The sequence below is a fragment of the Salvia splendens genome, chromosome 4 (genome assembly GCF_004379255.2).
Source record: "Salvia splendens isolate huo1 chromosome 4, SspV2, whole genome shotgun sequence".
Classification (NCBI taxonomy): Eukaryota; Viridiplantae; Streptophyta; class Magnoliopsida; order Lamiales; family Lamiaceae; genus Salvia; species Salvia splendens.
Genome location: NC_056035.1, coordinates 40106647 through 40177318, shown reverse-complemented (window position 1 = coordinate 40177318; position 70672 = coordinate 40106647). Strand labels below are relative to the sequence as shown.

The 70672-nt window shown below is 37.7% G+C and overlaps 8 protein-coding genes and 1 non-coding gene across 11 annotated transcripts in view; 6 read left to right on the top strand and 3 right to left on the bottom strand.

The window, feature by feature from the left end:
- Positions 1–14507: 14507 nt before the first annotated feature.
- Positions 14508–15700, top strand: LOC121801368 (cytidine deaminase 1-like). The gene has a single exon (XM_042200848.1). The coding sequence runs from the start codon at positions 14602–14604 to the stop codon at positions 15598–15600; it is 999 nt and encodes a 332-aa protein (XP_042056782.1). The 5' UTR covers positions 14508–14601; the 3' UTR covers positions 15601–15700.
- A 1772-nt stretch (positions 15701–17472) lies between these two features.
- On the bottom strand, positions 17473–19166 carry LOC121797915 (uncharacterized protein At4g29660). 2 transcript variants are annotated; one of them, XM_042196692.1, is made up of 3 exons: positions 19017–19166; positions 18576–18776; positions 17473–17831 (listed from the first exon to the last, which is right to left on the bottom strand). In XM_042196692.1, the coding sequence occupies exons 2-3, from the start codon at positions 18756–18758 to the stop codon at positions 17718–17720; spliced, it is 297 nt and encodes a 98-aa protein (XP_042052626.1). In that variant the 5' UTR covers positions 18759–18776; positions 19017–19166; the 3' UTR covers positions 17473–17717. The 2 variants fall into 2 exon arrangements, with proteins under 2 accessions (XP_042052626.1, XP_042052625.1); XM_042196691.1 differs by having other exon boundaries at positions 18576–19125.
- A 1496-nt stretch (positions 19167–20662) lies between these two features.
- LOC121801480 (enhanced ethylene response protein 5-like) lies at positions 20663–23604 on the top strand. Of its 2 annotated transcripts, XM_042200978.1 has the most exons (9): positions 20663–20927; positions 21303–21439; positions 21520–21613; positions 21717–22081; positions 22362–22449; positions 22780–22856; positions 22938–23012; positions 23097–23202; positions 23378–23604. In XM_042200978.1, exons 1-9 carry the CDS (start codon positions 20757–20759, stop codon positions 23507–23509), a joined length of 1245 nt encoding a protein of 414 aa, XP_042056912.1. In that variant the 5' UTR covers positions 20663–20756; the 3' UTR covers positions 23510–23604. The 2 variants fall into 2 exon arrangements, with proteins under 2 accessions (XP_042056912.1, XP_042056913.1); XM_042200979.1 differs by lacking the exon at positions 20663–20927 and having other exon boundaries at positions 21306–21439; positions 21528–21613.
- A 6872-nt stretch (positions 23605–30476) lies between these two features.
- LOC121799903 (potassium channel AKT1-like) lies at positions 30477–33732 on the top strand. Its single transcript, XM_042199421.1, has 9 exons — positions 30477–30699; positions 31393–31758; positions 31844–31901; positions 31994–32320; positions 32398–32643; positions 32719–32817; positions 32907–32930; positions 33010–33195; positions 33314–33732. The coding sequence occupies exons 1-9, from the start codon at positions 30509–30511 to the stop codon at positions 33512–33514; spliced, it is 1698 nt and encodes a 565-aa protein (XP_042055355.1). The 5' UTR covers positions 30477–30508; the 3' UTR covers positions 33515–33732.
- Positions 33733–35074: 1342 nt separating this feature from the next.
- LOC121801133 lies at positions 35075–37134 on the top strand. Its single transcript, XM_042200586.1, has 2 exons — positions 35075–35175; positions 35424–37134. Exons 1-2 carry the CDS (start codon positions 35075–35077, stop codon positions 37132–37134), a joined length of 1812 nt encoding a protein of 603 aa, XP_042056520.1.
- A 652-nt stretch (positions 37135–37786) lies between these two features.
- LOC121798739 (putative GATA transcription factor 22) lies at positions 37787–39003 on the bottom strand. Its single transcript, XM_042197883.1, has 3 exons — positions 38821–39003; positions 38490–38729; positions 37787–38252 (listed from the first exon to the last, which is right to left on the bottom strand). The coding sequence occupies exons 1-3, from the start codon at positions 38995–38997 to the stop codon at positions 37956–37958; spliced, it is 714 nt and encodes a 237-aa protein (XP_042053817.1). The 5' UTR covers positions 38998–39003; the 3' UTR covers positions 37787–37955.
- A 4713-nt stretch (positions 39004–43716) lies between these two features.
- Positions 43717–47500, bottom strand: LOC121799234. The gene is made up of 6 exons (XM_042198561.1): positions 47301–47500; positions 47035–47224; positions 46260–46449; positions 45401–45604; positions 44825–45124; positions 43717–44745 (listed from the first exon to the last, which is right to left on the bottom strand). The coding sequence occupies exons 1-6, from the start codon at positions 47490–47492 to the stop codon at positions 44550–44552; spliced, it is 1272 nt and encodes a 423-aa protein (XP_042054495.1). The 5' UTR covers positions 47493–47500; the 3' UTR covers positions 43717–44549.
- A 128-nt stretch (positions 47501–47628) lies between these two features.
- Positions 47629–47702, top strand: TRNAT-AGU. Its single transcript has one exon. It is a non-coding gene; the product is annotated as a tRNA-Thr (tRNA).
- Positions 47703–69017: 21315 nt separating this feature from the next.
- LOC121798787 (cytokinin dehydrogenase 3-like) overlaps positions 69018–70672 on the top strand; it is a 2583-nt gene continuing 928 nt past the window's right edge. The window contains exons 1-3 of the mRNA XM_042197975.1: positions 69018–69676; positions 70125–70252; positions 70430–70672. The exon at positions 70430–70672 is cut by the window's right edge and continues 21 nt beyond it. Coding sequence (XP_042053909.1) covers positions 69058–69676; positions 70125–70252; positions 70430–70672 — 990 coding nt within the window. The 5' untranslated portion in view covers positions 69018–69057. The remainder of the gene's footprint in view (positions 69677–70124; positions 70253–70429) is intronic.

Here is a 70672-nt window from a genome sequence, read left to right as displayed (position 1 = left end):
TAGTAATGTTTTAAACTGTTTATGATTATATAAAATAAATTTATGTAGTTACAACTTACAAATAGTCACTTTTGGTAATGAAATAAAATGAAACTATCAGTTTCATTCAATATCAACTCAAGAGGATGTATACAAATTCATTATGAAATCGAGGATACATACAAATTCTAAGTATGTATTTATTATACTTCACCACCAAATTCACCCATTCGTACTTAATTATGTACAATTTAATTTTACATATACTACTAAATATAAATGAATTACTAATAAATTAATAATTGTATGTGTTGTAGTAGATGAGAAAATCTATACTAATATAAAAAGGGAGTTTTGGGACGTTTTGAATAGTCATTTTATGTCAGGGATATGAATGCAATTTTAAAATTGATTTTTAATAATTACAACGTTTCATTTTATTGTTGGTGCTATTAACACATTTTATTTGCTCTGTACTATTAAATTGGGTTTGACTAAAGTACTGAGGAAAAATACCTCTTCTAACTTTTACTAATATGGTTTGTAACTCCCAAATTTATTTCATCAACCAAATTAGTAGCAACTCTTCATACATATATGAGTAATTATATTAATAATTATTGAAACGTTACAACATGGTATTCAATGACTTATTAAGTTACTGACGATAATGCAGAAATTTCAATGGACTGGTTTATTGTTAGTAATTAAATCGTAAATTAAAATTGTTGTTGATTAGCTAGATAAATGAGGCATTTATTATTTTATTTTTTTAAATGCCTATATGGTTTTTGTAAAAAACGCTCTACATGTCAAAATTGATGTGGCGGTTTCAATTCTAAATGAAACGGCTCAAACAATCAAGTAAAAAGTAAGAAGAGTGGAACGACAAATGGATCAAATAATAATTGCATATTACCGCTCTTAATTTATAATGTATGTATAATTACAAAATATTCTATAAATATATGTATCTTCATTCTTGATTTTTGTGTGTGTTGATGGATTTTAATCGTTGTAGTTTGGTGGGAGTAATGAAGTATGAGGACGCCAAAGATGCACGTTTGTGAGAGCGTTGCTGCTGTGCTTTTCTGTGTTGCTGATAAGGCTGCTCAGTTGAATCTTTTTAGGTGGATTGCTAAATTTTGGATCCAAACTTCTGTTTTTTAATAATTTGTGGCTCTTGGTATTTTCTTGATTTTGTTGTAAAGATTGAAATCTTTTACAGTTGGGCTTGCTCAAATTTGGATTCAAAGTGCTTTTTTTTTCCTAGGGATGATTTATGTGTAATTGATGGAGTATTTTATTAATTGAAAAGATGAATTATATTAACTGATACATCATTAATCGAAATGTATATTTTTTGTTTGTGTTTGGTATGTGTGTGGCAGCTACATCGAGAGAGCATACAAGTAGTGAGAAATGAGAGAATAAGATATGATGGCGAGTTCATAAGAAAAGGCACGACGAGTGATTTTTTCTGATGGCTAAAAGCATCTCCAAGGTTATGTAATTTATTTTTGTTAGAAATCAAGCCTTCAATAATAAATACTTTTGGAAATTGCAATATAGGCTATGTAGTTGACTTTTGTTTGAAATTGTTACATGTAGATGGAAGCAAATTGGTTGATGGAAAAGATGGCGCCGGCGCAGGGTGAGAAAAGTGCAAGCGATGATAACCGGTAAAGATGAAGTGCACAGGGGATAGATGGAGACGAATTGAAGAGGTTGGGGAAAAGACAAGATGGTGTGTATTGGATGTGAAGAGAAGCCACACAGATGTTTTAACCTAAATAAATTCTAAACTATACCTAATAAATTGTTTATTAGTAATACACTTTCTAATTACTTGCCCTAATTATTTATGATAAGAGTTTACATGATTATATTTTTTTAATGAGAGATATAACAAATTTTTTGTTGATTTATGAGATGAATTTTATATGTTTAATTTAGTAGATTAGATTTTTGAAATTTAATAAAAATATAAAGGTAGATTATATTAATTTTTTATTTATTGGGCAGCTTATTATTTATTTTTCTATGATCTTTGCTTCAATATTTTGAACAATATAAATTGCATATCAATTTTTTCATATCGATGGTATGTAGGCATTAAATTCTACTTATGCATTTTTAAAATATGAATGTCCTTTTTATCCAAAATGTTTACTCACGTGTTTTTGCTTTTTTTAATATAATTTTAAATATGGTACTAATCGTTTTGAACTTGAATTGCTTAATTGGTTTTAACATTTTACATACATTACTCTATATTGAGATTATGATATATGTGCATCGTACATTGAACTGGGGCGGAGAGAGAATTTTATTGATATTTCGCCATTTGTTGGTGATGATGAGTATATTTTAAAGTTAAGGGTTTAGGATTTAGGTTTCAAGGTTAGGGTTTTTAGTGTATAGGTTCACTATGTTGCAATGAAATGAAGCTCGACTAGGAAGTGTCTCACCAGTGTAATATTAAATTATTGCAACGTAAACTTGCTCATGCATTTATAACTCAACGATTGATTCATATTTTCACAGAATTAAAATGCTTTTAAATTTTAAGTCTGATATTTAAATGTCAAGACATTTATTAAAATGTCAACACACATATTTGTTGAAATTTTAATATGATCGTATTGACACTCTTGTGGCTATGTGGAGTTAATGTTATTGAAAAAGTATAATTCAAAGTAAGAGGATGTCGAATATTCTTTTGTTTATCTTTTCACAAATTTTATTTCGCATAATGAAATAAATATGAAGAAATTAAAATGACCCGTGCATCGCACGAGCGTGATACTAGTAAAATATAGAGAGAGAGACGTATAGTAAAAAAAAACGTTTGTGTAAAGTGTCGATGGAACCCACATACATCGTCTTTAATTCATCGATAAGAATGAATTAGTATATATTGTGAAAATTAAGATGACCACTGATGATTTGGCGAATTTTTTATGGGAATAAATGCAAGTAATAAATGAAGATCACAACACTGAAAATTACGTGGTTCGATTTACTGAGGTAAATCTACGTCCACGGGAAGAATAGAGGGCAAATTTGTATTGCTTGATCTCTTACAGATTACAATGCTGATTTGCTATATGAGATTCAGGATCTAGAGGACTTAACCTGGTCTATCTGATCTAAGTTCTATTTATACATTCGAACTAAGATCGTGGTTTGCAGCCCTGGTAGGGGGGTTGATAACTGCTTAATACCACTAAATAGATCGTGGGTGTAATGGAGGTCGTGGAGATCCTGCATGGGTCCACTATCTCATTGTTCGGTCGAATACTGAGACCGAACTGCTGAACTTTTCCGATCAGCTTTTGCCGATCTGAGAGTTGAGCTCGATTGGTCGGCTTTTACCGGGCTATAGGCTGTGACCGAACTCTTTGGTTGTGCCGAACTGACTTTGCCGATCAGCTTTTGCCGATCTGAGAGTTGAGCTCGATTGGTCGGCTTTTACCGAGCTATAGGCTGTGACCGAACTCTTTGGTTGTGCCGAACTGATACTCTTTCTTGGGTTTTGGGCTGATGGGCCGTCACTGCTATTGGGCTCGCAATTATTGTTTAGTTTTTTAGTTCGTATCCCATCACCACCCCCCCCCCCCCGAAAAGCGAAGTGAATCACTTCGGCATTTTGGATAAGTGTAAGGGGGAGGCCGACGTCAGGGGACGTGCTCTGCACGTGTCTGTATTAAATGCGACAGCAAATCCGGCCAGAGAATCCAGAAAAAGTGGGATTTGAAACGGTGCGACGAATTTGAAAAATATTTCCTTTCTTCATCATTGGAACACTTTTGCGATTATTTCTTTTGCATTCTCTCTCTTTTTCGTAAAATTTTCTTCCGCTTCTTCAAGAATTTCTTCAGAGACTTTCGACCATCAAAGAGTAAGAATCATGTCTTCTTCTTCTGAAAATGTTTCTGAATCAGGTAGTGGTAGGAAGGGGGGTAAGGGATCTTCTGGCCGGAAAAAGTCCGAGGAGAAGACGGTAGAATATTTTCACAGCATTTTGAGTAAGGATACTGTGATATCCTTACACAGAAAATATTTTCTTCCTGGGGGGTTAGTGGTGATTCCCGACGACACTCATAGGGCTAACTCGCCGCCGGAGGGTTATGCCACCGTTTACGAAGCCTGCTTAGAATGCGGGCTTCGTTTCCCTCTTCCCCCCGCCTTTGTAGAGCTTCTTGATTTTTTCCAACTTCCTTTAGGTCAGGTGACTCCAAATTCTTGGAGGCACTTATCGGCCTTTGCTGCCGAGCTGCGTAGACTAGAAAAGGATCTGTCTCTGAGGGCAATCCTTAATTTCTTTCAGTTTAAGAGAAAGGGATCCTGGTTTTACTTGATCCCTTTACAGCCCTTTAGAGCCTTCTGTAAAACCAAATGGCCGATGTGGAAAAATCGCTTCTTTTTTTACAATAGGACAGCGGCTCCGGACTTTTCCTGGAGAGGGCCGAAGTCCGTAATTCCTCATCCTCGGGTAGAACCGTTGGACGAGCTCGAGGGCGGGCTCAATAAGATTCCCATGATTAGGAAACAGTATTTGGAATCTGAGCTCGTCAAGGGTGACTTCGTGTTCGACTCCTCGTCTTCGGACGAAGAGACTGAGGGTGAGGATTTCTTTTTTATGCTTTACTGCTTTAGCGGCGAAAACTGACTTTGTTTTCTTGCTTTTTGGCAGTGAACATGCTAAGCAGGCTTGGTCGCAAATCCTCCGAATCAAAGGAGCCGGAGAAACAGAAAAACACCAGCTCGGCGTCTGATGCCGAGAAGAATCTGAAGAGGCAGAAGACCTCTTCGAGTCAGTCTTCGGATCCAAAAAAGCCGGGATCGACCTCGGCAAAGGGGAAGGCGAAGACTCAGAAACCCCCAAAAGCGCCAGAGAGAGACATTGTCCAGGGGGTTATGGATCAGGAGTGGTTACGGCCACTTCGGAACATATCTCTGAGCCCTTTTTATGGCCAAAGGACTTTGTAGAGGTGAATTTTCTTCTTGATTTTCTGGCTTTGCTTCTTTCCTATATTTTTTTGTGGCCCCTCTGTTGACTTTTTCCTTTTTCCATTTTCAGAGGAACAATATGCTCTGCAAACTCGTCACAGTTGAACTCTCTAAAGCGTCCAGCGATTATGATGAGATGCAGAGGAATTTGAATGCTGCTCGTCACCAGGCCGAACAGGCTCGGGCAGACTTTGAGAGGGCAAGGGCCGCTATGATCTCGGCTCAGGATGAAGCCCAGCGTGCCAAAGACGAGCTCATCATCCAGAGAGAGCGGTCGAAACAGAGGGAGGCGGCTGCCGTGGTTGCTCAGGGGGAGGCTCTCCGTGTTTACACGGAGAAACTCTTTTTGAGCAATCAATTTTCGGCCCTTATCGGTGATCTGCTGAAATTGATGACCGATAATGCTGAGCAGGAACCCGAAGTCGTCTTGCCGCTGTATGGCCGAGAGATTGCAGCGCGTCTCCAGAGTCTGCCGCTCCTTGAGGAGCTTGCGTCTTCATCGGTCCTGCTTTCTGCTGAACGAGTCCGTAATTGCCGTGCTGACCGTGACGAGAACATGGAGGCCATCTTTGCCTCCTTGGGGCCTGTTTCACCCGCTTCAATTTTCAAAGAAGAGGGTGAGCAGGAAAATGAGGCCGGCAAGGAGACCGAGCAGAAGGATCAGCAGACCGGCGACGGGCACGCCGAGCAAGAGGTGCAGCAGATCGGCGATGGGGGCGCCGAGCAGGAGGGAGGGAGGAGGGAGGCCGAGGCTGAGACCGAGGTCGACAAGGAGAAAGAAGCTGAAACCCACAGGGAAGCCGGAGACGAAACAGGCGGAGTATGATTTCGTCTCCCTTCTCTTAGTTTAGTTTCTTTCTTTCTATTTGTAAAATGGCCTTGAAGCCCTCCTTGTGTAAATTTTTTTCTTGTGAATGAAAAAAATTCTTCTTTCTACACTCGTGTCTTCCTTATAGCTTTTCTTAATCTCTTTTACTCCTATTGTGGTTTACTGTCTGCTCGGTAAACTGAAATGCCGAACTGACATAGCTGCTTCGTATTCTTAACTCTAAGGAGCTGGAGGTACTTCACTGGAAGCGGCTATACTCTTTGGCTTTAAATGAAGCTGAGAAAAAAGCTATAGATGACCAGATGAAGTATGATGAACTCTTGGCTCGTTTAGTGGAGCTGGAGTCCAACAATAAGGACTTAGAGTCCATAAAGAAAGATCTGGAGGCCGAGCTGAATACTGTCATCGCTGAGAGGACTGCATATGAAGATTTCATCTGCGGGCGCGGGGGAATGACTATATCTGAAGTTCAGAATCAAGTTGATGAACTGTGGGAGGAGCTTCATGTACTCCGGAAGAACAATGTGCTGGAGAGCTCGGCTTGCCAACAAGTTGTGAAATCATTGCGGCGCTTGGCTTCTCTGTACGACATCATTCTTTCCCGGCGTCCCTCAATCGAGAGATTCCTTAGCCGTTTTCCGCTAACAGATGCTCACACTCCAACTCAAACCTCTAATCCACTTACTCAAATTTCTACTCCAAATCAGCAACGGACTCAGGAGCAACCGGAAACGTCAAGACAAGAACGCCCTGAAGTTCGTAGAGGAGTTGTGAATATGAGTGAGCAAGATCAGCAAATGCTTCGTGAAGAGACTCTTCGCCACCGAGGTGCTAGAACTTCCCGGACTCAGGGAAGAGGCGGTAGGTCTATCAGAGCATCTCGCCCACCTACTTATTCTTCATCTGCTCGGAACGCCCGAACTCAGCATCATGAGGATTTTTCGGATAGGTGGCTCAACTTTAGCAATCGTAGACAGTAGAATAGTCCTTTGTAATAGTGTAACGCATTCTCGTAGGGCAGCGGAATTGTATGCCCAACAAGACTTAGTAAATGAAATTTTTTCATTTCGCTTCTATCACTGCGTATTTACAGTTCAGCGATTTTTTATTTCATTTATTGTACTCGTCCTCGGTCTTATGAAGTAAACTCTTCTTTGACCGGACTTAGTTAGTGTCCTTATTTGGCGAGTTTTATCGCTTGGATTGGACTTTCCCTAGTTAACCGGAGTGGTTTCCGGCTTATTGCAGTTCGTTTCAGACGAATTGCTTGTTTCTTAAGCTGAATTGTGGAATCTTGTATCTTCCTTAGAAGCTTGGACTCACAATTGTCTTTAATACATGCTCTAAAAAAAGGGGATCAACCTTTAAGGAGCAATATACCTCAGTAACATTTATAAGAGACAAAACGCACATAACCCTAGGACCGAACTAGACACAAGAACAATAAAAATATGAAAGCACATAACCCTAGGACCGAACTAGACACAAGAACAATAAAAATATGAAAGCACATAACCCTAGGACCGAACTAGACACAAGACTGACCGGACCTTGTCTCTTACAAATAGAACTTCTTGAGGTTGGAAATATGCCATGTTCGGGGTACTTGTTCTCCTGACATGTGAGTTAATTTATAAGACCCTTTTCCCAGGACTTCTGACACCCGATACGGACCTTCCCATGTGGGTTCAAGTTTGCCCAGCTTTTCTGCTCGGCTTACTTCATTGTTTCTCAATACGAGATCTCCCACTTGAAACTGCAGCTTTTTCACCCTTTGGTTATAATACCGGGTTACTTGCTCCTTGTACTTGGCTTCTTTTATGAAGGCCAATTCTCTTCTTTCTTCGGCAAGATCTAGTTCGGCTCTCAGTCCGTCGTCATTCAGTTCTGTTGAGAAATTAAGAGTTCGGGGGCTGGGTATGCCGATCTCAACCGGAATTACGGCTTCAGTGCCGTACACTAGACTGTACGGAGTTTCACCGTTGGAGGTTTTTGGTGTAGTTCGGTAAGACCATAGGACTTGAGGAAGATTTTCTACCCATTGTCCTTTGGCTTGTTCTAACCGAGTTTTTAATCCTTTCACCAAAGTACGGTTTGTTACTTCCGTTTGTCCGTTTGCTTGTGGGTGAGAGACCGAAGTGAACCGCTGTTGAATATTCAACTCTTGGCACCAATTCTTGAATGTTTTGTCAGTAAACTGAGTCCCATTATCTGAAATGAGGATATGGGGTATGCCAAATCGGCAAACTATGTTCTTCCAGACAAAATCTAATGCCTTTGAGCTTGTTATCGTAGCTAATGGTTCGGCCTCCACCCACTTTGTGAAGTAATCCACGGCAACGATCAAGAATTTCATTTGCCGGGGAGCTTGTGGTAGTGGTCCTACTATGTCTATGCCCCATTGCATAAAAGGCCAAGGGCTTTGCATAGCACATAGATCAGTCTGCGGCGTCCTTGGGATATTTGCATGGATTTGGCATTTCGTACATTTCTTAACTAGCTGTACTGCTTCTTGTACCAAAGTTGGCCAATAATATCCCCATCTCAGAACTTTTTTAGCTAATGCTCTAGCTCCGATGTGGCTACCGCAAGATCCTTCATGAACTTCTCTAAGGATGTAATCCGTCTCTTCTGGTCCTACACATCGCAATAACGGTTGAAGGTAGGACTTTCTATATAGGACTCCTTCATGAAGTTCATACCGACGTGCTCGGCATGTGATTTTCCTTGCTTCTCTCTTATCCTCGGGCAGTTGTCCTTGATCTAGATACTTTAATATTGGCGTCATCCAGTTTGGTGAACTGGTTACTGAGAGTACTTCAGCTTCATCAATGCTTCTGTGCGGTAATTCCTCCACCTTTGAGCTCGGATATGAGGCCAACTTACTTAAAGTATCTGCTCGGCTATTTCCCGCTCTGGGAATGTGGATTATCCGAAAATAAGAGAAATTTCGGCTAATACTTTGCGCTTTGTCCAAGTATTTTTTCATCCTTTCACCACGGGCTTCACTTGTACCCAGCATGTGATTCACTATGACTTGTGAATCACAATGAATTTTGAGAGATTTGACAAGTAGACGTTGCGCTAACTGAAGTCCGGCAAGAAGGGCTTCGTATTCGGCTTCGTTATTAGTGGCTGGGAATAAGAACCGAAGTGAATAAGTTACTTCGTGTCCGTCGGGAGCGATAAGTAGAATACCAGCTCCACTTCCTGTCTTATTCGAAGCTCCATCTACGAATCCAATCCAACAGTCCGGCGGCTCTACTTCGGGTTTCTGGGGCTGTGTTAGTTCATCATTGGTAGGATTTTTCTGTTCGGCAATAATAGGGATTGCCTGATCGAACTTTGCCTCTACAAGAAAATCTGCCAAGGCTTGTCCCTTGATGGCTTTCCGAGGTAGATATTCTATTGAATGTTCTCCCAACTCTATGGCCCACTTGGCAATTCTGCCTGATGCTTCTGGCTTAGTCAAAACTTGCCGAAGTGGAAGATCGGTTAAGACGCATACTTTGTGAGCATAGAAATATGGCCGCAGTCTCCTTGCTGCATTTACTAATGCCAGAGCAATTTTTTCCAGAGGTTGATACCTTGTTTCGGGACCTCTTAATGCTCGGCTTGTAAAGTAGATAGGACGCTGTTTTAGGCCTTCTTCTCGTACAAGCACCGCGCTAATGGTTTGATCTGATGCTGCTAAATATAAGAATATCACTTCGGCATCTGTTGGAGCAGAGAGAATAGGAAGTTCGGTTAAATAACTTTTGAGTTCGTCAAAAGCCTTTTTCTGTTCGGCTCCCCACTCAAACTTTGGTGCCTTCTTCAAAACATTGAAGAACGGCATTTGCTTTTCGGCTGCTTGGGAAATGAATCTATTCAGTGCGGCTAGACATCCAGTTAGCCTTTGCACATCATGTATGGACTTCGGCATTGCCATGTTCTGAACAACTTGAACCTTTAGGGGATTTGCCTTGAGTCCTTCCTTTGAAACCCAACAACCCAGAAATTTTCCCGAATCTACCAAAAAGGTACATTTTTGGGGATTGAGTTTGAGGTTGGCTTTTTTGAGCACGTCGAGAGTGGATTTGAGATTGTTTTCGTACTCCGAAGTGCTTCTGCTTTTAACAACTATGTCGTCAACATATACTTCAACCTCTTTTCCGATCAGGTGCCGAAATAGCTTATCTACCATCCTTTGATATGTGGCTCCGGCATTCTTTAAACCAAATGGCATCTTTTTATAAGCGAAAATACCGAAGTCAGTAATGAAAGCCGTTTTTGAAGCATCATTCTCATCCATTAAAACTTGGTGGTATCCTTTATACAAATCAAGAAAACAGAAAATTTCGAAGCCTATCAGAGCTTCTACTTTTTTATCTATGTTGGGAAGGGGGTAGCAATCTTTAGGACAGTGCTTATTTAGATCCGTAAAATCTATGCACAACCGCCATCCTCCTTCTTTTTTCTTGATCATGACAGGATTGGCCACCCAAGAAGGATATTTTACTTCAAATAATACATCCGCTTTCAGTAATTGGCGGACTTCGTCATGGATGACTTGATTTCTTTCTGCCGCAAAGAGTCTTTGCTTCTGTTTTATAGGCCGGACTGAAGGATCAATATTTAACCGATGTGTAATTACCTCGGGAGACACTCCAGTCATGTCCAACGGAGACCACGCAAAGACATCTTTGTACTCTTTGAGGAGCTGGATGGTCTTTTCCCGGAGTAGAGGTGTTCCCGCGAAACCGATCTTGACCGTTCTGGATGGATCATCTTCGTATAACTGAACTTTCATCGAGTTCGGCTCCGGTGTGACTTCGTTCATTTCGCCTGCCTCTGACTCCGGCTGCTGTGATTGCTATGCTTGATGGTGCCGATCTGATTGTTCGGCACTTTTAAGTGCAATCTGCAAACATTCTTTTGCTCTCTTTTGATCACCTCGGATGACTGCTATCCCTCCTTTAGTGGGGATCTTGATTGTGAGGTGATAAGTAGAGCAAATGGCCCGAACTGTGTTGAGCCAGTCTCTTCCCAGTATAATGTTATACGGGGATCGAGCTTTTACCACAAAAAACTCGATCACCGTACTGGAGCTAGTAGGCGCTCTTCCTACCGTAATCGGAAGGCTGATAATACCTTCAGGGCGGGTGTCCTCCTGGGCGAAACTTTTCAGAGGAATTGGGGCCGGGCTGAGCCGAGCTGGATCCACTTCCAGTTTATCAAAACATTCTTTAAAAAGAATGCTAACCGACGCTCCTGTATCCACAAACACTCTGTGGATCAGTTTGTTTGCCACTCCAGCTTGAATGACAATAGCGTCTTGATGAGGAGAAATGGCCGGGACGGGATCTGCATCTGAAAAGGTAATTACTTCCTCCTTCTTCAGCCTTTTATGTGTTGGCTCCTCTCGATTGAAGCCTATGCGCTCTGATTTTAGAGACGATTTAGTCTTCCCGGCTGGGAGAGCGTCAATAGTCTGGATCACTCCATCATATTGCGGCTCGTCATCGTCTTCGGGATCCTGTTGCCTTTTAGGATCCTGAGGAGCGCAGTTCGCACTTCTCTGTTTCTTATTCTTTTTCGGCGGCTTGCTTTGGTATTTTTTTAACGTCCCTGCTTTCACAAGAACATCAACATCTGCTGCCAAATTTCGGCACTCCTCGGTATCGTGACCGTGGTCTTGATGGAAGGAGCAATATTTATCCTGACTTCGGCGCGTGGCCGATTTCGTCATCGGCTTTGGTTTTTCGAACATATCAGAATGCAGTTCGAAAATTTCCGCTCTCGACTTGTTCAATGGTACGAACTGAGCGGGTGGTTTCTCAGGATTGAGACGTGGTCCCAATCTGTCTTGTACCGGTGCCCTTTGAATTCTTTCAAAAGGAGTTCGGCGAGGATGTCCCTGATCGCTATGATCGGGCTTCCTCTTGTCTCCTCTGGAAGAGCTGTCTAAAGACCGTTTTCGACGGTCTGCCTCATCAGCACGAGAAAACTGGTCTGCAATGTCCCACATCTCTTGAGCTGTTTGCGGACTGCATTCAACGAGCTTTCTGTAGAGAGCTCCTGGCAGAATTCCATTTTGGAATGCCGAAATGACAAGTAGATCATTGAGATCATCTACTTGTAGGCATTCCTTGTGGAATCTTGTCATGAAGTCGCTAATCTTTTCATCGCGACCTTGACGTATAGAAAGCAGCTGAGCCGAAGTGATTCGGGTTTCAGCTTTCTGGAAGAACCTCCTATGAAAAGCATCCATTAGATCTCTGTAAGATCTAATGCTGCCTTGAGGGAGGCTATCAAACCACCTTCTTGCGTTCCCGATGAGCAGCTCGGGAAACAGCTTACACATATGAACCTCATTGAGACCTTGGTTCGCCATATTATACTGATAGCGTCCCAGGAAATCATGAGGATCCACTAACCCGTCATAAGTCACTGACGGAGTTCGGTAATTCTGTGGCAACGGAGTTCTGGTGATATCATCCGAAAATGGAGTCTTCAGCGCTCCATACATAGCGAATCCGACATCTCTACGGTATGGTGGAGATGGAGTTCTCCTGTGATTTCGGTAACAAGGAGGAGAAGGAACATATCGGTGGTGAGGATTCTTTCTTCTGGAAGATACGACACTACTGCGGTAGTGACTTTCATGTCTGGAGGGGGAGGGAGAATCCGCCGTTTTCTTCTCCGGCTTCTGGCTCTTTTGCAGGAATGTTAAGAACTCATCCTGCTTCTCAGCCAAGAACAACTTGACAGCCTCATTCAAAGCGAGCTGCTGGGGAGGCTCGGTGCGATGACTTTTTGAGTGGTTTGTTCTTTCACCGTGAGAACTGGAGACAGATTTCTCCCGAGGCTGTTTTCCAGACCTACGGGCTGGACTAGCTTCCTCACGTTCATCACGGACGGAAGTATGGGTATTATGTGATCTGGTACGCATTTTTTGGTGGAAGAGGATCAAAAACTCGCTTTTATCACAGTTTTGGTTTTCTGTGTTCCCACAGACGGCGCCAGTGATGATTTGGCGAATTTTTGATGGGAATAAATGCAAGTAATAAATGAAGATCACAACACTGAAAATTACGTGGTTCGATTTACTGAGGTAAATCTACGTCCACGGGAAGAATAGAGGGCAAATTTGTATTGCTTGATCTCTTACAGATTACAATGCTGATTTGCTATATGAGATTCAGGATCTAGAGGACTTAACCTGGTCTATCTGATCTAAGTTCTATTTATACATTCGAACTAAGATCGTGGTTTGCAGCCCTGGTAGGGGGGTTGATAACTGCTTAATACCACTAAATAGATCGTGGGTGTAATGGAGGTCGTGGAGATCCTGCATGGGTCCACTATCTCATTGTTCGGTCGAATACTGAGACCGAACTGCTGAACTTTTCCGATCAGCTTTTGCCGATCTGAGAGTTGAGCTCGATTGGTCGGCTTTTACCGGGCTATAGGCTGTGACCGAACTCTTTGGTTGTGCCGAACTGACTTTGCCGATCAGCTTTTGCCGATCTGAGAGTTGAGCTCGATTGGTCGGCTTTTACCGAGCTATAGGCTGTGACCGAACTCTTTGGTTGTGCCGAACTGATACTCTTTCTTGGGTTTTGGGCTGATGGGCCGTCACTGCTATTGGGCTCGCAATTATTGTTTAGTTGTTTAGTTCGTATCCCATCAACCACTAATAATGAAGATATCAACAAAATTGTCTATCAATAAAATTATTAGCATGAAATTGGAAGATTTTTGTGATCCAGATCCATCTGTTAGGTTGGTCGTGGCGTGGGTATTGGGGAAGTGACAATGAAATAATTAAAGGAATACTTTGTATTTTATTCTTTTTATAATTATAGTCTACATGCGTTGTATTCACACACATTATATAGTAAAAAAATATTGATTGATTTATTAGAGAGGATGCGTCAACTGATTAAATAGGTTGTGTCGTGTTATTGGATTGTCAATTTTATAGTCAACTTTTCAATTAGTTTAATTTATAGGGATTTATCAAATTGAAGACTGTTTAATATGCATGAATTTATGCATATATAGGTATTTTTTGTATCTTGTTTAATATACTAAAATAAGCGAAAAGTAACATGAGATAGGAAGAGAAGTGGTCACACGAAGACAATAAAAAATATACACTAATTGTACGTGAAAATATTATAAATCAAATTAGAGTAACAACAATGAGTTAACTCTAATTCTAACAGCTAATAGATATTAAATGCATACCATAACATGCTCCAAAGCCTAACATACCAACACACTTTATGGGGAGATAAGGATCACAAATTATTAGTTTACTATTGTTGTTGGTAATAATATAATAATTAATAGACAGAAAACTGAAGGATTTTTAGTGAAAGTGGCAACGTACTCGTATTAGTATCCCACATTATTGGGAAAATGAAATAAATTACAATTATTTTGGCTAATATAGGCCAAAGGTAATAATGGTATCTAGATAATGTATTGAATCGAAAATAAAATATTACGTGTGGATACAACCTTAAAGCCGTCTGTAAAATTCTTGCAAACAATAAATATACATTCAACGAAATTAATACCAATGTTTTTCTAAATATTTAGTAAGTCAAATTAACATTTGACTTCTGTTGAACCGATGACGTCATTGTCACAAGCAGCAGATCCTATAAGTACGCTTCCACCACCACCACCTCATTCCCACGGCCACTCCACCACCAATAATTACCGCCGTCGCCACCTCCTCCTCTCCAATTTCTCTCTCTCCCTCTCTCCCAAACACACACACAATGAATCACACCGTGACGCAATTCGTGATGGAAGCCTCCGTGGCTGAATCCATCGCCCGATCCCTCAACCTCCCCTCTGTCCTCCACCTCCTCCCCCATCTCGTCCACTCCGCCCAGTCCCTCGCCCGGCCCCCTATCTCCAACTTCCACGTCGGCGCCGTCGGCCTCGGCTCCGACGGCCGCGTCTTCGTCGGCGTCAACGTCGAATTCCCCGGCGTCCCCCTCCACCACTCCATCCACGCCGAGCAGTTCCTCCTCACCAACCTCCACGCCCACCGCTGCCCCTCCCTCCTCGCCCTCGCCGTCTCCGCTGCCCCCTGCGGCCACTGCCGCCAGTTCTTCCAGGAGCTCCGCCACTCCTCCTCCCTCAAAATCCTCGTCACCGACGACCTCAACTGCGTCCAGAATCACGACCGGATCGGAATGCTCGACATCAAAACCCCCGATTTCATCCCCCTCCTCGATTTCCTCCCCAATCCCTTCGGTCCTCGCGATTTGCTCGATGAGGAAACCCCTCTCCTTCTCGAGGAACACCACAATCGGTTAGATCTATCTGATCAAGCCGAAAATTCCCCAATTCTCTGCAACGGAAACCACAATTCCGCCAAATTAAGCAATGGAAATCACGAGATCAATGAATCTCTTCTGAAAACAGTAGCTCTGGAAGCTGCAAACGACGCTCACGCTCCCTACAGCGGCTGCCCCTCGGGGGTTGCATTGATGGATTGCGAAGGGAAAGTGTATAAAGGCTCCTACGCCGAATCTGCTGCCTACAACCCTAGCCTCGGGCCGGTTCAGGCGGCCCTGGTGGCGTACATCGCCAGAGGCGGTGGCGATTACGAGAGGATTGTGGCGGCCGCGCTGGTTGAGACTAAAACGGCCAAAATCAGGCAGGATGACACGGCGAGGCTGCTGCTGAAGGCGATTTCGCCCAAATGCGAGCTTCGCGTTTACAACTGCCAATTGGCTGGCAATGTGTGTAAAAAGCTCTCTGTCTAGTTCATTATCTAATTACATGATCTGAAATATAATACTCCTGCAACTGTAGATTGGTCCTGCAAATTTATATATTTATCAATGAATAACTGCATTTTGAATATCTTGCAAATGTTGATTCTTTGCTCTTGTTGTGTTTTCTGCTTTAGATTGCTGTAACACTAATATCTCAACCATAGCTAGTTTATGCTTAGGAAGAGCTAGTTTACTTGGTGATTCTACGCATTAAGATGGCCTTTTCAGTGTATAAACGAGCTTTAGTTTGTGTCGATCGATGTAGATTATGCTGTTTGCACTTTTGCAATCTTAAGGTAGAAGGTACGGTGCTAGTGTATGAACAGGCTTGAGTTTGTGTCGAGCGATTTAGATGATGCTGTTTGCACTTTCGCGAATCTTAAGGTAGAAGGCATGGTGCTAGTTGTGCTGCGACTTTAACAAATTTCCCCCATGCTTACAGTGGATAGGTTCGGTTCCCTTTTACTTTAATGTCTTTCTTTGTTCTTGTTTAGTTGGTGCTCTCGATTGCTTTAATACTAACATTTCCTAGGAAGAACTACTTTACTTGGTAATTCTATGCATTAGGTTGGTGTTTGCAGCGTATAAACGGGCTTGAGTTTGTGTCGAGTGATGTAGATGGTGCTGTTCATACTTCTGCGAATCTTAAGGTAGAAGGCTTGGCGCTAGCTAGTTGCGTTGTGACTTTAACGAATTTCCCCCATATTGAGTTATACAGTGGATATCTATTATGTGCTTTGTTGATAGGTTCTCATTCTACTTTAATGCATTTCTTTTCGTCTTGAATTGGAGAGAGGCATGTCAAAGGGAGCTTTTCTGAGTTGGAATTCCAATCTTAGGTGCTTTTCCAAAGTCCCTTTTTTGTGCTTAGATGGAATGGCAAAGTTCCCCACCTTTTCATCTATACCAATAGTAAAGTACTAGCATTAATGTGAATAGCCTTGTTAGCTTCACTCCAATTTGATGATTGATGGTGCACACTTCCACCACTGTAACACATCTCTTTCTCGTAAACGTACACTTGATAAGCATCATCGACTTGTTATAACACAGCAGGTGGAGCATGAATGGGGGTCGTAGAATTTAACGATCTTGGGTTTCTACGTTTTGTTTTACTGTATGTTGTTGCCCCTCTATTCTTGAATCTGTGTTGAACCAAAAATGTCCTATTATGTGTGTTCGAATTTAGCCCGGTGTGTTTAGCTCTAGTGAAGAGCTCTGTCTAATGGTTAGGACTTGGGAACTTTTTCGCAATCGGCTTATATTGGTTAAGAGGGTGAATTGCTCAAAAAGTGAAGTGGAATATAAGAGTAGAATAACATCATTCACCAAAACTAGAAGCCAATTTGATCTCCTAAGTGGAGGTAATAATGGTATTTGGCTTTAGAGCATAAACTCCAGTGTATGGGACTTGACATAATAGATTCAATCCTATCCAGTTAGATTTCTTGAGAATATATTCATTGGTATCTATCTATATGATCTGGCGATGGTGCCTCAGAAGAGAATGTTACAATTAAAAATGAAGCAAGAGAAGTAGCAATTTACAAGTATCCTCCACGCAAAAAAGTAAAGAAAAACTTAGAAAGACAACACCTCAAAATAGGAACTTTGTGCAAGAGCCGCTGAGATAATGAGAAGTATTTCCACGCAAACCGGTTAATAATATTTAATCCGGTAACTCAGCCCGACTCTGCTAACTAATGAGATGCCTTAATACATTACAAAATTTCGCTTTAGCAGGTTCCGCAATCAGAGGAATAATCGGAACAAGGGGGTCGAGCTAGCCCTTATCAAATGAGCCCCAAAGCATAAAACAAGAACAGCATAAAACAAGAACAACACCGAGAGGCAAAAATATAAGCTCAATCACATGGCATCATATATTAAATGAGTAACAGAGACCAAATAAAGTTGGGGATCATCAATTCATCGTCATACAAGATTATTCGTATTATCTAGTAAATGACCATAATCTGTTTGCAGTTTTATGACGACATACAACTATCCATGACTAAGTATCACAAGAGCAAACATGATGCTGCAGTTCCTTGTTAGGCATGTAGAGTGAAGAAACTGAGTAGCAACGACTAACTCGTAGCTGACTATTTCTTGATGAATGCAGGAACATCCCCTCTCATAACTCTCCAAGGCCCTTTATAGAACATCGGCTTCATCAATGGAACATCATGCCCAGGGTGCTCATCCCAGAATCTCTCCTGAACAAGTGCAGCCATAGATTACAATGAAATACTTCTGAAAAAGGTGCAAACTTTTTCTGTGAAGACATAATATGGCGATGTTTTATATCTCTTGGAGATTCATTATTCTACAAGTGACTGAGAAAGGAAAATTGTAAGGGCACCAGCTAAATGATCAAAGATCATATCTGTCTTCTGAAGCACCCGAGGCCCGAGCTCACTATTCCATAATTATGATCAAAGATCATAATTTTCTAAGACAAATATACCATTAATATACTATTTGCAGGAACATCTTATAATAAAAAACGCAGCGTGAGTTTATAGCAGCGTTTCTATCTTGATATACTTTTTCCGGCACATTATGCAAGACTTGAACTAAAGCAATCAGAAAAAACTTATACAATTTGCAGACAATAGAACTTCAAGCTGAATGTGTGTAATGCTGTCTAACAAGATTCAGGGTATAGGCAAGGCAAGAATAGGTTTACAAGACAAAAAAAGCCACTGGCAATCCCTACCTAGTTAACAACATTAAATTAAATCTATAATCTCAACCTTTTCCCCATATATCGAGTTTTTCAAGCAAGCAGTGATTTTTGGTAAAGTTAATTCTGTCCAACCAAAATTAAAACACAAATACCAAACACTCATCAATGCTATCTTAACCATTCAGAACTAAATAAATTAACAAGAGTTTTAACTAACTAATCGAGCTTATGCATCGAAAACAAGTCTTGTGTAAAAATTGAAAGATAGTACCTTGTAGAGCTGCTCTTTGATGGCAGCCCCAATAACCCCAGTGTAAAAAGCACAGACATAGAGGGTGATGAGAGGGGTAAACGACTTGGGACGCTTGTAAGGCTCGATCATATCCCACAGAAGCGTTCTCTCCCACTTTGTGTACACATAATCAGCGTATTTCCTCCACAGGTAGCTCGCCATTTCCCAATTCTACCCACCCTGACTCAGACTGAATCCATGTCAATTCCCAACAGCCGAAATAATGATAAAAAAAATCAAACAGGCATTAAAACAAACAGGTGGGGTGCGTGATGAGAAGCCACCAAAGCGATTCCTAAAACTAATTGTGCAGTGCAAGCAAGAAGAAAAGACGATCAAATCGGAGCGGAATTTCAGCAAAAGGGCTATCCGATCAGTTTAGAAAGATGATTGGGTTACAGATTTGTAAGTAGAACTCGCCTGTTTGGAAGCAATGGGGGCTCTGCTAATCTTGAAAAGTTTAATTAAATCTGACTAAAATCAAATAAAACTATTTAGTTATTATATAAATTTATCATAAATATTTACCAATATTTGATCAACAAGCAATTTTATATTAATTGTACCTCTATGCAAGTTTTTTATTTTTATCATTAGTGATTAATATTTATAAACAAAATTGTTAAACGAATGTGGCGATCTATTTTGTAAAGCACAAACGATGATGTATTTTACGTAGGGCTGAGAAAATATACCGAAATACCGAAATACCGCACTTACCGTACCGAAAAATACTGAAAATACCGAATTTTTGGTATACCGTACTTTTCGGTACGGTATCATATCGTACCTACAGTTTTAGGTACGGTAAATGTATGCATTTTGTATATACCGCGGTATACCGCATTATACCGCAATTGTGGTATATACCGCAAATAACACGGTTTGCGGTATATACCGGAAATCACGGTATACCGCGGTATACCGAAATCACGGTACGGTATACCGACAAAAGCGGTACGGTAATGATATCTAAATTTTGGTATACCGACTTTTCGGTATACCGCAATTGCGGTATACCGACAAAAGCAGTACGGTAAATGTATGATTTTTGGTCATACCGCACGGTACGGTACGGTATGCGGTATGGTTATTTCGGTGCGGTATACCGTACCGTTCCAACCCTAATTTTACGAAGACTTTTGTGTCTTATAAAAACGAATTGTTATAGTCAATCTAGTTGTTAATGATTATAAATAAAAATTGTTGAACGAAGTGGCAATCTCTTTTTGTAAAGCACAAATGATGCTGTGTTTGTCATATTAGTTTTCATTAGTTGAAAGCATGAAATTCAACTAAACACTTGTGAAACAGGATATGTAAAAAATAAAGTGATGCGTGAAGTGAGACATGAAAATGGACTAATGTTGTATAGAACACCAAAACACATTCTAGATGGCTATAGTATTTCAATTACTTAAACAAGATTACATGGACACTTTTATTTTATTTTAAAATAAAAGATACAGCCTATTAAACGATGTCGTTTAAGTAGCCAAGCACTTTATACCCATGTTATTTTGATTTGTTAAATTATACATCTAGTTTCCCTCAAATATAAGTTCATAAGACAACTTTAAAAATATCAATATTATGATGTAATCCTAATTTAACTAGGCCATTGACTAAACTTACCTTAACCAAACTTAGAGCCTCCACACTGTAGGATATCCCGCTGGACGTTGGACCGGCGTGCAGGACATCCGCGCAGGACGTTTGCCTTTTGAGGGAGGGGCGGATGCGGACACCGCACAACCGCGGCTTTCCGAGAGGTCCGCCATTGCGGTGCCACGACGGACGTCCCGGCGGATGTCCCAATTTTTAATTTTTTTTGTGGATGTCCGTCTGGATGTCTGTCATTGTGCAGTGGAATGTCCTTATGACATGACAGTGCAGTGGGAGGTCCTTATAACGTGACGAGATGTGTTTTTGGGAAGTCCGCCTGGACATCCGCACCATTGCGGATGCCCTTACCATCATACCACATTTATGGTAATTCGCCCTTAAAAAATTACTCTATTTAAGTAAGATCCATTTGAAAAATCCCCCAAATCGTATCACAAAAAACCTAAAATCAGGTCTCAAACGTCGTCGTCCTGACAAAGCCAATTCCTTCTGAATTTGCTGATTTCTCCTAACCTTCTTCAGCGGGCTTCGACAATGGCGGCATACATAAGCATGGGAGAAGCTCACCGCCGGATAACTGAATACCTAACACGTTTCTCCGACGCGATCTCGTCGCAAGACGGCAAATCGCTCAGCCGCCTACTTTCCGTCTCCTCCGACTCCCCCGCACTCCTCTCCCTCGCCGACGCCCTCAATACTTTCCAGGTCGCCCTCTCACTTGTTCAATTTTGTATCTCCCAACTTAAAAGATCGTATTTTCAACTCACCCAAATTGGTGATTAGCTGATTTGTAGAGTAGTTTCAGTGGTTTTAGTACCAATTTGCAAATTGTTGTTGAAAAGAATTAGAAATTGTAAGTGTAAATTGGTCCCTGATCATATGCAATATTAGGTTGAATTTAATGTCTTTGCTACTCATTGTTTGAACTCCTCCATGATTCAATGATTTAGGTTTCTAGTTCCACCACGATCTTTGTTGAAATCATACTTTTTTTTTGTTTAAATTCCAGTTATCCATTGATGAAAATATAAATTCTTAACTTGTATCGACCGGGTTTGATTTTATTGAATATATTTTCAGGATGCTAGCAGGGTTATTAGGCAATCTGAGAGATTTTCTCAGTATGGGGACATTCTACTTCATTTATTTCGGGCCTTGCAGAGTTATCGGTTGGAGAATTTGGTCGAATCGTACATGGCCTTTGAAAAAGCATCCAAGTAAGTTACTTTCAGATGAAGTTGCTCCATGTTTAAGATTTTTATGCCCTTTAGTTATTCCTAATGATGGAGAATTGTAGTGCTATAGTTCAGGAATTTCGGAATTGGGAAACAGCGTGGGCGTTGGAAGCATTATATGTGATTGCATATGAAATAAGGATTCTTGCTGAGAGGGTGAGAAATTCACGAATTCCGCTCTTTTTGTACAGTTAATTTGCATATATTATAACGAGTACAAAAAGCTCAACTGATGTATGCATTGCTGTTGTATTTGAAGGCCGATATGGAGTTGGCTTCAAAAGGGAAAACCCCAGAAAAACTGAAAGGTGCTGGTTCTTTCCTCATGAAAGTGTTCGGGGTTCTTGCTGGAAAAGGACCAAAACGTGTCGGAGCTTTGTACGTCACATGCCAGCTTTTCAAAATATATTTCAAGCTGGGGACTGTCCATCTCTGTCGCAGTGTGATAAGGAGTATTGAAACTGCTAGGATATTTGACTTTGAGGAATTTCCTGTGAGGGATAAGGTCACGTACATGTATTACACTGGTCGTTTGGAGGTGTACAACGAAAACTTTCTAGCTGCTGACCACAAATTGTCATATGCGTTGACGCATTGCTGCACAAAGAAAGAGGCTAACATAAGGTGAGGGTATACGTCCTCTTTCACTCATTCCATTGCTAATCATAAACCTGAGTCCAAAGAAATCAGTAAAGTGGAAACCGCGGCCAATGAGATATATTTATGAAAAGTTTCTCTTTTAAGTTTTAATACGTTATGATATATAGTGGAAGGGCTTAGGTTATTGCTTTAATTTCATCATCGTGTTAAGTTTACAGTCAATTGAAGAGTTTCATCTTTCCGTTTGCATCGTAATGTATTTTCTTTAATGCAGTTCTAACTAACCATTTCTTCTTGCAAATAGGATGATCTTAAAGTATCTTGTTCCAGTGAAGCTTTCAATAGGTATCTTACCTAAAGCGTCACTCCTTGAGAAGTTTAACTTAAATGAGGTATGGATCTATACATGTTGCCGTATATATTGAGTCTTATCATACATTTAGGAGGATGGTATTAGCAGCGGCATCTCAACTTCTTATGATGGCATGAGCTGTTGCACCTTTTTGAAATACATCCTATTTCCTAAGTCTTCCATATGATTGTTTTCTTCATATTGTAAAACACTGGAGCTAGAACTCCCCCGTTAAAATCTTACATGTGAATATGTTTTGATAGGCTCGATTTTGTTTCCTAGGTGTGTTTCCTTGTCAGTCTGCTTGTATGTGCTTTCTTTGAACTCTGCTGTAAAAAGTTGTCACACTCACACTATCTGTTTGTTGCAGTATAAAGATGTTGTGCTTGCTCTAAAAAGAGGCGATCTTCGACTCCTAAGACACGCCCTTGAAGAACACGAAGACAGGTTAGAAAATGTTTTTTCTTTTATACAGTATTGTTTGGTAATGCATTGTGAAGCTTATTTATTCAAGTAAATCATGATCAGGTTCTTAAGGTCAGGCGTATACCTTGTTCTGGAGAAGTTAGAACTCCAAGTTTACCAACGACTGGTTAAAAAGATGTAAGTGGCGGTTTTCACATGTCTCTGTTTATGGCAACTGCGCCCGGAGTTATTATTAATTGTCTTTTTTCGTATCTGTTGCAGCTATATCATACAAAAGGAGAGAGATTTAAATCGTGCTCACCAAATCAAGTTAGATGTCATCGTTAAAGCACTTAGGTGGCTTGATATCGACATGGATGTTGATGAGGTAATTCCTTCCTCGTTATGGAATTGATTCAAAAAAGTCTATTTGTGTTCCTTTATATTGATTCCTAGTAAAACTTGAATGACTAAGTTATTCATCTCATCGTCTCCTGCTCTTTTCCTCGTTAGAAATGCCGTTTTTCTCAATAGTTCGCGTGTTTGCGTTGTGTGTTTTGCAGGTGGAGTGCATAATGGCGATTCTGATATACAAGAACCTGATGAAAGGGTACTTCGCGCACAAAAGCAAAGTCGTGGTTGTTAGCAAACAGGACCCCTTCCCGAAACTAAACGGCAAACCAGTCAATGCATAGACATAAACTACACTACCTTAGCAAACAGCTTCTTGTATTGACAACACTATGTATGTTATTCTCTCTGAGTGTATTCATCTGTTCTTTTTAGGTGATTTTGATCTTCATTCTAACTTATTTTAGGAATTTTTAATTCTATAACACTATACACCTTTGTTTTCTCATTCGGACTTTGTAGTAGAACATCTGAAATTCCAAAGTTTAAAAATATTATTTGGGATTTGAAGAAAAAGGTCAGAGAAAATAAGTGAAGTTGTTGAAATCAGAAATAACAATTCTTACATCTCTCAATCTTGTTATTTCTTCAACAATTTCATATTTCTAGTGGATCTTTAGAAATCAAGATTGGTGAATGAATGTGGCGTTATTAAGCACAAATGATGTTGTGTTTGTCATCTTAATCTTGGTTAGTTGAAACAAGCATGAAATTCAGCCAAGTATACGTGAGAAAGATTATATACAAATGAAAGTGAGACATGAGAAAAAAATCGACTACTGATTTCGTGTACAATCACTAGTTATTGTCAATTCGATTCAATCAATGATCATTATATGAAGAAAAAAGTTATGGTTGTAGAAATTGGAATGTTGGAAGAGAATGAGAGCACATGATTTGTTATGGATTTTTATTTGGAATAAATAGGATTTATTAATATTGGAAGGAAAAAAAAGCAACGTGACACGTTGATTAGTACATGAGATGTTAGTGCTACATATCACAACAAAAAAAAGATTTTGAAATGATGGAATGAATTGTATCGTATCATTTCACATGAGATAGTCTCCAAATTTTGATGTAATAATATTGTTGAATTTTTTTTGTACTATTTCACACTACCTTTTTTTTCTGTAAAATGACACAACATATATTCTCTCACCTGGCACGGTACGGTATACCGCACTGAAAATGTCATACCGCATACCGTACCGCAAATTACGGTATGAGAAAATGTCATACCTATACTTACTGAATTTTTCGGTATACCACATTGCGGTATACCGAAAATTCGGTGAGGTATCATACCGTACCGAAAAATGCGGTATTTTTTCGGTACGGTAAGTGCGGTATATTTTGTCAGCCCTACTCTCACCTCAATTTTGCCTTTTCTGTCCTTTTCCTTTCTCACACTAGTTATATAGTACTCCACACAATTTTGATATGGTAGTTGTCACGCTCACATTTTCTAAGGATAGAAAACACGGTTGATCGCGACTAGGGGAGGATTAAAGAAGCGGGGAAGAAAGGGGGAAATCAACACAACTCAACCATAGCTCGAAACAAATGGGAATAGCTCGAATAAAATCAAAGTATCTCAACAATCAACATTCAACAACTCAAAAATGAATATTACCTCAACGATACAAGAACTCAAAAGAAAGACAACTACTTAGCGGAAGCATTTGAGAGAAGGAATATGCCACGTGTGAAGACATGACACATTCTACACACTTAAATTTCTTCAACGGTCTTGCTCAACACCCACCGCACCCGTCACGCTCAACCTGCAATTTTTAAAAGAAAAGCAGGGCTGAGTACTTGATGCACTCAGTGGACTCATGCCGAAAACATTTTATAAAAAGATATTTATCATGCCACCATTGAGTGGACCTTGGGGTTTTAACTTTAGAAATCGCCCAAGACACTAAAATCATTTCCATCGTAAAATTCGGTTGATCAACCATTTTCCCATAGCTATCTCTTATATCTGATCCATTGATGACAAGGAACGTGGCCACATTCCAAGTCACTAGACCGGCCGACCCAAAAGACGGCTCACGATCTCCATAGGTGTACACTAGCCTGAATAGGGACTCACTCCCTAGACAGACCCGAATTCGATTATCCATTGATGGCAAAAGCCACATCAGATAGGTTCCATAGAATAAAACAAAACATGGCATGACAAATATTCATATCCTTTTCACATAAAAATATACTTTGGGCATTGCCCTTATTTAAAAAGAAAGCCCACCTCATTCGTTTAAAGCCTTAACTTGTGTTCCGTTCTGTTCTCGAAAAGCGTGTGTGAAAAGCCTTCGTCACCATGAGTGCTCCACTTATCCCATCTCTTTTTAAAATAGCCATATCATCCATTTTTTTATTAATTGAGGCCCAATCTTTTAGAATACCCATAGGCCCAAATCTGAAAAACACACTGCTCCTCTTCAAACCACCATCTCCACGTCTCTCTCCTCTTCTTCTCTCTTTCTTCTTCTTTTCTCTCTCGGTCGACTGAAAGGAAAATCTCAAATTCCCATCGGCTTCTGATTTCCGCCGGAGATGGCTACTGTTTCCTTGATTCCGCCGAAGATGGCTTCTGATTTTCTCCGGAGATGGCTTCCTTGATTTCGCCGGAGTCGCCGTCGCAGTGGAGAGGTTCTGCCGCCGATACGCCGCCTCGCACCGCTGCAGCTCCGCCGGGCACACCTTGCCGTTCCAGCCCCTTCACCGTCGACTCGAGACAAGTCGTGGATGTCTATCAAAATTCAGCCCGTCTCGGCCACAGCCGCCGCTCAGTCGCTGCTGCTGCTGTTCGGGATTCGTGACGCCGCTGCTGTCCCTCCTTCGTGACGACGCTGCTGTTCGTTGTTGTTCTCTCTCTGCGTGTCGCCTGCGATGCCGAAGCCGCTGCTCCAATTTCCAGAGGCTGTAATACCTCCTTTGCAATTTCTGCAACTACTTGTGATTGCTTATTCTACATTCCTTCGCTGTTTATGATGATGTACTTTGATAAACATAATTTCTTGTGCTGACTTATTCAAAAGTTGCTCCTGCATAACCTCTTTCTCTCTCTCACGTTTTGTTCTTTGGGATTTGAAGAGAAAGGTTTAAATTAGGGAATGATAGGATATATGTATATAGGCAAAACTGATAGATATTGATAGATTTGGTGGTTGGAGAGATTTTAGGGAGTATAGATATGGGGAAATTGTTTGGTGATATGGTTTAGAGAAATATATTTGACCAAGTCAACTAGGAAAAGATTTAATTAGATTTATTTAATTATTTTTCTTTTTTTTTTTTACGGGTGTTACAGTAGGTGCCTTCCATATGAATTTTTATTACGAACGACTCCAAGATCTTCAAAAATAGATTCGAAAAAATTAAAAAGAAGCGACTAATTAAAACAAACTAACTAAAAATGGAAGAATTCATATACACCAATTCAGCAACCATAAAGTAGTAAAATTATAAGGAGTTAAGTCCTACAATTCAGCAACATATCACTACTTGACCATTTCTTATACGCAATGGCTTGCCCGATTCCGTCGTATAATAGTACTATAATATAGGGGCATTTACATGATAATTTGCATTAAATTTAGATAAATTTTAAAAATTTACAAAAGAAAAAAGGTTAAAAATTACTTTATTAAGGGCTTTAGCCCCACCCCCATTGTACATGAGTCCGCCCCTGGTGGTAATCCGCCTGCCGGAGTTGATATCTGGTGTAACTGTACGACATGTAGACAGCGATTCGGAGGAAGAGATCACGATGAAAGCACCAATTGTTAAGGATGAAGTTCCTTAACTCGTTGATTTTGCGTCGAACGTCGCGGGAGCTTTTGCCCGTCGATCAATCCGGCGTCAAAATTAGGGTTTTGTGCGTTTTGCACGTTTGAAAAGAAAGAAAGTAAGAGAAAATAAAATAGAAGGAGAATTGATATTTCTTGAATGATCGAACTAAAGAACAATGTCCGCTATTTATAATAGTGGATACTAACTTAATGAGCAAGACAAAAGATATGAATAAAAAGATATGCAAATCTATAATTAACTAACTAAATAATAATAATAATAATAATAATATTCCTAAAATCTATTTGTATATATACTTATTTTTCTTTTTCTATTTGTGTTTCTTGGTACGCATGAATAGACTAGTACCATAAAAAAGACCAAAATGTACTATCACAATTTTCAATAATTTCATATGTATACTCATATAAGCTCAAATCGCGGACATCTAATTTCAATAATCGACGCTTCTCACTGGTCATCTTTATATTATGTCTTAAGCTGTCACCATCAATAAATCGCGCGCCGTCAAACTAGCATTTTGATTTGATCACATTACTTTTTGAGGTTGTAGGAGTGAGTGGGATAATATAGAGCACGGAGTACCTAGTATAACTAAATTTTATACACCCTTTTTTTTCTTCTAGACTAAATCTCTTGGTTTTGTATTAGGAGTCTCGTTTAAATACGAAACGGATATAAAAAAATAATTAAGTACACCATCAGTTTTATTACATGTGAGATATTTTCTTGGGTACAAGCTTTTAGGAGTGAAATAAAAAGTAGAGAGAAATAGAATAAGATTATGATAAAGTGGGAGAGAGATATAGTGTTACGGTACTTTTTTTGCCATAAAAGGAAATGTTTCACTTATAGTGAGATGATAGAAAAAAGAATACCCCTCACTTATAATGAGACAGATAGAGTATAAAAGAAAATGAGTGAACAAAAATAGTGAAATATGAGATTATTTTTTATAATGTACTTTTTATAATAAAATGTGATTAGAATGAGTTTGTGAAAAATGTGACATACCTACCCTTTATAATAAAAAGTTAAATTGAACTTTTAAGGATAGACGGAGAAAATATTATTTTTGGCCACTATATTTAATAAAATTATATTAGAATAAGTAACAAAAAAATAAAGTAAAAAATATAAAAACTATTTTATTTTACCAATGAAAAATGACTAGATTATAATTCAAAATTAATACAATTCGGTTATACAAGGACATCATGGAGTATTAAAATTAACAATTTAGGTGACATTCGGTTGCCATGACTAGTTATCACTAGACTATCCATCTAATATTAAGTTGTGTAATTATTTTAGTTGAAGGGGGTGGTTATGGATGAAACTATCTATCTAAGATTAAGTTGTTGGATCCAATCTTATAAACCAAATGAGACTTAATCTTATCAATCGAACACCGCCTTAGATCACGTCATATCATTTAAAATACAATAATTATCTAGGCCCGACAATTGTATTTGCAAAATTGGACTTTATTTACTCTTGCCTATTTTGTAAGCATTGTTGTTCCATCTGTGAAATGTTGTCCAATTCTGCCATTTTTTTTCTGTCCGTAAAAAAATGTACATTTTGCCTTTTTTTCTACTTTTGATAAATGAACTCCATTTTTGACTAAATCTTTACATTCACATTCTATTAAAAAACTAGTGGATCTTGATTTCACTAATTTTTTTAACTCACTTTTATTCACATTTTTTAAAATTCGCATCGCATCGCATCGAGTCAAACACCCCTCCGTCTGTGAATAAGAGTCTCATTTCTTTTCCGGCACGAGTTTTAAGAAATGTTAAGAAAAGTGGATGGATGAAAGTTAGTGGAATAGAGGTCACACTTGTATATATTAGCTTAAAATAATATGTGAGTGAAATAAATTATTAGAATATGGGGTCTCTAGACTATTTATAGTAATAATAAACCGTGATCCTATTTGCAGACGGATCAAAATAGCAAAATGAGATTGCTGTTCGCGGATAGACGAGTATTATCGTCGGCAAATTAGATAAAGAGCTGATGCATGAAAGACAAAATCAAATGATAGTTCTACGCCGTTGCAATAGGCAGATTTAGACAGTCTTAAAAAAGGAAGTGGCCAATGAAAATCAGAAACGTCGAGAGGACGAAACCCTTTTAGGTGTCTGCTATTTGTTCTTATGCTATATTCAAATGTATTTGTGTGATTTGACGTCTCAGACTATCAATATATTGTCAAATTGTCCAACCTACTTGGATATCCGAGATTCTATACTTGTACAAAAAAAATTACATTTATACATAAAATTTATAATAACATTACTGTTGATATATAGTTTTATGTAATCATCATTAAACTCATTTTTTATTTTAGTTGTTTGATAATAATGGAGGCATTTTTTTAATAGTAAAATTAGAGTAATTTCTTTTTAGTATATAAAAATAGTGGATTTTCTCTCTCTCTTACTTTATTATCTCTATTTTTCTTGTTTCCTAGTACTTTATGGAGTATATTTTTATTTAATACATTATGGAGCACATCTTTTTATTAATCTCGGTGCTGGAATGAAATATCTGCACTACTATGGAACGGGAGAAGTAGTAGTACTTTTAGAAGTGTAGTTCACACATGAGGACGAAATAAATTCTCTCACCTCCAACATTTATAACATCCTCCCTCCTTTCTATACCATAGTTGAGTCCTTTTTATTTTTTTGGAAAGTTCGTTCATAGTTGGGTCATTTCTCTACATGATAGTAATAACTAACTCACTTTTTATTTCCTATTTATTCTCTATATTTTATTCATTTTTCTTACTTTTCCCTCTGTTTTCCTTTTCTATCCCTCCATTTAATATAATAACAATTTTTCCTTAACTTATGAGCCAAAAAAACGTGTCAACCATAATAGAATCGGAGGGAGTAATAATATTTCTATCTCTAATTCAACTTTTGTAATTAAATGGTGCACTGCACCTTGGCCACCATGGAAAAATTGTTACTTTCTCCTTATCCATAATTTCCAAAACTTACAATCAGGCAATCTATTTCCAGGAAATATCAATGCGTTTTGGTTTGACCACAGGACCAATGAACACGTTTTTGACGGAATCCGGCTAATAACAATTTTGCGGATTAAGACCGAATGTCTCCGTAGTGAATTTGAACCCGGAATGACTTGGTCCTCATTATTATTAAAAAGTGATCTTGTTATTAAATACTATACTCGTAACAAACAATCAAAATAAAGTATGAAGAAATTATTTAAAGCCGCTTCAATCTGAGTTTGAATTCATTGGAATCTGCTAAAATTATGACAGTCAGTAAATAAAAACGAAGTAAGTAGTAAAATAGAAAAGCAAAACAAAAATAAAAATTAAGCTTAGTAGTTACTTATTTGGAAGTGTAAAAGACGTAGACTCAAAAGTCTGAAACACTCATCTTCTTACATTACAGCAAAGTAACCTAGCTTCAATGGCTTCGTCCATAGTCCGCCAGCTGTTTTCTTCAACTCCGGACCAGCTCTCAACGGAAAGCAGCCCCCAAACACCGCTGCTTCCTGCTTTCCACGCCACCACGGCTCCGCTTCCGGCTTTGGGGGCACGAAGAAACCCTCGTTACAACCTCCGTGCGTTTGCTATCTCTCCCCACAACGTCTACTACAGGTTCATTTCCTTCTTATTAAACAACCTAGTATTATTCCATCTTGGCCTCGCTCTCTCAATTTTCATGGATGCGTTTTAGCAACAGCCTGCTGTGTGTGATTTAGCTCTGATGTTTTTCAAAATAGTTTTATTTTTTTTATGTTGTCATATGAATTTGATTATAAATCTTTTTGGCTCACTCTATCATTTTTATTGCATTCAGTTACGAACGCAAAATTGAATCAAAGCAATGAATTATAACAATATTTTAGGATGTTTTAATAAAATTATATACTATTAAATAATTAAGATCATGTACTCCAGATTTTGAAGTATTTAGTTGGTATTTATTGATTACTGTATTTTCTCTTTCCAATTTACTTTCTCTTATATTGTATACATGAAACTTCTTTACTTCGGAGGGGAATTACTACAAGTTTTTATAAACAAATATTAATTCATAAATTAAACTGTAAATTACAAATACACCATAAATGTATAAAGAATCCTACTTAAAACAAGGGGCGCCGCTCTTCTTTTCCATCCCTATCAAAACATTTATTTATTTACTTACTTATGATAGACTGTATTTTCTTCCCTGCCCTATTATCCAATTTTCGAATTTTATTCACTTACCCAAGTGTTTTATGATTTAGTTTGGCTTTGAAATATAGTTTTATTATTGAAAATAATAGTGTTTCAATTGATATGCAGTGGTTGGCAACTGCTTTTGGCTTTGCTAGTTATCTCTTCTGCTGCTGTGCCTCCCGCAGAGATGGTGCTTGACAATGAAGGATGGAGTCTTTTATCCGTTGCCGACAACATATGCAATATTCTATTCGGCATTGATATCATTCTCACATTCTTCGTCGCTTACGTGGACGAATACACGCATCGTATTGTGGACGATCATCGGAAGATTGCTACCAAATATGCAATTTCTTGGTTGGCTCTAGATGTCCTCTCATCAATCCCTATGAAAGCTATAAGGAATGTTTCACCGATGATTCTGAATGAATATGGCTTATTCAGTTTGATTCGTCTGTGTCGTCTCAAGCGAATATTGGACATGTTTAACAAGTAAAACTCTATTCTCATCTCAATAATACAAATTCAATTTTGTATTATATTGGTTGATAATTGCTTTCTTTTCTTTAAAATACAGATGGGAGAACGATATCACATTGAATTATAATTGGTTGAGGTGTGCCAAGTTTGCATCAGTAAGTATTACTATAATTATAAACTCATTATTCACTTATTATTTAATAATGATTTAGTTGTTGAATGGTATATCAATTTTCGTTGTGTATAGGTTAGTATCTATGTAATTAATCGTGCTGCATGCCTCTTCTATGTGCTTGCTGCTTATAATGATGATCCTACCAACACTTGGATCGGTCAAGCTATGCCACAAGGAGTCGATTTTCGAAAGCTCGGCCTCTGGTGTCGATATATTTTGTGCATGTATTGGTCCACCACAACATTCTCCACTGCTGGCTATGGGGATTTGCATCCCGTGAATTCAAAGGAGAGGGCGGCGTGCACTATATATATGTTGTTGATCTTCGCAGCCTCGTCATATGTGATTGGTAATATCAGTCAACTGATGATCGATGTCACTATGAAAAGAAAAAGCTATGTAAGTAACTTATCTAATTTTATTTTCTTTGAGTATTTTTAATTTTATATAGTATAACTTTTTTGATCCAATAACAGAGAGAATTGGTTCAAGCTGCTACGGGTTTTGCACTAAGGAATCGGTTGCCTTCTCATCTTGAAGATCAAATGATATCACACCTGACGTTAAACTATAGAACCAACTTGGAGGGCCTGCAAGAAAAAATGATACTCGATTCACTTCCTAATGCCATTAGGACGAGCATCTCACATCATCTCTTCCACTCGGTGATTGACAAGGTTTACTTGTTTCGTACAGTGTCGGAAGGCGTACTCTTCGAGCTGGTAAAGTCATAAGTAACAAACACTTTTTTCCCTTCACCAATTTTCTTGTCAATCTCATGTTACCCTATTTGAAAGGTCCGTGAGATAAAGGTAGAGTATTTCCCTCCCAACAAAGACGTGATTTTGAAAAATGATACACCAACGGACTTTTATATTATTGTCTCGGGGGCCGTGGTAAGAATTAGATCTTACCTTCTCTTCTCTTTTTCATCATTATGTACCATGTTGACATTTCTGATGTATTAACTTGTTTGATTTTTCAGGATCTACTGGGTGAAGATCAAGTGGCAAGTTTATTTCCTTAATACAAAATTTCTTAACCATTAGACAATTGACAAGTTATTTGCCAACATAACACTAATGCAGGTTGTGGGGGAGGCACGGAAGGGTGAGGTTGTTGGTGAGATTGGTGTATTATGTTTCAAGCCTCAATTGTTCACGGTGAGAACGAAAAGGTTAACTCAACTGTTAAGGCTGGATCGCACCACGTTTCTCAATATCGTTAAAGGCCATGCTGAAGATGGGGCAAATATCATGAAAAACTTTACTGAGGTATACATCTATACGCTTTAACTTTGAATATGATCTTCATCATAGCCATTTTAAGTGTTCCTGCAGACTATATTTCAATTTATATACATTTTGAGCAATGAATATATGTTATATGTAGCATTTGAATGACCCGGGAATGAAGCAACTTGTTGAGGGTATGGGTATGTCAATAGATAACTTGAATTCAGCCGGAAAAGGGCAACTGACAGCGGCATCGCAGACAAGGGATAAGACACCATCAAGAGACGATGCGTTTCTCTCCTCAAGGGTCTCCGAGACAGGAAAGGCTAGCTCCTCCTCGGCGGTGGTTGCCCCTTGATAGCTGGAGATGCTAATCGTGTGCTTGCTAGTTGTTATTTTGACCATTTATATCTACTACTACTAATTAATGGACATCTATCTTGTTGATGGTTTAGGGAGATACTATTAATCTATGGACATCAAGCTCATTGTGCGCTTACATTTTGACTATGTATATCTACTGCTAATCAGTGGACACTTAGCTTGTTGATGGTTTTGGTTGAATTAAGGACAATATATTGCGACTACATTAACTTTTTTTTTAATCATAACTACACATTAAATGTGAATTGATAAGTTTAAATTTAAACAAATATGTACATTATAATTCAGTTGCCCCCGATTATATTATAATTGTGATGTCAGTAACAATAATTGAATACAACTAGTACAATTGTTACTCTAAATATTATGTAACCTTGAAAGCAAGAATATTGATTGCAAATCGTGATATAAGAAAAATAGCCAGTTTACAAAATAACAAAAAGATACACAACAAATGAACAAGAATAAACAATTTCTCAGATTAAAAAAAAAGATAGAATGCATAAATTTTTGTACAGTTGAAGAATTATGATTAGGAGATGTTTAGTTGAAAGTTTTGGATTTCGGTTTTGAGATTATTGAGTTCTCGGATTTAAAATGTATCTTTTCTCTTTATCCTTTAGGTATTTGAAATTGCAATCAGCCGATTCAAAAAAAAAAGTATGCTTTGACTTTACACATTGACGGTCAATTATTTAGCCAATGACCAATGTAATGTTTTAGGTAATAAAACAAACTAAAAAACATCTTGATCTTGGAGTTAGTAATCATAATTAACGACTTGATTTGGTCAAATAAGGATTAAAAACGTTGACCATTAAAATTTGACAGAAAAGTTAGTTTTGGACCGATTGTGATCCGAGTTGAAATGTTTGAGATGCGAAAATTCAAAAGATAATGTTTATGACTAAAATCGTAAAATAGATATATGTTCATGACCAATTTTGGCATTTATTAATCAAGCATTATAAACAAATTTTGACCATAAATTTCAAAGTATAAATCAAGCGATCTCATATCCAAAATCACAACATGACAAACTATTGTCACGTATTGTAGTAAATAATCTTTATTAATAAAAAATCTATGAAAGTGATACGATCATTATTTAGTTAGTTAAATTAGGGATTTGCATATCTTTTTCATATCTTTATTTTTTTGTTCATTAAGTTAGTTATTAGCATTATATTGAAAAATCAATCAAGGATATCAATATTATCGGTCATTCTCTTCTCCAAAGTGAAAAAACCGTCTTGCTCGACGGGCAGACAAACATTTATCAATCGCCGATCTACGGATGCCGATCAGCGATAGGAGGTTTATCCTATCCATAAAATTTTTAATATAGTCAAACTCAACTGAATCGGTCAAATCTTATAATTGAGGAGATAAATATGGAGTAATTAGAAATCGATTACTATTATAAAAATATTTAGGAGATATACATGTCCTAATAGAATTGATCTCTAATTCCCAAAAGGTGGCCTATATATATAAATGTAAAATTAATTGAGAATTACAACTGTAAATAACGATGGCGGCTGTGGCGGTGGCTGCCGCAGCAGGAGCGTTGGCGGCCGTTCGAGCAAACAATGCCAAAAAGACCTATAGCATGTACACCCACGAATCCCCTTGGTAAGTGAATTGCTTTACTTCCTTAATTTCTCTCACTTAATTTGAGTAAAAATTCAGTAGTATCTCATGTTGGCATGACAATTCATATTAGCTAATGAATAGGGATACCAGTGCAACACACAATCCGTAAATTGACATGAATATGTCCCTAGAATTAGAGGGGGGTTAGGGTTGTAATATGGATCTAATTTTGTATAAATTATTTTTTTATATAAATCTTAAATATTTTATGTATAAATTATTTCAAGGCACAACGTACCGTACTCACCCCCGCGGAGGATGGTGGATGAACCATTGGATTGGATCACAATAACTTGTTTGGAGGAGCTATACCATTTGGGGAAGGAAGTGGCGCTCCCTCGTAGCTTTGGGGAGCTGAAGAAGATTGGTGCAACGACATATGGTGCTACCTATGTTAGAGTATCGAACGTACAAGGAGCCGAGATAAATGACATCCGGGTGGTGAGAGTGTGGGATCGGGTTGTTTTTTCCCCCCCAAAAGGGGATGAGGAATCGATTGCACGGGTCACGATCACATGCTTGGAGAAGGCGGATGTTGTTGGAGAGGAGCTCTTGGTGCTACCTCATCATAGCCTCGAGGAGCTGAAGGAGGTTGGTGTGAAGAAATATGGTGCTTCCTTCACGAGAGTGTTGAGCGAAGAAGGATACGAGATCAATGACATTCGGGTGGTGAGGGACGGCGATCAGATTGTTTTCACCCGCCAGGTTGAGGAATCGATTGTACGGGTCAAGGCCACCTGCTTGGAGAAGGGAGATGCTGCAGAGAAGCTCTTGGTGATACCTCGTTGCCTCGAGAAGCTGAAGGAGGTTGGTGTGAAGATATATGGTGCCCCATTCGTCAAAGTGTTAAGCGAAGATGGAAATGAGATTAATGACATCCGAGTGGTGAAAAATTGGGATCGGGTCGTTTTCGCCAGCCATAAACCGGCTGAGGAATCAAGTGTACGGGTCACAATCACATGCTTGGAAAAAGGAGATGATGCAGAGGAGCTCGTGGTGCTACTTCGTAGCCTCGAGGATCTGAAGCATATTGGTGTGAAGAAATATGGTGCTTCCTTCACGAGAGTGTTGAACGAAGAAGGAAATGAGATCAATGACATCCGGGCGGTGAAAGATGGTGATCAGATTGTTTTCTCTTGTCAGAAACGGGCTTTAGAGGTCATGTTCAAGTGCTTGGAGAAGGGAGTTGATGTGGGGGAGTTTATGCCTCTACCTAGTAGCATTGAAGAGCTGAAGGGGATTGGTGTGAAGAAATACGGTGCCCCATTTGTGAGAGTGTTGAACAAACAAGGAAATGAGATCAATGACATTCGGGTGTTGAGAGACAACGATCGGATTGTTTTTGCCAGCACGAGGGAATCAAGGGTCACGATCACCTGCCCGGAGAAAGGAGATGATGCGGGGAAGCTCATGGTGCTACCTCGTAGCTTTGAGGAGTTGAAGTGGGTTGGTGTGAAGATATATGGTGCCTCATTCGTGAGAGTGTTGACCGAAAAAGGAAATGAGATCAATGACATTAATATGGTGAGAGACAACGATCATATCATTTTCGCTACGTATAAACGAGATGAGGAATCGAATGCACAGAAACATGTTGAGGAATCGAATGCACATAAATGGATTGAGGAGTTGAATGAACATGACAAGATCACTTGCTTTGCAATGTTGAGCGAGATGTGGCAATCTATGATAAAAGGAAATGAGATCAATGACATAGACAAGGTGATAGACGGCACTAGTGTTGTTTTTGCCAGCTGTAAAGGGGATGGGGATGGGGACGGGGACGAGGACGAGGACGAGGAATCGAATGCACAGTCAAATGCGCAAAATTGGGTTGAGGAGTTCAATGAACCTGACAAGATCAACTGCATTGCCATGTTGAGTGAGATGTGGTACTCGATGGTAAAGACCTATAAATATATTTTATTCGGGAAATGAGATGATAATCTCCATAACATGATTTTGATTTATTGTTATAGATGTTAGCATTTATTTTTATTTATTTTTATAGATGTTAGAATTTGATTTAGTTTATTTTAATATATTCTAAATATTTAGATATGTGTAGAGTATTTAACTAGAAAAATATCATTCATTCTTTCTAAAAAACACCATCTTCCGTTTTAGAAGGGCAATAACTTACATTACCCTCAATCAGTCTGCAACTTGCACATGTCTAAGAAAAGTCAAATTAACAAATAATCACAAGAATGGTTAAATTATACTAGTTGCTCTCGTACTTTTATTATAAGGAGTTGTATTAGTTACTCAATCTACACATTTTAAGAAATATAAAAGAAAAATATTGATAAAATGTGAATTATAATTCTATATATTAATTTTATAATAAAATGTGGGTGTGAATGAGACAGTGAAATGTGAAGTCCGTTATCAAAATGAAAAAAATGAAATATGACACACTTTATCAACGAACGAAAATTGATACAAGAGACAAACTTTCTTGGACAAATGGAGTATGATTCTTTATATTAGTAAACAAATTTCATGAGTGAATCCCCATTAATTATAAATCGATAGAGATGAACAAGTGATATGATGAACTATGAACCAATCCAAATCATTCCAACGGTTTGCCACAAAAATTTCAATTAGTACTACTCATTTCTCCTTATTTAAAATCACAAAATGATCAACACCATAAAATCTAAGTGGTGGACCTTCTACAAACTGATGGATCACAAAAACAAACAAACAAAAAAAATAACTAAACCTCTCTCTTTCTCTAAATCAAATAAAAATCAGCCATGAACAAGGCCAGAAGATAGGGCCATGAGCAAGATCGCAGCTTCCTTCTCATCTTGAGGGAAAACTCGATGAATTGATGCTAATTTATTGCTCAAATTTATCAAGAAATCCTCAAATTCCATCTTCTTCCCAATACTATTTCTAGTTGATGATCCACCACCACCCACTTTGCACCGTTTTGAGGCCTTCACCTTCATCGGCTGCGGTGGTGCCACTCCAACGTTGGTTGCTGCCGCGGCCATGGCGCGCCTCGCCTTCCTTTGCCTAATCCCGCACGCATTGCAAAGAGACTACACAATTTGTTAGCATATAGAATCATGTGAATATAACTAAATATGAGGATGATTAAGAGATAAAATGTGTTTTGACAAAAACAGACGCCTCTCTCATATTTTTATTATAAAACTATAAATTAATTGCATATTAAACACAAAAATAGGTAATTTCCAGATTTAATTTGTTGTAATCTTTAAAAACACGTACTAAAATCAAATGAGACATTTTATGGTGGACGTATAGATAATTACCTTGGGGCCTTTAGGACCACTTCTCCAAAGAGGGGTCTTGGTTGTGTGGCAATCCGAGCAAACCCTAATAGGGTTGTAAGATAAATTCAGACCAGACGAGGCCATCATCACCTTCTTTACTTTAATCTTCGCAGCATCGAGCCTCTTCGCCTTCGAAGATATCCATTTCACTCCATTTTCAACCTTGTTTTTTATCTCGTAACACGATGATGATCCTCTATGACACCCATAGTACTCAACCTAATTAAGACCAAGATCAATAATTAGTTATGTTGATGTATTATTTATTACACATTAATAATACAATAATATAAATAAAAATAAAATAAACCTGGGGCTGGTACAAATGGGGATATTGGTAAAACCCCATGTGATGATCTTCACTTGGATTGAAGAAAACATGAAAAGGGGCCGAAGACGAGACAATTTGATGTCGCTCGTCATGCTTTTCGATGTTATACTCCGTTTGCTCCATATGAGAAAGACAAGGAGAAAGGTTAAGGTTCATAGGAGATGAAATTACACTTTCTTGATCAAAAAAATGATGAGTGAGGTCTTTTAAAAGAGGGGGTGGGGTGGGGTGGGGTGGGGTGACATTCACGTGACATCATGACAACCAAACAAAACAAAACAAAAATGAAGAAGTAGTAAAAAGCAAGGAGCAGAATGCTACCACATGACCATTTGACACAACCCTATCTCCTAAACTTCTATTCCTAACACACCAATGCTTTTTATTCATGTTCAATTAGGAACATAGATTCACAGTCTTAGTAAATAGGAAAGTTGTTAATTGGTTTATTTAACCATGCTTGGTTTCTTAGGTATGTTATTTCTATCTGTTTGTTTTACTAGATGGGAAGGGCGACGGGCCAAGAGAATACTCCTTCCTCCACGACCCATAAAACGATATATTGCCATCTCGATTTTCAGCAAGTGTACCTCACTAGGTCTACTTAATTAATTTACAAAAAGTTGGATCTTCATTACGCTGATAACACATTCAATAAATTTAATAAAATTCATGTCTTTTACAACATATTGGTGTGTTAGTTCAAGAAATATATTATATATGTAAGAAATCACGCTTAGGTTATTTTAGCGAAACAAACACGCGGCCTAGGCTGGAGGGGTGGACATAGAAAAAAATAAATAGTGGGAATTATGTATTCACAAAAAAATTCCTAACTAGTATAAGGATAAACTAAAATCTACTAGTCTTTAAATATTTAAGCAAATAAGGTGGTAGCTATGTAGTACTACATGCTAAGCAAAACTATGCTAATTATAACTAGATGATAAGTTTTTAATTTTGTTAGAGGATTATTTATTTAGTGGTGCATAATCAGTGATCGTGTACACACTTTTTTAGTTGCAATTTACACATCATCGAAATCACTTCAAAATATAAACAACAAAATCAATACAAAATAAAGCACTTCAAAATGTAAGCAACAAAAAATGCAACGAAATCTAACGAATAGTACATTAAAAAAAAATTCTATCTAAAATCATTATCCAAAATATGTACTCGGTACTCCTATAACGGCTGTCTGCATATAAAAATGATTGAATGAGTGTGAAGAAAATGTGTAGTGATTAATAAGAAATGAAGCCAAAAAGCATTGAATATATGTGAAGGCAAAAGACAAGAACACACCCCACACCCATGCTAGGTATCTAAGTTTAATTTAATTTGGTCACTTACATCTAAAGTTGGTACTGTTTATCATCTTTATTGTAATTTGTGGTATTGCTTATGGGAAAAATGGTCCAAAAATATTCTTGTTTGCTTTCTCTATTATTTTATCCATGTAATAGTTGGCCAATTGTGTACATTTGTAGATTACAATTGGATAATGGATATTTTTATGATCAATTTATTACAACAATAATTTCTTTTTGTAGTCTACACGTTTGTTATAACATATTTGAATGCGAGAGGTGACTTTAAGTGCAGTACTATTTCATTGAGTTTATATGATATATCTAACTAAAAATGTAATCAAATAAAGTGTTGATTTTGTTTTGTGTCTCCAATTTTGAATGTTTTTTTTTTAAATTTCCACATTTTATACTTTACAAAAAAAACTCTCAGCTTTGTGAAAAATTATTTACGTCTCACTTGATATATTACGATGACGTAATAGCTGAATTCTTAGTACGCAGATAGTGAAAATCTCAACCCCACTATAAAATTGTGAGTTCGAACATCTCAACCCCACTTAAAAAAAATCTCAAACATATATAGAAAATCTCAAACACATGAATTAACTACTAGTATATGTTTTCTGCTTTGATAGTGAAATTGTAAATTGTTTTTCTTTTCCACACTGGAAATTGTTACTCTACTCTCTTTTATATATAAATGCACGTGAATTTCCTATCCAAGAAGGCAAGAAGTTTCCACTTTCATCATTATTACTCCATCATTGGCTTTGGCATTTGCTTATTTACATTATCACAAGGAGATATTTGAGGACCCACTATAAAACTTTGTGGAACAGTTATATGAATCAAAATTCATTAGAAAAAGAATCGTGAAGCATGAAGAAATTCATGGTATCAATTTGTGGGACTTTATATATATTTATTTTTCTTATATTTATACGATGATTCTCAATACTTAAAACACTAGTTATGTGAATACAATATACTAGTATAAAGGACTGATCAGTTCTTTTTTTTATTATGGTACGTTTTTGTAATGCACAATAACCATTAATATTTTATATTTATTCCATTAATCAAAATAATTAGCAATAAATAGTATAATTTAGAGTACATCACGATGGTAATATTAGATAAGATATATGGTGATTAGAATAAAAGTAGTACCATTAGATAAGAGAAGAGGATGAAAAGTGATTTATGTGATGATGGAGGAGACAACGTATGCAGTCTAATAGTCACTCTTTTGCATGTTGTGGGACTAACACACAAGATTGTGACATTTCCTCATTCACTTTTTAATCTCTAATAAAATGTTCTCTTTTTTTTAATTTGGGGGCCCTGACTAACAATATATTTTTTGTCCAATAAGAACTACACCAATCATATCTGTAAAAGGTGAAGTATAGTTTGGTTGTTTTATTGGGTAACATTCACATATCATGTGTGATATTATGCCATCTTAAGAAATTGAGCATGTATGTAGATTTTGCTATAATTAATTTGTATCAAGCTAAGCAAAGTAACTTAAGAAAGTAATACTATTACCATCATAAAGTTGTTTATTTTTCATATAACTTTATGTAGTCAATGTTGTTTGGTTTGCTTTTGTTTGCGCTATAGGGTGCCTCTCAGTTTGGTTTAATTTTTTTTTATATATAAAAGAATATAAATTAAAAGGTCACGCAATGGAAGATTCAGATCTGAGACCTTTGGACTTAGGCATTTACATCTCGATCATTTGACCTCATTTGGTTTCTCTTATTTTATGTGTGTGTTACTAATTTATAGTATGTTATTGGATATGGAGTGACTTTTTGTTGTGTGCTCACCACTTTTTGTAATTGGACAAGCTTTTTCTCTTTCGAATGTAAATATGTAATGAATCAAGCTTATTCACATATTGATAGAGTAATTCATTAGTCAAGCAAGAGGCTCTCCATTTGCTTTTGGTGTGATTTTATTCTTCTGTTTTAATGAAACCGTAACTAGATAGTAACAAACCCGACTACTCAATCTTTTGAATTTTAACACAGATAAAAAGGTTACATAATCATTTTACAAATACAAATAAAAGATTGCGATCATATGATTTCCAAATAATTCAAAACTCGAGTACAAAAATAATCATACCCTACAAAAAGTACTAAACAACAAAGTACTACTAATAATTGCCAAATTATGAAATGACAAAATAGATAACACTCTGGCCACATGTCACATTGTTTTTCAATAATTAACCAGCATGGTAATTGCACGCCTTCACGGGCGAACACAAAAAATTATTTCAGTACGAGCTATATATTCTAAATTTTTAGTTACGAATTTTGAGTAAATAAAGTACTTTATTTTTTATGATGACAAAGGCTTTTGCAAAATAATTCATAGCTATCAAAACTTCGACTATATTGACTAATGATATATAAAAATATTTTTTAGCTTAATCCCCTCGTGCTTCTACGTGTGCCGTCACTACCCACACTACATTTATGTTATTTTCCAGAATTTGTAAAGTTCAATGGGTATCCTTGGAATATAATTTATGAGTCATTACTTTCAAAATAGAACTTAATTTTGAGTACACAAATACTAATCTTAATCCATGAGGTTTGATTGGTGGTAAGGCATTGAAAAAGCTATAATCACCAATAGAAAATGATGAATATGACTGAAAATTATGTTTCATTTGATTTATCTATTAATACTCTTTATTTTCTTTTTCCAATGCGTGGATATTAGACATTTCTTTTAACCTATAAAGTCGTTCATTGCATTTTGAAATCAAATTAAATGAAAAATCGCTGCCCGTGGTATTCAAATCTCATCAATGCTTGAAATTCAAGGTAATTATCCCAAATAACTAAAACTATTGATTTACTAAAAATATTTTATGCTATAAATAATATTTTTACTAATATCCATCCTTTTTAATTTTATTATAATCACATCTCCGTCTAATTTTATCCGTTAGCTATTAACGATTCAACTAATTTTGATTGATGAGATATCTACATAAAAAATCAAATTTATTTTGGATAATTTTAGACAAACTATAGGAGACAAATTGATAGTCACACAGTAGTAGAGAGAAACCAACCACTAATTTTGGGTGATAAATCAAGCATCAAATCTAAGAAGGCTGTAAAGAATCCATTAACTAAAAATCAATAAAATAATTAATCTTCTAAAATGATATCCTACACTCAACCACACATAGGAGTACTACATTAATATCTTTTTTATCTTATCCCACTTTATCAATGAATATTCAGGCATAACCATCAGTGAATTCAGAACATAATTTTTGGGACGGATTCATTGGTATTTTCTTTTAAAAAAACTTGCTTGAACATGAATAACTGCATGCCTTTGGTATTTTACGTGCATCATTACTCACATTTCTACATAAACATGAACTATGTATAGCTTTTGCATTTATAATCATATGATTCACATCATAATTGAGTTAGAAATATATGGATACATCCTTTCATATCTACACATATCTTAATTCTAAATCATATTTTCTCAATGAAATTTACTCAAGTCCAACACATACATAACAAAGTTTCATATATATGTATTGTATTGTATTGAAGAACAATGGTGGTTTATATATTCAATGCATCACATACACAATCAAGATCCTTGTTGTCTTGAAACACATCTTTTCTCTGATGTCTCCACCTAATTTTTCGGGTGCGAAGATCCCTTCTCATCCGGATGCCATCTTCATCAAGTTTGATTTCAATTAACCTTTTTACGCACTGCAACAAGTAATTGCAGGTCTTCATCTTCACTTGGCAGACGAAATTCAGTCCTTCCTCGTCATTACACATGGAATGAGAAATGCTGTCAGCCACATCCGTTATGTCAAAGACAGTTTTACACCCTGCAATGGCTTCAGCTTTGGTGCACTGCTGAATACAGCTCAGGGACGACATCTGCGTGTCGTGTTTCCATCTTTTTCGGCCTTGTCTTGGATTTTGAGTAACTGAAAAGTCTTGGACTGTTCCAGTAGCAGAATAATGCAAAAGCAAAGAGCATCCTTCTGTGCTTAAATGACAGTGATGCAGGAGCAGGATGCCTAATGGAATCCTCCTTAACAATAGGTTTTGGTGGATGCCGAATCCTTTGGTATTGGAAGTTGAAACGCCAACTTTCTCTGCGAGAAGCTTAACATATGTGTCTCTATATTCCTTGAGCCAAAGAGAAACTGCATAAGTATCCAGCTCGTACAAAGCTATTTCATTCTTAACGCATGATTTGGGCTTCTTAGCCTCCTTATCAACGTTCGTCACCTCGCGGCATTTATTTAGGCTTGAACACTTCTTTAACCACAAATCCGAGAGTTTGAGTAGATAGTCAGCTGTAAGGTGCTGGGTAGATTCACTCATGGGGTACAGAAACCACGCAATGAACTAACTTCACTGCCTCTGCTGGACTAGTTACTTCCGGAACATGAGTCACGCAAGGTTTAAGATACCCAGAGATGGATTCTGAACACAAACTAACGTTATTGGTGTTGCAGAATATCATCATAGATGCAAAAGAGAACCAACATGGGAAGTTCATTACCATGGCCCTGTAACATGATAAAAATAAAAATCAACATAATAATCAGCTGAAGCTATATTCATATTGAGGTTGGATTGATGACATACCACATAGATTGATGATTTACTGAATTTATATCTGTTGCAGCTTTCCTGGATGTTTTGTGCAAATGACCTCCAGCAACAGATTCCGAGCTACTTACTTTTTGAAGCAAATGTTTGAAATACTCCTGGCATATTGGCCCAGCCAAAATTCTCAGTAACTGATGCTCATAGGGAAAGTATGCAGAAGAAAATGGCAGCTTTGATCCGATATCCATGGATATACCCCACCACATAGGTCTGGATATTATATCAAGCATGTGCCCAACAATCTCACTCTGGAGTTCCATCAGAGAAGCCAAACCCCTGTTATTTAAATCCAAGCCTACCAATTAAGTGAAAATACATTAGATCTACTACAGTTCACTAGTTATTAGATGCGATATACAGTAGAGTTGATGTGCTATCCCTACTGTTTCTAGATTAAGATATCAAGTTAACATCCTACATACGGACAGAATATGAGACATGTGCAATTTCCTTTCTGCGAGCATAATCCTATGTAAAGATGTTGCAACATTGTCCAGCAATGTTATAATTAAAGAAGACTTTTTTTTGACAAAGATGAATAAATATGCTTACGTCATTAAGAACCACTTGTGCAACAGAGCCCTGGTCTCGATGAACATTGATGGTGAAATCACCAGGGAAATTATTTTGGATCTCCAATCTTTCCTGTCATAAAATTCAGTTTTTAATGAAAGAAATGGCCGTTTAATGAATTCTTGCAAAACTTGTGCTACATCTTGCTTCAGAATCATTGGATCTAAATGCCATGACAGTAACCTGCAAAGCAGTTTTCAGAAGATAAGGACATTAGTGGCAAGCAATCAGGTAAGCTTTCTTCAAATAAAAACCAAACTGGACACTCAATACTGTTGAAGTACATAAAAGTTCCAACTGCATAGCAGCCTAAATTAAATTAATGCATCTCTGTCTGTCAGTTTTTACTAGCGGAACCAAATTGAAAAGGTTCAGCGAGAGTCGGATTAGTTGGATAGCAGTATCTAGACATTCAACTGAAAACTATAAACTCATGTGTATAACTACATGATACTGCATTTGTGTATTACTGTGCACATATTTCAAGTTTCTGTTCCCAATTAAAAATGTTTATGTACTTGATTGAGACCCTCACTCAACAACAAAGAAGGGTTAGGTAGAAGTAATAACAAATGACAATCTCTAACAGTTGTATATTTATATCCAAGTGCCTGAAAACTATTCCAAGATCTTATTACTAAAAACACAACATGGTAGAAAATAATAAATGAAATTTACTGCATCTTGATAAAGCTTCATATCGAACTAAAGCCAACAGCATTATTAGCGAAAGCGTGTAGATTTGATTAGCAATGATATTTTTCGTCTTTCTTGAAAGAAGGTTGAGAAATGGCCAGGTATTGAATAGTATTCATAAAAAAACACTCATGGAACCCACCTCAAAGGTATTTCACCATTCTTAAAAGTGCATTGCTTTGGTATATAGCGAACGACGTTTGCAAGAGCAGTAGCATTCACATTACGACACTTTGCATCAAGAGTAGAATCAGACAGCAATGCATGAGGAAAGCATGGTGCAAGCACTGCCACTCTGAAAACGTTGTACAAAAGTGAATAGCAAAGATCACCTGCAGAACAAGATTTGACTTAATCACAAAAACACAACTACAATGGGTGATGAAATGTATAGGCCAGCGCTACCATCACAAACTTTGATGGATTGATTAACTTTTAGCTTCTTTGATCATTAATCCTCCAGTGACTCAATCATATGTATCGTCAATTTAATCTATCTCTCAAAGTAAATACACGCTATAAATTAGCAAAATTTCCATTTCAGGACATCTACAATATCACTGCCTACTTCAAATATGTATGCACTTATTTTGCCGCCTTAAAATGCCAATTCACCAAGTACAGGATTGTAATTCACTTTCTGCTAATAGGCATAACATAACCGGAACCTCTGTGCAAAAGATAAAGAGTTCATCAATCAATTCAAAGCCATTAGTATTTATCCAGTCTTAGAAAAAGAGCCTTTCTCATTTCACACAATAGCATCCACAAATTCAAATGTAGAGCATGAATGTTAGTGTTTCTCCTCACTCTCAACATCATTTCCACACTCCTATCTACATACTTCCTTATGGTTGCTAATATCATGAAATTGATTACATTAGACAACAAAACACCAAACAATATGTAAATTTAACCTTTTTGCCCATCCAATTTCTCCAGAATATGAGCACAATCTTCCAAAACATTAGCACAATCACTTTTCAATATCAATCCGCCAACTCTCAAATTCATCTGTTTATCAATTCTCGCCACCTTACACTCGATCGAAGACGACAAAACAGCAATCAAGGATTTCAACGTGAACTCAATCACCGAATCATGAACCTACAAAATATCCGAAACCAAAAAACAATAAGAAAACTATTCAGGAGGAAGAATAATAAGATTTACAGAAGCAGACCTGTGGGACAGTGAAGTGCATAAGCGAGAGAGCGGTGTCGAGAATGCGAACCGCCGCGGCATCGCTCGGATTGAGCGAACGGTTCAGATTCGATATGGCGAGAGATACCTCATCACCGGCCATCGGGTCCGGTGATCGGAGATTGGACGCCAGCACCGCAAACAGGGAGCTGATCTCTGGAATGTTCGCCATTGGAAATGGATTTTCAGAGTGAGAATGTTTTGCCGCCAAAAACAGAATATTTCTGACCCTATTCCCATCGCCCAACCTCATATTTTTCTTTTCACAGAATAAATAATTAATATAGTTATAAAGACTTTCAACAACGGCTCTCGTAGCTCAGTTGGTTAGAGCACCCGTTTAGTAAGCGGGAGGTCTTGAGTTCGACTCTCAACGAGAGCAATATTTTATTTTTAGACTACATAAATAAAAATCACTTGGACATAGGGAAAAAGTGACAAAATTATATTAAGGAGTAGTTAGTAATTGCAGCGTGTTCTACCAAATTACTATAGGTAATGGCATGATTAAACCTACTCAACCAAATTGAATAGTTTGAAATTTAAGTGTCAGATATATTTTATTAAAGATTTGTTTTCTTAACTGGTCCATGTAATCAAGAATATTTATTACGCCTACTATAAAATTGAACTGAGCCAAATATATATATGTAAATTTGTACATAACCAAAAAATGAAGTAATCGATTTGGTTGGATTTTGCAACCCCTTCTAATGGGTGCCTAGCTACTGACCAAATTTTGGAAGTTTATGCATTAAATCACTACAAAAATTGACCTTTCACTGTCCATACAAATCTGACTGTTAATCCTATTTGTGATAAGGTTAAATTGACAAGAGAGAGCAACATTAAAGATTCTGTGCGAATATTCAAACAATGGGATTGTAATTTCCATCCACATTACACACATTCATCGCGAAGACAATCGAGCAGCTGACTTTTTCGACGAATATGGTGCTCATGGTCTATGATCTACAGTTCATGCCTCCCCTCGTCAAGAAGCTAGTGAGCAGTGATCGAGGATGGACCAGTTTGAGATATCCCATTTTTGAATTACGGTTTATATACTATAGTTGAATTTGCCCTTGCGACTCTCCTTAGATTGTTCGATTTTGGGTTGTCCATTCGTTTTCTTATTTACAATTGATTCGATTTTTAGAGATTGGAGTGAGTAGGTGACTCGCCTCATTTTGCAAACATATCCTCTCGGGCTCTCACCCTTTGGATATTTGATTAATAAAAATCAATTTCAACTCTCATCAATCATCCTGAGTAGAATTGGGCATAGTGAAAACCCATCATTTTTCATCAAAATGTGCCAAATAAATGCTGAAAATTACTACAGTAAACAAATAAGCAAGATAAATCTTTTCAACTGCACAATTTTCTTTACAATTCACCTGCCTTCAAAATGTGTCATCCACATCAAATCAATTAACCTAAAGACTGCGAGCACAACTTAGTCGATAAAACGTTGGCCACGATTAAACGATAAGCATAATACTATTCCATATAAAACAAAACCCCATAGTCAAAACCCTAGTCAACTCCACCTTTAATTCTTTTGTCATTTTTCCAAAAAAAAAATCAATCAAATATTCCACCGAGAAACTCCAACAGCGCCGCGTCTCCGCCGTCAATGCCGCCGCAGCCGTCCGTCAAAAACCCTCCCAAATCCACGTCACCCTCCCCGATCTCACGCGCCTCGGCGTCGGCGAGCGTCCACGCGCTGGAGGCGGTGGCGGCGCGGCCGACGTCGACGCTCGCCATGACGGAGGAGTCGGAGAAGGAGAAGGAGGAGCCGCACGACTCCTCGTTGCCGTTGATCGTGACGTACGCCGACGACGACTGGACCACCACCGGCGAGGAGTAGGGGTCGTCGATGAACCTCACCGGCGGAGGCGCCTCCAGCATGTCCAGAAGCTCCGAGAGCTCCGACGCGGTCTCCTCGTCCACCACCAGCCACTCCGCCGCCGTCTCGCCGCCGTCTTCTTCCTGCGCCGCCGCTGCCGCCGCCGATTCCTCCATCTCAGACTTGTGGTGCAGTCAATTTGTTAGAGAGAGAGAGAGAGAGAGGAGAGAGCATTAATCTGCATTTAATGGCGGTGTGTGTGTGTGTGTGTGTGTGTGAGGTGAAATGGCGAGAGAGGCGTGTGTTGTGCGTGTTTCAGTCTAGAGAGAGAGAATGGATAATAAGTACACGCGGCAGAATTGGCGGGAAGGATTAGTGGATTGATGCTGATTAATTAAGGGGGTTTTGTGTGGATTACTTGAATAAACTGATTTAATAGGGTGGTTGGAAATACCATATTAAGAAAGGTTTTGAGCAGACTGTATCGCACTTTGTGCTGATACAAAAAGGACATTTTTTTTGGAATTATTAGACGCGATAATGAAAATCAAATGGTTGAGTATTCGATTTTGTTGCGTCGTTTTAGAGTACTTGAAGTGAGGAGGAGTAATCAACGTTTCAATTTTCGTTTAAAAAAATGTTGCAATTTTTTATTTTTATTTTATTTTTATTTTTTGTCAATTGCAGTGTTTCTTAAAATTTGAACGGTATGGCTGCGAAGCAGCCCGTTTTCCGAGCCGGTTTGGACATATACGCATCACTCGCTATTTCGATAGTTCAGTGTCGGAAATATCGATTGTCTTGATTGTGGTTGGCCGACGCTAAACCAATTTTTAATCTATATATTTTTATTATTCATCTTTTTTTAAATGAACCTACTATTATCAACATTAACTTTGGTGATTCGAGAGTGAAGGAGACCATTATATAAGTATTAGGCTTAAGTTTATAACTTTCAATTTGTTGATATGTGATGGAGTACGTACTAAACAAGCCAAACAGCAGTAAAGCCCATCAGCTTAAAGCCCAAGAAAGAGTATCAGTTCGGCATGACTAAAGAGTATCAGTCCGGCATGACTAAAGAGTTCAGTTCGGCATAACCAAAGAGTTCGGCCCCAGCCTACAGCTCGGTAAAAGCCAACCAATCAAACTCTGCTCTCAGGTCGGCATCAAGCTCTACTCTCAGATCGGCAAAAGCTGCTCGGCAATAATTCAGCAGTTCGGTCTCAGTATTCGACCGAACTAGGAGATAGTGGACTCATGCAGGATTTCCACCTCCACTACACCCACGATCTATTTAGTGGTGTCAAGCAGTCATTAACTCATGCAGGATAGTGAACCCATGCAAGATCGCCACGATCTCCACGACATCCACTACCTAGTAAATGGTGCTGCATGCCACGATCTTGGTTCAATGTATAAATAGAACCTAGATCAGATAGATAAAGTTAAGTTCTGTTAAGCTCTCTAGAGATAAAAAGATCAAATAGCAAGTCTGTATTGTAAGCTGTAGAAAACAGATCAAGCAATACAACTCTGCCCTCTTTTCTTCCCGTGGACGTAGATTTACCTCAGTAAATCGAACCACGTAAATCTCTGTGCCGTGATCTGTATTTTCCTGCATTCATCACCATCAAAAATTCGCCAAACCATCACTGGCGCCGTCTGTGGGAACAGAGAACCAAATTTGTGATAAAGCGAATTTTTGACCCTTTTTCCACCCCAAAAAAAATGCATACCAGATCACATAACACCCGTGCCTCCGTCTGTGATAACCATGAGGAAGCTAGTCCAGCAGCCCATAGGCCTGGAAAGCAGCCTCGTGAGAAATCTACTTCCAGTTCTCACGGAGAAGGAACAAGCCGCTCAAAGACTCATCGCACCGAGTCTTCCCAGCAGCCCGATTTGAACGAGGCTGTCAAGCTGTTCTTGGCTGAGAAGCAGGATGAGTTCTAGGCCTTCCTGCAAAAGAGCCAAGAGCCGAAGACGAAAACGGTGGATTCTCCTTCCTCATCCAGACATGAAAGTCACTACCGCAGTAGTGCCGTGTCTTCCAGGAAGAAGAATCCTCAACCCCGACATATTCCTGTTCCTCCTCGGTACCGGAATCACAGGAGAACTCCATCTCCTCCATACCGAAGAGATGTCGGGTTCGCCATGTACGGAGCATTGAAGACTCCGTTCTCGGACGATATCACCCGAACTCCCCTTCCACAGAACTACCGAACTCCGTCGATGACTTATGACGGGTTGGTGGATCCTCATGACTTCCTGGGACGCTATCAGTATAATATGGCGAACCAGGGTCTCAATGAGGTCCATATGTGCAAGCTGTTCCCCGAGCTGCTTATCGGGAACGCGAGAAGGTGGTTCGATAGCCTCCCCCAAGGCAGCATTAGATCTTACCGAGATCTAATGGATGCTTTCCACAGGAGGTTCTTTCAGAAAGCGGAAGCCCGAAGCACTTCGGCTCAGCTGCTTTCTATACGTCAAGGTCGTGACGAAAAGATCAGCGACTTCATGACGAGGTTCCACAAGGAATGCCTACAAGTAGATTATCTCAATGATCTACTTGTCATTTCGGCATTCCAAAATGGAATCCTGCCCGGAGCTCTCTACAGAAAGCTCGTGGAATGCAGTCCGCAAACAGCTCAAGAGATGTGGGACATTGCGGACCAGTTTTCTCGTGCCGATGAGGCAGACCGTCGAAAACGGTCTTTAGACAGCTCATCTAGAGAAGACAAAAAGAAGCCCGATCATAGCGATCAGAGGTTTCCTCGCCGAACTCCTTCCCCACTAAAGGAGGGATAGCGGTCATCCGAGGTGATCAAAAAAAGCGCCTGTTTGCAGATTGCGCTTAAAAGTGCCGAGCAATCAGCTCGGCACCATCAAGCATAGCAATCACAGCAGCCGGAGTCAGAGGCAGGCGAAATGACCGAAGTCACACCGGAGCCGAACTCGATGGTGTACGGCACTGAAGCCGTTATTCCGGTTGAGATCGGCATACCCAGTCCCCGAACTCTAAATTTCTCCTCAGAAATGAATGATGACGGACTGAGAGCCGAACTAGATCTGGCCGAAGAAAGAAGAGAATTGACCTGCATAAAAGCAGCCAAGTACAAGGAGCAAGTAGCCCGGTATTATAACCAAAGGGTGAAAAAGCTGCAATTTCAAGTGGGAGATCTCGTCTTGAGAAACAACGGAGTAAGCCGAGCAGAAAAGCTGGGCGAACTCAAACCCACATGGGAAGGTCCATATCGGGTGCCAGAAGTCCTCGACAAAGGGTCTTACAAATTGACTCACATGTCAGGAGAACAAGCACCCCGAACATGGTACGTTTCCAACCTCAAAAAGTTCCATTTGTAAGAGACAGTCCGGTCAGTCTTGTGTCTAGTTCGGTCCTAGGGGTATGTGCTTTCTTTGTTTTTTACTTGCGTTTTTGTTTGTCTATGTGCGTTTTGTCTGTCTATGTGCGTGTCGTCTCTTACAAATGTTGCTGAGGTATCTTGTTCTTCGAAGGCTGATCCCCTTTTTAGAACATATATAAGCCAACGATTGTGAAGTCAAAGCTTCTAAAGAGGATACAAGACCACAATTCAGCTTAAACAAGCAGTTCGTCTGAAACGAACTGCAATAAGCCAACGATTGTGAAGTCAAAGCTTCTAAAGAGGATACAAGACCACAATTCGGCTTAAGAAATAAGCACTTCGTCTGAAACGAACTGCAATAAGGGAAAGTCCGATCCACGCGATAAACCTCGCCGAATTAGGACGACCAAGTTCGGTCAAAGAAGTTTACCTCATAAAGACCGAGGACGACCATGTCTAGTCAAAGAGGTTAACTGCATAAGACCACTTCGGTTAACTGGGAAAGTCCGATCCACGCGATAAAACTCGCCGAATTAGGACAAGGGAAAGTTCGATCCCGGCAACAAAAATCGCCAAATTAGAACACAAACCAAAGACGAGTCCGGTCAAAGATGTTTATTTCATCAGACCAAAGACGAGTCCGGTCAAAGATGTTTATTTCATCAGACCAAAGATGTTTATTTCATCAGACCAAAGACGAGTCCGGTCAAAGATGTTTATTTCATCAGACCAAAGACGAGTCCGGTCAAAGATGTTTATTTCATCAGACCAAAGACGAGTCCGGTCAAAGATGTTTATTTCATCAGACCAAAGACGAGTCCGGTCAAAGATGTTTATTTCATCAGACCAAAGACGAGTCCGGTCAAAGATGTTTATTTCATCAGACCAAAGACGAGTCCGGTCAAAGATGTTTATTTCATCAGACCAAAGACGAGTCCGGTCAAAGAAGTTTACTTCATAAGACCGAGGACAAGTACGATGAAATTTTTTCGCTAAGCTGTAAATACAGTGTTAGAAGCGAAAACAAAATTTCATTTTTCAAATCTTGTTCGGCACACAACTCCGCTACCCTACGAGATGGCGTTACGCTATTACAAAGGACTATCCTACTGTCCAGGGTTGCTAAAGTTGAGCCATCTATTCACAAAATCCTCGTGAAGCTGAGTTCGGGCGTTCCAGGCAGCTGCAGAATAAGCAGGTCGACGAGATGCTCTAATCGACCTGCCACCTCTTTTCTCAGCTTCGTCTAAAGCCGAAGAGTACAGCCGCTTCCAGTGAAGTACCTCCAGCTCCTTGAGAGTTAAGAATACAAAGCAGCTACGTCAGTTCGGCATTTCAGCTTACCGAGCAGGTAGTAAACCACAACAGGAGTAAGAGAGTACGAAAGGCTATACGAAGACACAAGAGCAGAAAGAAGAATTTTTTCATTCATAAGAAAAAAATTTTTTTCTACACAAGGGCTTCAAGGCCGTTTTACAAGAAGGAAGAAACTAAACTAAGAGAAGGAAGACGAAATCATACTCCGCTAGCTTCGTCTCCGCCTTCTCGGTGAGGTTCAGCTTCCTTCTCCTTGTCTGCTTCAGCTTCAGCCTCGGCCTCCCTGCTCTCCCCAGCCTGCTCGGCGCCACCGTAGCCGATCTGCTGCGCCTCCTGCTCGGCCTGCTCATCGCCGGTCTGCCGCTCATGCTGCTCGGTATCACCCTCTCCATGGAAAATTGGAGCGGGTGAAACTGACCCTATGAAGGCAAAGATAGCCTCCATGTTCTCATCGCGGTCAGCTCGGCAACTACGAACTTGGTCTGCAGAAAGCAGGACCAAGGACGAAGCAAGCTCCCCAAGCACCGGCAGACTCTGAAGCCGAGCTGCTATCTCTCGGCCGTACAGCGGCAGGATGACTTCGGGACCCTGCTCGGCTTTATCGGTCATCAGTTTCAGCAGATCACCGACAAAGGCTGAAAATTGGTTGCTCAGAAAGAGTTTCTCCGCGAAAGCACGGAGAACCTCCCCTTGGGCAACCACGGCAGCAGCATCCCTCCGTTTTACTGTCGCATTTAATGCAGTCACGCGCAAGGCACGTCCCCTGACGTCAGCCTCCCCCGTACCTTTATCCAGAATGCTGAAGTGACTCGCTTCGCCGAAGTGATTCACTTCGCTTTTCGGGGGGGTAGTGATGGAGTACGTACTAAACAAGCCAAACAGCAGTAAAGCCCATCAGCCTAAAGCCCAAGAAAGAGTATCAGTTCGGCATGACTAAAGAGTATCAGTCCGGCATGACTAAAGAGTTCAGTTCGGCATAACCAAAGAGTTCGGCCCCAGCCTACAGCTCGGTAAAAGCCAACCAATCAAACTCTGCTCTCAGGTCGGCATCAAGCTCTACTCTCAGATCGGCAAAAGCTGCTCGGCAATAATTCAGCAGTTCGGTCTCAGTATTCGACCGAACTAGGAGATAGTGGACTCATGCAGGATTTCCACCTCCACTACACCCACGATCTATTTAGTGGTGTCAAGCAGTCATTAACTCATGCAGGATAGTGAACCCATGCAAGATCGCCACGATCTCCACGACATCCACTACCTAGTAAATGGTGCTGCATGCCACGATCTTGGTTCAATGTATAAATAGAACCTAGATCAGATAGATAAAGTTAAGTTCTGTTAAGCTCTCTAGAGATAAAAAGATCAAATAGCAAGTCTGTATTGTAAGCTGTAGAAAACAGATCAAGCAATACAACTCTGCCCTCTTTTCTTCCCGTGGACGTAGATTTACCTCAGTAAATCGAACCACGTAAATCTCTGTGCCGTGATCTGTATTTTCCTGCATTCATCACCATCAAAAATTCGCCAAACCATCAATATGTTTAAGATATTTTGACACTAACTGACTAACACATTTGTTTATCACTTCATCCTAGAATAAAATGGCATGCTTGGCGGATGAAGTACCCTTTGTAAATTTATTGATTTGTTGAATTTTAGAAATAGTAAGACTCGAGCCTTGTGTTTTATAGGTCAAACCGATCCGATCAACTGAATCATAAATCGATAATTTCGGCAATTCGCTTAAATAGCTAATCAGTCGAGTTTTAAACATTTTTCAATAGAATCTAGCATGGTTGCATCTCCAAGCCGTTTGCTACAAAATCAAATATTATGAATGTTGGAAATCATGATGTTAATTAAGGAGACAAACAGAAGTAAAATTATTTATCAATCAAAGCCCTTCTTAATCAGTTTCCATAAGAACAAAGAGGGAGATAATTGAAGTAAGTGGCTTACAGGAGCTCGTCACTCTACCAACTCTACGCTGGCAAGAAAGCCAAACGACCCTCCCTAGCTAGTCGATCTTAACAGACGAATAAATCTTGCGAACGAACCAGAAGCACGCGCAAAAGCCAATGGTGCCGGTGAGGATGAAGAAAGCATAAGCAATGTACCCGAAGTAGAGAATGGCCGAGACCACCTTCGTGATCTCGAGCTTCGTGCAGAAGTAGAAGATGGCATACAAGAAGAGATAGATAGCCGACGATCCGGAGGTCAAGTAGGGCATCCACCACCACCGGTAGTCCTCATTGCACAGCTGGAAGTAGCATAACACGACGGTGATCTGAGCGCAAGTACCATCAGAATCAACAAAGAGCAGAGATTGTATACTTTCCTAACTGCCATTGACGGAAAATACGAATCAACAAAGAGGGAGATAGTCAAGATGGAACCACTTCCCTCGGTCGATCTTGCGTATAACCTGATCAAGCAAGAAGAAACACGATCTCAAGTATTGCAGTCAGGGACCGCGACCACGATGGATGGCATCGGGGCTGGACTCATCGTCCGAGGAGGGGCAAACCAGTCCGGCGGCGGCTCGAGGGGCGGCGGCAGCTGGAACCGGCGAAGTAACGACGAGGACAAATCGAAGCTGGTTTGTTCCTATTGCAAGAAGAAGAAACACACAAAGGATTCGTGCTTCGAATTGATCGGATTTCCCGATTGGTGGGAGGAGAAACACGGCAAGAACCCAACCGCCCCACCGCCTGCCCGCACACCCTGGAACCGCGGCGGTTACGCGGCTGCAGCAGTCGGAGGAGATGGAGGAGGTTTCCCTCACTCCATAAATCTGTCTGTGATTTATTATTAAGTCAACATCCATAAAGCAAGTATAGTCTATGATTCCCCAAGAATTTCTTCGGTGGTTGACAAGATTAGGAACGAAATCGAAATTTAACCAATTTTCTTAATTTTTCCGACAATCTGTCTATATAAAAATTTGCTTCATTCGTCCAACTTAAAATGATTCATTCCCTTTTTTCGGGATGTCTCAATTAAAATGATACTACCATAATGTATCTTGAAATTGAAACACCACTTTTTTTTCAGTTGTTATTTTTCTATTTATCTCATAAAAGTACTAAATAAAATTATACAGCGAATGAAAAATGCTCCAATTTAATGAGGCAAAGGAATCAAACAGATTTTCTTAATGGAGTCCAACTATTCCTTTCAATTATCGGAAGGGCCCACATGAAGCTTGACTGAATTATCTGAAAATAGGCTTTGTCCTAGCGGCAATGAGCTTAAGCATTATTGTATAAGGTGCCGAGTTCGAGCCCTCTTGACATCAGTTGCAATTTCCTCTTTTCTATAGTATAGGAGTTTATTTGTAATTTACTCCTTTATATAGGAGTCAATTATTTTTTAAAAAAATAAATATAAAAAAAAAGACGGCGAGCTAAAATCCAAAACAAAGCCACAAAAGGAGAAAAAAAACAACAATGGCCTGGAATTCTGAAAATATAGGCTTGTGTTTCCTACATTATAATTACTCTAGCCCCCTATTTCCGAAAATAATCAAACATAATTATAAAATTGAGCAATTATATAAGTGTACATTAATCAACGTGACAGAATTCTGTCTTCACACGATAAATTGACAGTCATATCAAATGATTGTTGAAAATTAGAGCATCCACAACGGTGGACGGACGGCGTCCCTCCGTCCGTGCCTCTGGCAAGCACGAGCTCCGCCGCCGCTGTACTCTTGCCGCTGGCGCGGACGTGCTCTTAGCTAAGAGCACGTCCGTGCCAACGGCAAGAGCACGAGGCGTCGACGTGGCATGCTCTGATTGACCCGTTGATTTATCATTTTTTATTATTATTTTTTAAAAAATCGAAAAAATCTGAAAATTTTAAAATTAATAAAAAAAATATTTTCCCACTTCCTAATAAAATATATCCATTTTTTCCACACTTTTAATTTTTTTTTTCATTATTTTTACCCCAAAATTCATACTTTCATCTATAAATAGTCTCATTTCAAACACAAAAAAATTACACTATACCAAACAACTCTCTCAATCTCAAATTTTAGGATTTTAATTATGTAATTTTTAATTTTTAGTATTTTAATTATGTAATTTTTAATTTTTAGGATTTTAATTATGTAATTTTTAATTTTTAGGATTTTAATTATGTCGTTTTTATTTTATTTGTCATTTGTAATATTATTTAGGTTTTTTTAGTGAATTTTAATATTATGGAAATGTTTTTGTTTAATTGAATTGTGCTCGTCCTTGCGGAAGAGCACAGTTGTGGGTGTTGTGCTCTTGCCAGAGAGCAGACAGAAAAAGTGGGTCCGGGCCCACAACCGTGCTCGCTGGCAAGAGCACGGTTGTGGATGCTCTTAGCTCCAATATGCATTTAATTTGTCTCTCTAGTCAACTTCTCAGAGTCAAGAAATATTGAATATAGATATTAAAATATGCCATGATATATTGTTATACACTCCATCCTTTTCCTAGTAATACGGTGATTGACCTGCCATGGGAAATAACAAACAAAATGTAAAATTAGTAATATTTTAGACCAATTTTAAAGTTCGTGAGAAATACTAAAATTTGACCAAAGTTCGTGATTTTACGGTCCAATATCCCAATTTTATAATATTCGAAAGCATTCATTATTTTTACAATCTAATTGGATAATATCCATTTAAGAAAAATAAATTTGGAGAAACTATAATTACGAATAAAAATATTTATATTATTATCAATTATACCTAAACTTCGCTGCCAAATTGATCTCTCATCTTCTAAATGCGTACTCTTATAAACGAAAAAATTGATAGATTATTTATTTTTGTCAGAGTAACATTAATTTGTTGCAGAAAGTCAAACATATGATATCTATATAGGATATCTAATTCACAAACAAGATATTCACAATGAATATATTCTCAAGCTGTTTCGCTCATTCAACGAAAATACCATCAATTACTTTTTAAGGAAAATATATAATTCCTTGAAAATTAACAAAACATCATTTAATGTTAATCATTATGGTCAAATTATGCACAATTGATCTAAAAATCAACAAATTAATTTGTTTGTTGTTTGGTTTCCTACTACATTCTACTGGTGTGCAGATGCAAAATATTGATTTAGTAGCTAGAAGCTATATATTTTGAGACAATTATTTTCTTAATTTTTTTCAGATGGTACTTAGTATGTGGAGGTTACTGTATAATTATTCACACAAAATATAAAAAAATTTCAAATGGTATGAATGTGGAGTAACAAATAAATAGTGCATGGAGTTTTTTATTAGCTTAAAATAGTTTGTCGTAAATCAAGTAGTGTTTTTTTATTTATTTTTTTGGTTCTCAAGTAGTATGTATATATATGCGTACGTGGCATTTACTATATGGCTTTTGTGTCAATTTTCAGAAAATCCATAATTTTATTTTAATCATAAAATTTCAAGATAATTTTCTATTGTAGATATGAAATAAATTGTAATTTTCAATAGATAAATGGACTTGACTTTAAATCTTCCATAACCATCTATTAAATGGTGCTCGCCCTTCAGATGGCTTGAGCATTTTTCTATGTATCAAAAATTTTTTTGGATATTATAATGTGTTTTACATAAAGCGTGACATGGTGAATTTGTTTTATAAAGTTGGACTTTTGTTAGCCCAATAGTTATAACTAAAAGCCCAAAGCCCAGTTCTTCCACATGAAAAAAATAATCGGTTCGCTTTTTTTATTTAGGGAAAACATAATTGATCTGTTATTGGGCTTCGTCACATCATAGTTTAGAACTTAATATTTTAAAGCCCAAATAAATAATTGGCAGCCATGATGCAATTTTCGATAATCGAAAAACTAAAAATCTACATCATGAATCTATATTACAGCCTCTTGTAAAATAATATTTTGATGAATTCAAAAAATGATTTCAATTTTCTATGTTAGTATTCAATAATAATATAATTGTCAAATTTTGATTCGTCTCACATTTTTTAAAACCTGAAAATTAAATCACGAAGTTTAAAATTTTCATATTTATTCTATCCTTATCTTTTTCGGCGAATTTCGCGCTGACAGTATATTTAAAACACATATACAAAGCATTGTGGTTTATTTTTTCTAGTTTTGAAAAGTGTATGACATATCAGAATTTGAACATGTTTCGTAAATTATTTGACAATTTACTCTATTTTAAAGATCTCAGATTTCGTTTTCGTGAATTATTTTACAATTTACTCTATTTTAAAGATCTCAAATTTCGTTTTCGTAAATTATTTGACAATTTACTCTGTTTTAAAGATCTCAAATTTCGTTATATGTAGTACACATGCGTCCAATTTAACTTTAATTGGTAGGGCATTTTGTGGACTTCCTATTATCAAGCGAGTCTTGAGCTTACATAGAAAAACAATTTACACATTTGCATGCATGTTCATAATATTTAATGTTGAAAACATGACTAATTTGGTTTTGGTTGATTCTAAAGGGAACAAATTATGTTGCATGATTGAGATATTCGTGGAAAGGGGACCAATGTTAAGTTGAGATAATTAAATTCTACTTTAATGTTGTGCACGCGTGACAAAGAATAGAAAGGGATGTTTTCACACTATTATTTCAAACTCAACATTATATTTAGTAGTAATAATGTTTACTAGCTAGCCATCTAGTGATGATTGATTAAGTTACCTTATATATATATATAAATGCTCAAAGCCAAATTAGTTGTGAACTTGTAATCTACAGCAATGCAAAAACAAAAAAGAAGCAAGTAGAAGGAAACTAAGCTAAATCATCCAATAAAACTCTGCAATCGGAAAACAAGCTAGCATCGACATAGACAAGAAGAAATATCGAAATAGTAACAAGTAAAATGTATCTAAGTATCCTAACCCAAATTAAAAAAATTGTAGAAAGGATAGCAAACAAGAATCAAGTCACCCCAACACGCTCGATAATCAGCTTCAAGCACACGAGTAAGGTCAAAGCGTTCATCATCTTTGTCGATTATCCTTTAAACTTTTTATCATCTGTGCCATCAAACAAGCAAACATGGAAAGTTCGAACACCATCTTTTAATCCAAGTCCAGAGGTGCCAAATAAGATGATTAGGTTGTCATTGAAGAGATCAAAATTGATATGCATATTAGTACTATTGAAGAGATTAAAATTAATATAGCATTATTGATATACACTGTGTATTGTCTTCGTTTTGTTTTGATGTCGACATATATAAGAATATTTAGGCCTACTTCTATATTTAGTACTATATCTGAAGTAAATAGAATGCATGAAGTAAAAATTGATCATGTAAAGCATGTGATGTGGAAACATGCCAACCACACTACACACAAAAACCGGCTTTTAACTCATTATTCACATAGTGAATAATTTAGAGGTCCTTTATATTTTTTTGTGTCATCTACATAATGTAAACCTAAAAACTAAATAATAATTTGAAGTTTGAATTATTAGGCCTATTACTACCTTAATTACCTTGTGGTAGAGTTGTTAAGATACAACTAATTATGTACCATTCATGATTACCATTGTTTACTTTTCTCTCAGGTTTGATTTAGTTGAACAACATATTTATGGTTCTCATTGAAATCTATGCAATGTGGCAAATATTTATGTACCTTATATGATGTTTCGATCAAACAAAAAAAACAGAAGAAAGAGGACAACGCATCGCATGGTCCTAATCTAACTAGCTTGGTAAATATATTCAAATAAAATCAAAATAATGAAGAATCGACAAAAAAGTTTTGGGCAATGAGATGTGAATTGAAAACGATTATTCTTACTTTTATATTGTTGAGTAGCAATAAAATCATATAAAAAATAGTACAAATTAATTAATGGACGTTTGATAGTATAGGGAAATGAAATATACTAGTAAGAAAAATGACTAAAGGGATTTGTTTCAAGTTTTTCGATTTGATTTATTGATTTACCCAAGTATTCGCTAAACATCCAGAAGTGCGCACTGAAATAGACCTACTGACCGAGCATAAAAAATGCTAGGTATTATGGTCATTGCGAATTATCGAGCTCTTACCAAGTACTTAATAGAGTTGACAATTGGGATGGGCCGACTTAGGCGCACCCCATCAATAAAATCAAGCGGGATTGGGCTTATTGGTTGAAGTAGATTCCAATTGTGTCATTTTTTAAACCCAGACACAGACTAGGCACGTCGGCACGTGTCCACTAGAAACCAAGCCCATTATAGCCTAGGCCCGGCCCAGATAAAACCAACTACTACTAACTCTATCCAAGTACGAGTTGGGTTGGCCCAGCCTGTCCCGACCCACTTGACAACTCTAGTACGGATTCACAAAATTACCTAGCACTACTGCTCGTTAAGTGCTTGGTGATTAGTAAGCACCGACGATGCTCGATAAAGCTTCTTTGCAATCGTGTAATAATAGTGAATTTGAAATTTCTAGTTCTTCCTCGCACGTTTGTTTTAGAATCAAAACCTTATCCAGATACAAGAGCTTGACACAAATAATCTCCATTCATGTCCACTTGTGAATATCATAAAAGATGTCTAGTCTCCGACTTTACTACTACCTAGGTTTGGTCATTGCTACAAGCTAGGTTTGCTCAAATTGATTGATTGAATTCGATATGTTTTAAATATTTAAATGTATACATATAGTTCTCAATTAATATTTAGATAATAAAAAAATTTAAAAAGCAGTTGTTCTTGTGACAAGTTACTGGCTATAATATACATTTTCCAGAAAACACACTACTAGTACTAACTTAATTATATCAATACAATAAATCTATGGAACCACATTATGACCGATCATAAAATGGTTTAATACAAACATATATACATAGATTCATATAATTTTTTGTTAACTTAACTACATTTAGTACTATTTTGAGCATACCTAACTTAATTAAATCAATACAATAATCTTTTCACTTTTTCCTTTTTTCCTATCATCAATTTTCTATCTCACCTTCGACGATTGACAATTGCAATATGTAAAATACATTTATAAGTTTTTTTCATTTTTCTTCCATCTTATCACATTCTGTAATTAGAGGAGATTTCCGTCACCTTCAACAGAATCTCTAAATACCTAAATTTACTAATTTAATATTGTGGGGTGGCCATTAAAATGCCATCGTTTTCTACATGTAAATTAATAGGTTGTCTCGTGATTGTGTTCTATATGGTCTTCACTTTTATTTATACATAGTACTATTATTGTCTTCATCCAATATTTTTTTTGTGTTTATCCTGAAATTATTTAACTGTGATCACACAAACATGTAGACCCATGACCTAGGAATATTTTTATATAATGTAGCCATGATGATATTTTGAGATTTGTCGCAATTACAAAAACCATGCATATGCACAATTCCAATCTATGCTACAAAATTAAAAATATCTGACCACATAATTAAATTGTCTGTATATGTAGTGACCTCTTCACCAATTAAAGTTTATTATATTACATACATAAACATTAAACAACAATATTCGTATATCAAACAAAATTTAATAAATGACAACTTGAAAACTCCATTCGACCAGACATATTTACTAAATCACAATGTTGTCTAACTTTATTCGTGTTTGATATGCACGATATAGACAGCCCATTAATGTCTTTTTTATTGGCTTCAAAAATCTTACTAAGTGTGTTGTCACATTGCAAGGATTTGATAGTACTCGAGTCGAAGATTGTTGGTAATTTTGAACTCTACATGGAACTATCAAAGATGACAAAACATTAGAGTAGATGTAAATTAACATGGCTAGCTATGACTACGATTTTCTTGGTACAATTTTAGAGATATGGAATCAATGACCCCCCTTCAAACTTTATTGGCATTCATTTTACCTTCTTGTTTGGTTGGAACCTTGCTATTACTAATGACTGTGGTAGCACCACCAACTCCGACCAAATTAGGGTAAACGAGGACCGAGAACTCTGTGGGTGCAAGTATTTATGGAACAACCCAGATCGCCGGGAAAGTCTAGTCTATGAGTGCAAGTATTGAGTGGATTTATGTCGCGCCGCCCCTCAGACTGCCAAGAGAACCTAATTATTTGGTGCAAGTATGTCATGGCACATTTCTCTCCCCTAGACCGCCAGGATGTTCTAATTTTGTCTTAGGGTCGACAGGAAACGTTATGGTCACATCAAACATGCATAAACATTTTTGAAGGATCGAGAATATGTTAAATATTTATCCCTCAATGAAGTAAACAAATCTCATTGCCCTCTATCTTTGTTTCACTTCAAGCTACAAACCATTTCTCCTAAAAATTATATCCTGGATCTACCACTAGTGATGACGATGCATGTGAAAGGTGATGCCCAAGAAAGTATTTCATATTAATTTCAACATTTAAAGTGCGATAACTTCTACTTTGAAGTTTGAATCATCACATTCCCCACTTGAATATTGAACCAACTCAAAATAGGTTTCATTTTGAAAAAAATAAATGTACATTGGCTATATACTTACATTTATACTAGGGGTGTCGAAACGGGTACCCGCGGGTACCCGCACCCGATTTTGGCCTAAAAGTTAGTCCCGATACCCGTCCCGCATTTAGTAGGGTATTACCCGATACCCGAGTCGGGTATCCCGCACCCGACACCGCGGGTACCCGACCCGAAGCTTTTTTTTTTTGAAATCTTCTTTTTTTAAAATATTATTTGTATATTTTAGATGCTTTTTTAGAAATACTACTTGATTAATGTAATAGTCTCACTTGAAACTTTTTATTTTTAATTTTGTTGAGAATTGAGATCAAGCCAAGGAGTTGAAGAGTAAGAGAAAAGACGGAAAAAAGATTTGTGATCTTAACTCTTAAGATTCTTAACCCTAACCCTAGTTAAAAGTTATAAACTTAAAAAATACATTTTATAATATATTACTAAATAAAAAATTACATTATGATTTTTAAAATATTAAAATCTTAAAAAAATTACATCATGAAGAGCAAGTATTAAAATAAAAAATTATAAATTATAAAATATCAATATATATATCGGGTATTTTCGGGACTATCGGGATTACCCGGTCGGGTATCGGGATACCCGATACCCGCAAAACCCAAAATTATTATACCCGACCCCGCCCCGTTTCCCGATTCCGTCGGGTAACGGGTACCCTATTCCCGGCGGGTAACGGGTCGGGTTCGGGATTACCCGTTACCCGCTACCCGTTTCGACACCCTTGATTTATACTACACATTTTAGATTGAGTACAATAAAAAAGGTGAGACCATATATATTTTTCTATGTTCTTGTGATCTATGGGTTAAATCCCCCAAGATTTGAATTGAATGGCATTGCACTTTCTTCTTTTCTATATTTCCCTTCTTTTCTATTTTCAGCCAAAATCTTTGCTTGGGACAAGGGAATATATACATGCCTTGTCTATTTTTGGCTAAATATATAGGCATATGCATATCAAAGATTTAGTGCAAAATCTTAGCTGCAGCGCCACTTGCCATATGCAAGATTTCCTATCTGTAAATAACTACTCCCATGGCATGTGTTTCTTATTTATGATATATACTCAATTTCCCTATAAATATTTTTGCTATCAATATTTAGAGTCCGATTCAAATAAAAACTAATTTATTTCTTGGTGGTTTACTAAAAACATTTAGTTCACCAAAAAAATAGTAGTATTGTAGTACTAGGTTTATACCATAAGTTGGAGTAAAATAATCTCTCTAGAATAAGTAGAATTAATACTACAAAGATACTTGAACGTTGAATAAAAATATTAATTAATTAATATTATATTTTTCAATGAAATTTACAAAAATACCCTTTTCTGGGCAACCACATTGCTTTACAAGTAAATTTATTGCACATAAATATATTTTCGGTTAATTGTAAGAAAATTGCAGCGCGTTATTTTCAATCATAACACCACATTTTAACACATTGAAAAAGTTATAAAAGGTGGTAAATCTGCAAATAAGTGAAGAGATTGTGACATTTTTCATGTATAAAATTAATTCGTATAAAGCTTCTAGAACATGATTAATTGATAGGAAATCATACTAATTATCTCTTAAACAATAGTCCCTAGAGGAAATTAGAGAGCTAGAATTGATTTTGTTGGAACAAGATTTGCAACTAAAAATTTGATTTTGGATTTGCTTATATACCAACTAAGTTCCATTCCATTATCAATTTTTGGGATTTGATTGTTATCTTGAAAAGCTATAAAGTTGATTTTACAGGGAAAAAGAAATTCTTTGGGGTGATGAAGAAGATGCTTCCTCATCCTTTCCCGCATATTCATGCGATTCCTAACCCATAAAGTGCAGTCGTCACCCATTTACTAAATCTATACATGTTGGTTACCATTAAGCCATTAAGTTTCATTTTATATAATTTTTAGGCCAATTTTATTGTTAGGATTATTTTTTTTTCATAAAATTAGATTACCCAATTCTTATTGGTTAATTACGCATTGAACGAGAAAAATAAAAGAGGAGAAACAAAAATTTCTTGTGATATACTACTAGACAAGAGACGCTCCACGTGATAAATGTGTCCGCACCACTAAATTTATATTCTGAGCATATGGTTATCTCTACAATTGCCAAGTGCAAACGTGACAATCCATTACCTAAAATGTGAGAGTGGTCTAAATTTGAAAATAGGAATGTGATTAAATGCAAACTCTAAATATTGTACAAACTCCAAACTATGATTTAGACCGTTAGAAAATATCAACAGATGACAAAATATAAGCAACAGAAGTGTCAACACAGTGTCAATGGTTGATATTGTGTTGACATTGTCTGTTGCTACTATTTTGTCATCTATTGATAATTTTTAACGGTCCAGATCATAGTTTGGAGTTTGTACAATATATGAGTTTGCATTTTATTACTACCCTTTGAAAATAATACTATCAATTTATCAATTAGATCACTTCCAACAATTTGAAAATTGGTACACAATTGAAAAAAATAGTAAAACTTTGATTCGAAAATTGATACTCATGTAGAACAAAAGAATCCCTTAACTACAAAAATGTGTCACGTCAATTCCCATAACATCTCATGACTCAAATCTTTTAACTTCATATTCGCAATTTAGGCCCACTAGATAGATTAATTCTATGGGTGGTTTTGGAATATTGTTTACTTTTCACTTTCTTTTAAAGTGGTAAAACTAGCAACACACAGACAAGAACCTATATAGATCAAGTTCTTGGGACAATGTACTTTTCCATTGTTGGCTCAATAATTTGTAATTTATCAATCTTGGATTTTGTATAACTTGTATGTATACTCTAGCTAGAATTTGTATTTTAAATGAACTCTAATATACTACCATAGCAACATTATTGTTCATGCATATACACAATAGACCCAAGAAATAGAACTCGTGGAGTCAGACAGTGAAAAAGGTCATCGTGCACATCGAAATGCAAAAGTTGTATGGTGCCATCACAGATAATGGATGACGTTATTGTATCGACAACAACTCCAAAGACTGAATTTAGTAGAGTTTTTCTGCTCTCATAGGACTACAATGGGATCTACGAGCTCCCGACCCCATCTAAATTTGACATTGTAGATATGAAAATTTAATTAATACGCCCACGTGGGTAGGGTAAGGAACTTGAAGAATGATCAGTTTTTTTTGTACTAGCAAAAATAGGACATGGACGTATAATTGTTCTGTTATTAAATTATTCGTAAAAAGTAAATAAATATATATCGTCACAATTTTTCGATGCAAAAATATTCTAGGTTAGATAAATAAAACTGGTTTCTAATTACTAAATCATCTTAAGTAGTAGCATGTATTAATTAATACTATGCCTAAAGTCGCATTTTTATATATTCTAAATTAATAAGAGAATCACTACGTAGTGCGCGCACAAGTATCACGTGCGTTTATAAAATTCCAGAGCTAACGTTGAAAGGAGAATATAAGCAAAATAATTAATTTAGGCTATACACAAAGAGAATATGTTTAAAGTAAGCAGTAAAGTCTAAGGAAAAAAATTACTTAAGAAATCAAATGTGAATAAATATAGGCAAAGGCTAAGACAGTAAAAAAAAAAGAAAAAGAGATGCTTAAGCCTCCATCAACTTTTTTATAGTATTTCAAATCATCGAAAATTTTCTTTTTTATTTTAAATCACCATAATTTGTATTCCCTTGGTCCCATATATAATAAATGTCACACTTTCCTTTTTAGTTTATCCCATAAAAAATATTATATTTTATTTTCTAAAAAAAGCTCTCTCATATTAATTTAATAATAAAATATACCACTATTTTCTCTCATCCTTAACATACAAAATAATACTCTTAAAATCTTGTTACTATTCAAGAATGATACTATCTATAATGGGACACAGAATGAATAGTATTTAGATATTAATCTGATCCTCTATACAGATTGAAATGCAAAAAGTTGGAGGACGAACAAATACTGAGATTGCTGAAATAGTGTGTAGAAGAAGACTCCACGAGTCAAATATTACCCAACTAATAGATTTAAAGATTGTTTTTTAGAATTATATATTTGTATCTAAGAAAAAAATCTCTTTAAATTGTCCATCTTTTTTTTAAATTTGTTCTAATCCAAATATTCACTTTTTAGTAAAACAATTCTTTTTGAACTGTCCATCTTTTTTTAAAAAAATTTGTTCTAATCCAGATATTCACTTTTTAGTAAAACAATTAACATCTTTATCTCTTTATTAAATTTTTTTTTCTCAATTGTAATACTTTATACTACAAAATTCCACATAAAAATCCATACTCCCTTCGTCCCTAAAAAATAGACAATATTTGAAGGTAAAGTATGAGAAATAGAAAGAAAAAATGATTAAAACATTGTTAGTAAAGAATGTCACTCACGTTATTAGAGAAAAACAAATTCCTAGGTCTATATTCAAGGACATCTCCAATTGATAAATGTAATCTATTTTTCAAGGCAGAGAAAGAGTATCTAAGAAAATATTCATTAAATTCTTTATTAATAGTGTTCATTTCTAACGTCCACCAGTGCATTATTCTCTCATTACATAAAATTAAAACATACTACATCATCATCATCCCAATAAAAAATTCCAAATACAAAAGTGACACTCTATAAATTAAATAACACCCTCTCATCACATTCTTCACCCATCACCAAATCAACCTTTATCAAACCCCAAAACCCTTTCTCCAAGAAAATGACAAACAACACCCTCATTTCCATCCCACTCTTCACAATCCTAACTTATCTCCTCATCTCCATTTCTTGTGAGCTCAATCCATGGCCACCCTCAATCCCAATCCACATTCAATCTTCCCCCATCGCTACTCGCCTCCACAACGACCTCTCCTCCCTCAAAACCGCCTCCCTCGACTACGGCAACCTCGTCCACGACCCTCCCCTCTCCGTTCTTCGTCCATCATCCATTGACGACCTCATCGACCTAGTCCAAATCTCGAACAATTTATCCTCCCCCTTCCCCATCTCGGTCCGAGGCCACGGCCACTCTCTCAGGGGCCAGGCAATGGCCACTGGTGGCGTGGTCGTGGACATCTCCGCCCTGGCTAAGGGCGGGGATGGGGTGAGGGTTTCGCGGGACCCGGTTTTAGGGTTTCACTATGCGGATGTTGGGGGTGGGGAGGTGTGGATGGACGTGCTCCGACGTTGCACGGAGGAGCAGGGCCTCGCGCCGGTGTCGTGGACGGATTATTTGTATTTAACGGTGGGCGGGACGCTGTCGAACGGCGGCGTGAGTGGGCAGTCTTTCCTCCATGGACCTCAGATTAGCAATGTTCTTGAAATGGATGTTGTTACAGGTATTGTTATTGCATTGGGTTTTTTTTTGTTTTTTTTGGGTTGGGGGATTGGGGTGGGGTGTGTGACATGAAACTAGTTGGTTTGGCGAGAGGGAAAATCTTTGAGAATACTAGGAATCAAGGGACAGAAGGGGATCAAGATATGGGCATTTTAAAATGGACCTACACAAAACTAGATGAATTTTGCTTTTAGATTTTGGGGTATTATTGGGAAATGAAATGAGTGGTGGTTGTTAGTGGTGATATATGTTGAGGTTCTAGGTAATTTCTTGAGATCAAATTTGTCACCTCCCACGTGCTACCTATCTTCTTTTTTATCTTTACAAAACATAGGGAATAAAATTCAATTATTGTGGTGCAAATTTTGCTTTTTTGGTTTTGGCATATGTGAGTGTCGTTTTTTTTTCATAAAGAGAATTAATAATGGTTCTTATGTTATTTTTATCAGGGAAAGGAGAGTTGATAACGTGTTCTCACGAGATGAATTCAGAGTTGTTTTTCGCAGTTCTGGGCGGACTCGGCCAATTCGGCATCATAGTCCGCGCAAGAATCGTCCTGGAGAAAGCTCCTACAAGAGTAAGAAAACACACGGGCACATACAAATTGTTACGACTTTAGTAAAACGAAACTTGTGCTGCATCGGTTGTGTAAGGCAACAAATGTGGGATCTATAAACAAAATGAACTTTTTACTTAATAGACTATTTTTTTGGGATAAGTTTTCATGTTTCTAATCATTTGTATTTGAATTTAGGCAAAATGGGTGAGGATGATATACAATGATTTCTCAAAATTCACAAGAGATCAAGAACACCTCATCTCAATCAAAGGAGCAAACTATGTGGAGGGCTCCCTTCTCACAGACAAAAGCCCTCCAAACAACTGGAGATCTTCTTCTTTCTACTCATCTTCCCATCAATCCAAAATTGGCACTCTCTTGAAAAACAATCAAGGCCTCCTCTACTCCATCGAACTTGTCAAATACTACGACGATCTC

Bases quoted from the DNA above. Each gene is read 5' to 3' on its own strand.
- LOC121801368 (XM_042200848.1), top strand. From the start codon at position 14,602: ATGAATCACACCGTGACGCAATTCGTGATGGAAGCCTCCGTGGCTGAA.
- LOC121797915 (XM_042196692.1), bottom strand. From the start codon at position 18,758: ATGGCGAGCTACCTGTGGAGGAAATACGCTGATTATGTGTACACAAAG. The intron at 17,832-18,575 runs GTACTATCTTTC...GCACTTGTTCAG, and splicing joins TCAAAGAGCAGCTCTACAAG to GAGAGATTCTGGGATGAGCA.
- LOC121801480 (XM_042200978.1), top strand. From the start codon at position 20,757: ATGGCGGCATACATAAGCATGGGAGAAGCTCACCGCCGGATAACTGAA. The intron at 21,440-21,519 runs GTAAGTTACTTT...GGAGAATTGTAG, and splicing joins GCCTTTGAAAAAGCATCCAA to TGCTATAGTTCAGGAATTTC. The intron at 21,614-21,716 runs GTGAGAAATTCA...TTGTATTTGAAG, and splicing joins TAAGGATTCTTGCTGAGAGG to GCCGATATGGAGTTGGCTTC.
- LOC121799903 (XM_042199421.1), top strand. From the start codon at position 30,509: ATGGCTTCGTCCATAGTCCGCCAGCTGTTTTCTTCAACTCCGGACCAG. The intron at 30,700-31,392 runs GTTCATTTCCTT...ATTGATATGCAG, and splicing joins CCCCACAACGTCTACTACAG to TGGTTGGCAACTGCTTTTGG. The intron at 32,644-32,718 runs GTAAAGTCATAA...CCTATTTGAAAG, and splicing joins AAGGCGTACTCTTCGAGCTG to GTCCGTGAGATAAAGGTAGA.
- LOC121801133 (XM_042200586.1), top strand. From the start codon at position 35,075: ATGGCGGCTGTGGCGGTGGCTGCCGCAGCAGGAGCGTTGGCGGCCGTT. The intron at 35,176-35,423 runs GTAAGTGAATTG...AATTATTTCAAG, and splicing joins TACACCCACGAATCCCCTTG to GCACAACGTACCGTACTCAC.
- LOC121798739 (XM_042197883.1), bottom strand. From the start codon at position 38,997: ATGAACCTTAACCTTTCTCCTTGTCTTTCTCATATGGAGCAAACGGAG. The intron at 38,730-38,820 runs GTTTATTTTATT...GGTCTTAATTAG, and splicing joins CCCATTTGTACCAGCCCCAG to GTTGAGTACTATGGGTGTCA. The intron at 38,253-38,489 runs GTAATTATCTAT...CAAATTGTGTAG, and splicing joins GTGGTCCTAAAGGCCCCAAG to TCTCTTTGCAATGCGTGCGG.
- LOC121799234 (XM_042198561.1), bottom strand. From the start codon at position 47,492: ATGGCGAACATTCCAGAGATCAGCTCCCTGTTTGCGGTGCTGGCGTCC. The intron at 45,125-45,400 runs GTAAGCATATTT...TTTAAATAACAG, and splicing joins CACAAGTGGTTCTTAATGAC to GGGTTTGGCTTCTCTGATGG. The intron at 44,746-44,824 runs GTATGTCATCAA...ATCATGTTACAG, and splicing joins GTAAATCATCAATCTATGTG to GGCCATGGTAATGAACTTCC.